General features: G+C 46.6%; 2 protein-coding genes and 1 pseudogene across 2 annotated transcripts; 1 reads left to right on the forward strand and 2 right to left on the reverse strand.

Moving 5' to 3' along the window:
• The window catches only part of LOC147961267 (uncharacterized), a 1,918-nt pseudogene extending 51 nt beyond the window's left edge, over positions 1-1,867 (reverse strand).
• A 21,695-nt stretch (positions 1,868-23,562) lies between these two features.
• Positions 23,563-24,380, reverse strand: LOC147961268 (uncharacterized). Its single transcript, XM_087536333.1, has 2 exons — positions 23,775-24,380; positions 23,563-23,680 (listed from the first exon to the last, which is right to left on the reverse strand). The coding sequence occupies exons 1-2, from the start codon at positions 24,378-24,380 to the stop codon at positions 23,579-23,581; spliced, it is 708 nt and encodes a 235-aa protein (XP_087392459.1). The 3' UTR covers positions 23,563-23,578.
• A 6,134-nt stretch (positions 24,381-30,514) lies between these two features.
• LOC125522067 (germin-like protein 8-11) lies at positions 30,515-31,534 on the forward strand. Its single transcript, XM_048687140.2, has 2 exons — positions 30,515-30,713; positions 30,832-31,534. Exons 1-2 carry the CDS (start codon positions 30,596-30,598, stop codon positions 31,392-31,394), a joined length of 681 nt encoding a protein of 226 aa, XP_048543097.2. The 5' UTR covers positions 30,515-30,595; the 3' UTR covers positions 31,395-31,534.
• Positions 31,535-72,089: the final 40,555 nt, after the last annotated feature.

A 72,089-nucleotide genomic window follows, 5' to 3' on the forward strand; every position in this document is an offset into this window, starting at 1 on the left:
CACCTTGGAGTCGCCAAAGTCACATACAGCTTGACTTATGTTGCAAAGTTTGGGGGTGAGCTTGACATGACCTTGTGCAGCAACATCACCAGATTCTGAATAGGCTTGTATGACAACTTTGAAGGTCTCTTCAAACTTTTTTGGATAATAAACATGGCTTTCTCGTAATTCCACAGAGACAACACACCTTGTTAGATCAAGGTAACCATCAGTACCCATTGGCATTTCTCCACTATCACAATATCGAGAATCAAGCAACACAACTTGTATGGATGGCGGATCAGTAACCTCCAAAACAGTGCCTTGACTATCTATGACCCAAACTTCATGAGGTGGCGACGAGGAAGCAACTCGGCCCCCATATTTGAATGTCCACGGGCCACCCTTAACGATCCGGACACACATGATAGTGGCCTGAACTGAATTCGTAAGTTGCTCCAAGCTTAACTCGATTCTACAACGACAGTTGTTTAAGTCAATGGTGAAGAGACCAGTACCCTAATTGATGTAAGGGTATCTTTTATTGATCAATGCTTTATCGCGAGACTTTGTTTTGCCCTTAACCCTTAGTTCGACTTCAAACTCAAGTTCAGGCAAAATTGCCCGAGCTGGGCCAATCAAGCGTAAAAATGGACCTTGCAAGCATCGTTATATACACTTAATTGCAATGAACGAATCAACAATAATACACGCAATGCAAATTAAAAAACGAAATAAAGGAAAGGAAAATGGAGAGAAAACAGGAAACTCAAAGCATACATACATCTTCTGTGACTTCTTGGGCGTTATTCCTTGTTCGATTGAAGAGAATGTTGTGGTTGAAATCCACTTCGTCCCTGCAGCAACCATGCCATACACATAGAGAGGCCACTTTAAGTCGCCTTTAATCTCAGCGATCTTGAAGGAGAAGATCTGCAAGCTGGTCCCGGTCGTAGCAGTAAGGTCGTCTTGGATGCATACTCCAGGCGTGCAGCATGTAAAGTACATTGGACTCAACGTGGCTTCAGCAGCAAGCAAATCAAGTGAAGAGTTGTGAGGAATCAACATGGATCAACTTAGTCAAAAGAGAAAGAAAGGGATCTGCTTGGTTAATGAGTTATGTGGTACTACAAAATTGATCAAGAGAATAAAGCAATTTAAGTTATCAAACAGATTAATTGCGTGCTCTAGCTAGCTGATTGCTTGTCTGCAGTAAGTAGTCTTGCTTACTTTGGGCTTCGAAGGTACAACCCGCCGATGAACCATTCCTGCCGCTACAGTGGGCAGCATAAATTCTCTCCTCCAGTGCAATCTCATCCTTGGCAGAGCTCGTCAGCTCCGTCTCCTCCTCCTGTTGAGGATGAAGCATGTCGTACTCATACATGTACTCCTCGGGCTTTTTGAAAGGGATCTTCTGTTATCAAAAAAGGCTTTCGCCCCGCTTTATAAATAAAACAACCACCGAGCATAAAGTTATGAAGGTACACACCACACAGGCACACACACACACTCCAAGCCACCGCAGGCAGGTCCGACAAACACAAAGGGATCTTCTGTTCCTCGGCAGCCTGCTCCTTTTCCATGGCAACCTGCTCCTGGAGGATGCTCATGCAGTAATCATATGCATACATACAGTCATCCTCCTGCTTCTTCATAGATGATTGGCTGTCTCTGAATTTGCACAAGTTATCGTACGCAATTGAGATGTTGTTCGAGATGTCTTCCCTCTCCAAGAGGTGTACGATCTGAGATGGGTCGATCTCGTCTCGAACTGATGCTCACGCTCCATGATCGTCTCCATGGTGTCCATGGCCGCCTACATCTGGGGATACTCTTCCTCGACCTCACCTTCCGTGCTCCGGCCTTCTGGCCCGCCGCCATACGCCATCGCTCTTTTGTTGGTTAACCGGTCGCCATCGTCGTCGCCGCCGCGGCGCTTAGGGTTTCTGCGGGGTGCCATGCTTCGGGTTTTTTACTTTTCCTGTGGACGCAGAGGATGCTTCGGGTTTTATCTCGCTGTATTGGCCTAGTCATCAGCCGTCTGTTTTTTATTTTGGTTTAGGTCGGATTTTTGTCCAGTACAAGTTTGACATGGGTCTTTTTGTTGGTTTTTGAACATGTAAGCTCGGCAGCTACTATTTAAACAAGGCTTGCATATAGATTTAATACGTACAAAGAAACAGGCAAGTGATCTTCAATTTCGTCTCCAATCCTGATTTTGCTGAGATGTTCATCCACAATTCGGATTAGTACCAATCCGGATCAGTACCGATATGAAAGAAAGACGGATAATCATTGTTGGTTAAGATTGCACCTTAGATTGTATTTTTTTAATGGTTAACAGGTAGAAATATCATCATATTTAGATTCTATATATTTTTCTAATCAAATTCCATATATAACATGTTAAATTTGGAGTTACGGTTTAGAAGATATGATGATTTTAAAAAACATTTGATATGTATTGCGGGTTTAATGTTAGAAACATCAGGGGGGTTTTCTATAAAATAGCATGACAGACTAAGAATATTTATTTCTTTTATTAGTAGGTATAGATATAGATACATAGGGTGCAGTGCAAATATAAACACGGCGTGTGTGCGCGCCGACAACATTTCCCTCCTAAAATACACGTACTGTAAGGGTTTTTTTTGAACATCAGTACAGACACAAGAGCAATTTTTTCTATCAGTTTGCGGTTTGCCTTCTTTCTTAAACAAACTAACATTATATATATATATATATTAAAAAACTAACATTATTTATTATGATAAAAAACTAACATTATTAATTAATTAATTAAACAAATTATTTCCGATTGAGTAAACTGGAACACACATGAACAACAACGATCTTCGATTAAACTAAATTTACATTAGAAACACTCTGAAGTCACTGTCTCTAGCCCTGTCTTTTACATCTCCAATTATCTCTAGTTCTCTACCCTCTTGTCAAAGACGCTCAGACTGAACAAGCATTTCAGAAAAGTCGCATTAGCTGCTCATCCTGGCATACAAGAATATAGGGTTGTTGAATACCTCTTCATTAGGAGCATATCCTTTGCATGGCAGTCTACCGAACCGCTGCTTCTTTGTCCTACCGTTGAGAACGAATATGTACCGAGAGCAGACAAAAGTGATATGGGGGAAATACTAACCAAAGCAAATTTGACATCACACTTGCGACTAGTACTGACATGATAGTTTGAAGCGTCAAAAAACAATCCAGAATCTAGAGCTAATGATTTAGGGGATAAAACCGCCACCGACTGTCTAATGTGTGTCGCAAACTGAGCGTAGCTCAGATGGTTTGATTTCTTGTTGTGGAACTAGCCAACCAACTGGTGCTCGCATTTTATTGGAGTTATTTCAGGTTTTCCAGCAATTTTAGTTTAGTGGAAGGAGATGTTTCTGTCAACTATGATGCGCCTGTGGTGACTTCTGTTAAAGTTATGTCGAAAAATACTATCCACCACGGTCGGAGCTAAGCCTCTTGATTTTTCGATCAAGTTGGTTTCCACTTCAGCTTTATAGGTCTTGAAAAAGTTCAAAGCCTCATCCTTAGATTTCAGAAGATACACACGGCAGTATCTAGTGGAGTCATCAATTAACGTCATGAAATATTTCTTTCCACCTTTTGTCAACACACCATTCATTTCACATAGATCTGAATGTATGAGCTCTAGTGGTGCAAGATTTCTTATTTCCGCAGTCGTGTGAGACTTACGAGGTTGCTTAGCTTGCATACACACTTGACACTTAGATCCCTTGACGGTGGTGAAACTAGGGATTAAGTTCAACTTCGCTAGTCGCGAAATGCAACCAAAGTTAATATGACAAAGACGTGAATGCCACACATTGAATTCACTATTGTTGCAAATATGATTAACAACTTTATTGCAAACGTCTGATAAGGATAAACGAAACAAGCCTCCTGACTCATAGCCTTTACCAACAAAGGTTCCATACTTGGATATTACAAATTTATTCGACTCAAAGACAAGCTTGTAGCCATCTCTACACAGAAGAGATCCGCTAACAAGATTTTTATTGATGGAGGGGACATAATGCACGTTCTTCAGCCGCACGATCTTCCCCGAAGTAAACTTCAGATTGACCGTGCCAACACCACGAACAGAAACACTTGAACCGTTGCCCATCAGCACGGTTGAAGTCCCTGCGGTTTGATAAGACGAAAGCATGAAAATATCACCGCATACATGCACATTAGCACCCGTGTCAATCAACCAATCAGGAGAATGACATACTGAAAGAATAGTGGGAAATATACCATACCCATCATCCTTCATGTCAGTGTCTCCAATGACAACATTAGCGGTCTTGCCGCCTTTCCCAGGATGACGCTTGTCATAGCGATTAGGGCAACTAGGAGCCCAATGATCAGGATCCCCACATACACGACAAGCACCTTTCTTCTTGCCATTCTTCTTCTTGAAGTTCGTGTGCTGCACAGCCTTGTTCTTCCCATCAAACTTTGCTTTTCCATCAAACTTGCCCTTATTCTTGAACTTGTGGGGCTGGAAGTTCTGCTTCTGTACCACATTGGCACTAGATCCTCCCTCAATACCTCGAGCACGTGTGTCCTTTGCTCTCACCTTTTCTTCCACATCGAGAGTGCCAATGAGATCCGGTACGGAAAACTCCTGCCTCTTATGCTTCAGCAAGGTAGCAAAGTTCCTCCATGAAGGAGGAAGCTTAGTGATGATACCTCCGGCAACAAACTTGTCCGGTAGCATACAACTGAAGTGCTCAAGTTCTCTAGCAAATGACTGTATCTCATGAGCTTGCTCAACCACGGAGCGCTCTTCAGTCATTCTGTAATCATAGAATTGCTCCATGATGTACAACTCAGTGCCAGCATCCGAGACCCCAAACTTGGCCTCGAGTGCATCCCACATATCTTTTCCATTATCAATTGACGCATAAGCATCAACTATGTTCTCACCAAGAACACTCAAGAGAGCAGCCTTAAACAGAGTATCCATTTTCTGAAAAGCTTGTGCCTGTTGAGCATCAAGCTCTCCTTCAGGTTTGCTGAGAGTGGCGTCATAGCAACTCATGGTTTGAAACCATAAGACTGCTCTCACGCGCCATCTCTTATAGTGGATACCCTCAAACATAGGAGGTCTCATGGAAGCAGCAAAACCACTCGGGATAAAATGCCTATAATAAGGTTTTTGGATTGTTGGAAATATGAGCAATTTACCAAATGATTTTATTAACAAAAATACTAGATAAAGCATGACTAATATAATAGAGATAAAACAAGTCATGCGTTCGGACAGAGAGAAGGTAAAGAGCATCTGCATATAAACTTGAACTAAACACATCAAGAACAGACACTAGATGAAGTTGCATATATGAAGTAGAACCTAACACATGTAGGACGGAAAGTAGAGCAAAGAACTGTGTCATGACATCTAACAGAAAGAGCAAGAACACGTACGGGACAGCAGCAGTAGAAGTGCTGGACTTGGGGTCGGTGTCCTCGCCTGCCATGTCGTCGAGGAGGTCGGGGAAGAAGTCGTCGTTGACCGGATCATCCGTGATGAAGCAGCCAGTAGTCGCGCTGAGCGCTCCCCAAAAACCTTATCACCCTTCTCCCGTACAGGACTCAAAAGGTGCGGCTTCGGAGGCCTACTGTCCCGACCTGCGGTGCACGCTGCAAGCCGGGATGGGGAAGATCTTAGCAGCAGCGCAGTGCTTTCCAGCTCCCGAGTGACCTTTCGTATACCCGTTGTGCGTGGCAAAAATTTAGATATCGGCTCGGCTGAAAGAACATGCGGTGCCCCCATGTTTGGTTTTGGTAATTGATGACAATCTCTATGGACTAATGGTTGCCTTGAGTTATATTTGAAGGTTTTGTCCATAGGCTTTTCTTGGAGTACATGTGTTGGTTTCAAGGAGAGTTTGTGTCGACCAAGGTGCTATTCAAGGAATTACCTAAAGATTGGTCTTGTGAGAGGTTGATCAAGACTAAGTTAAAGAGTGAATCAAGTTGATCAACCCACAAAGCATAGAAGATGTACCGAGAGGGATCAAGTGATCCCATGGTATGGTAAGCATTGTCAATTACGCTTTGTGTACTAACCCATGGTCTTCGTGAGGGTTCTTTGTGGGGTTAGGTTGCGGTGTGCAAGTTCAAGTGGAGCACCACAAAGAGATCAGATGCTTGAAGCTTGTTGTCCTTTGTGGTGACAATGGATCTGTGAAGATGTACGGAAGAGTAGCTCACCCATAGTAGAGTATGGGGGAGCAATCAACTAGTCTTCATCGAGTCAACACAATCAAGAAAGGTTGCGGTGTGCAAGTTCAAGTGGAGCATCACGAAGAGATCAAATGCTTGAAGCTTGCCATCCTTTGTGGTGACAATGGACTTGTGAAGATGTGCGGAAGAAAGGCTCACCCATAGTGGAGTATGGGGGAGCAATCAACTAGTCTTCATCGAGCCAACACAATCAAGAAAGGTGGTCCAACTTGAGGGAGTCAAGATCGTCATCATCTAGCTCAAGTGGACCGTGTGCAAGGCAAAGGTTTGCCCTTGATAGGTTTTTTATTTTACCGGTCTCATGTTGGTAGTTGGGAGACCGGGTTATAGGATCGATTGCCGTACTATCAAGGGGGGCTCTCGATGAGTAGCTTGATCGTATCGTTCACTGAGAGCTCAAACCATTGCATCCTTACATCATCTTCTTGGTTCTTGTTTGGTTCTCTTTGTGAGTCTTAGAGCTTATGGTCATCTTGATGACAAGCTTGGGTTCATCGAAAACGGAGTTCGCATGCATCTTCTATGATGTTTTCGATGTTGGAGGTTTCACTCCTCTTTTTGTTAGGCATACCTTCCCTGCCTCTTCTTACTATAACCAGTCGCTGTTTTGATGCTACTCGTCGTCTTGTTTCCAACAAGCTTGAGTTTGCTCAATTCGGAGCTCATATGCAGAAGTTATGGCAGTTCTTGTTTTCTTGAGTGTGGTTTTTGTCAGGGTCCCAGCGGTAGTACCGTGGTACCCACGGTAGTACCGCTGAGGGGTCACAAGCGGCAGTACCGCTCCGCAGCGGTAGTACCGACGGTGACTCCGCAGCAGTACTACCGCTGGCTTACCAGGTCCCTACCGTGTCGATTTGAGGGGTCTTTTTCTGTGTCGGATTGTGCGGTACCTCGCTGCGGCAGTAGTGCGGCAGTACCGCTCCTTAGCGGCAGTACCGCCCTTCCTCCGCAGTAGTACCGCCCGATTCCCTCTTTCCCTTTACCCTTCGTTCTGCGCGGCAGTACCGCCGAAGGGAGCGGTAGTACCGCTTAATCCAGCGGTAGTACCGCTGTCTCCTGTGGTACTACCACCCCAAAGGTTCATGTTTTGTTGCTCCTTTCCCTGTTTCTTCCACCTGAGCGGTAGTACCGCTCGTGTGCGGGCTGAGCACATAACGGTTGGATTTTCCCCCTCCTATAAAAGGGGGTCTTCTTCCCCAATGAACCTTATCCTTTGAGCTCGTGTTCTTCCCCCATTGTTGACTTTCTTCGAGCTTGCTAACTCTCAGTCCCTCCATGGATTCTTGCTAGTTTTTGAGGGAAAAGAGAGAGGAGATCTAGATCCACATTTCCACCAATCACTTTCTCCTCTATGTGAGGGGAACCCCTTGGATCTAGATCTTGGAGTTCTTGGTGTTCTCCTTCTACGAGCGGTACTACCGCTCGTGTGCGGGCTGAGCACAGAACGGTTGGATTTTCCCCCTCCTATAAAAGGGGGTCTTCTTCCCCAATGAACCTTATCCTTTGAGCTCGTGTTCTTCCCCCATTGTTGACCTTCTTCGAGCTTGCTAACTCTCAATCCCTCCATGGATTCTTGCTAGTTTTTGAGGGAAAAGAGAGAGGAGATCTAGATCCATATTTCCACCAATCACTTTTTCCTCTATGTGAGGGGAACCCCTTGGATCTAGATCTTGGAGTTCTTGGTGTTCTCCTTCTTGTTCTTCCTCTCATTTTCCTCCCTAGCATTAGTTGCTTCGGTGGGATTTGAGAGAGAAGGACTTGGGCACTCCGTGTGCCCTTGCCATTGCATTTGGTGCATCAGTTTGAGCTCTCCACGGTGATACGTGGAAGTGAAGGTTGAGAAGCTTATTACTCTTGGGTGTTTGGGCACCCTAGAGCTTGTTCCTCTTGGGTGCCTTGGCCCCTAGACGGTTGGTGTTGTTCGGAGCTCAATCATTGTGGTGAAAAACTCCGGGCAAGCATCGGTGTCTCCAATTAGGTTGTGGAGATCGCCCCGAGCAATTTGACGGGTACCGGTGACCGCCCCCAAGGGTTGCCAAAGTGTACGGGTTCGGTGACCGCCCCAAAGGGTCCCTTAGTGGAATCACGACATCTTTGCATTGTGCGAGGGCGTGAGGAGATTACGGTGGCCCTAGTGGCTTCTTGGGGAGCATTGTGCCTCCACACCGCTCCAAACGGAGATTAGCATCCGCAAGGGTGTGAACTTCGGGATACATCGTCGTCTCCGCGTGCCTCGGTTATCTCTTACCCGAACCCTTTACTTATGCACTTTACTTTGTGATAGCCATATTGTTCTTAGGTTTATTCCGCATTTGTTCAAGCCTAAACTGTAATTATTTTAAAGCGCCTATTCACCCCCCCTCTCTCTAGGCGACATCCACGATCTTTCATCGGCTCATTCCGGCAACCCGCAACCCGCGGCGTGGCGTGGCGTGGCGTGGCAGGCGGCGGAGGAGGAGCGCGTGCATATCCCTCTTGTTCTCATGCTCGTACAAGTGGGCAAAGAACCTCCCTTATAAGGAGGTCCAACTCCCACTAAACTAGCAATATGGGACTAAACATTAGTAGTATCCCTTGCCATGCACAAATGGGCTAGATGGACCTCTAGGATTTATTAGGAATTTCTGAAATAGTTATCGGGCTGCCCAAAATAGACTAGATCCAGCACTTCTCGGGCTCTTTGAAAGGGATCTTCTGTTACCGAAAAAGACTTTCGTCCCGCTTTATAAATAAAGCAACCACCGAGCACTAAGTATTTAATATAATCTGCCATGATGGCATTACATAAAAAGAAAGCAACCACCGAACACAAAGTTATGAAGGTACACATCACACAGACACACACTCCAAGCCACCGCAGACAGGTCCGACAAACACAAAGGGATCTTTTGTTCCTCGGCAGCCTGCTCCTTTTCCATGGCAACCTGCTCCTGGAGGATGCTCATGCAGTAATCATACGCATCCATACAGTCATCCTCCTGCTTCTTCATAGATGATTAGCTGTCCGGGGCAACGCATCCGCTCTCGACGAGTGCTGCTCTGAATTTGCACAAGTTATCGTACGCAATTGAGATGTTTTCGAGATGTCTTCCCCTCTCCAAGAGGTGTACGATCTGAGATGGGTCGATTTTCGTCAAGAACGATGCCATCTCCTGCATCTGCGGACAGATCGTCTCGAACTGCTGCCCACGCTCCATGATCGTCTCCATGGTGTCCATGGCCGCCTCCTTCTGGGGATACTCTTCCTCGACCTCACCTTCCGTGCTCCGGCCTTCTGCCCCGCCGCCATACGCCATCGCTCTTTTGTTGGTTAACCAGTCGCCATCGTCGCCGGCGCCGCGGCGCTTAGGGTTTCTACGGGGTGCCATGCTTCGGGTTTTTTACTTTTCCTGTGGACGCAGAGGATGCTTCGGGTTTTATCTTGCTGTATTGGCCTAGTCATCAACCGTCTATTTTTTATTTCGGTTTAGGTCAGATTTTGTCCAGTACAAGTTTGACAGGGGTCTTTGTTGGTTTTTGAGTTCAGTCCATAGCTCTAAAAATTCAACTCTTTTTTGAGGGATCCAAAAATTCAACTGATTTCGTTTGGGGTCCAGGTCGTACCCCCAGATCGTCTCCACTGCAAAGAAATTCAGAGGGAGTAGAGAGAATAGGAAAGAGATGAGCGAGGCAAGCAGCTGGGTGTGATGCTACTTGAGATCCTGAGATATGTTCCAACGAACTGATGAAAGGTGAAAACCACTCATACTAATAACTTGGTTAGTATATACTAAAAAAATATATGTTCCACTGACTACAAAGGCAAAATATACTTATTCACTAGAACTAAACTGAGCAGAAGGCAGATCAAAAGCAAAAAAAAATCTGAATAATAAGTTGTTGGATTAGCAGTTCTAATACAAAAGTGTGAATTAAAAGGAAGAATAGGCCACCGAACATTTCCCTAAAGCTAAGTTTGGCAATGACAATGGAAAAACAATGAAGATAACTTGGTTATATCTTCAGAACAAACCTACTATAGGATCTGAGGATAACTTGCAAACATAATCTTGAGTTGATTCCTACGGATGTCATCTTCCTTTGAAGAAAAGATGTAATGTAGTTCTTCCCTACTGCCAAAATAAACTGATGAAAAGTGAAAACAAGAACGTGGCGTTACAATGAAATTACATACCTTGTTCTTCTTTGAAGAAGTGAGAAACAAACACTGAAGGCTCATGATCTCCTGAACAGAAATATATTCGATGAGAGAATTTACAAGAATCCACACTGAAAAAGGTTTTGTGAAGAAATGATGCATTATAACTGAACACTGAAGAAGAAAGAACAAACATGCTCCGACTTTCCTAAACGATTAACACTAAAGAAAAACAACAAACCTCCCTCTAATCGATAAATAAGAGAAGAACACTGAAGGTAATGAGGAAAATAATAATAAACTAAAAACTAAAACTAAAGAAGGGAACAAAAAGTTGCGTCTTCTTTTAAATAATAAAATAAAACATACAACTGAGCACAATGTTAATGTTAACTGATAGACTGACATACAAAGGAAGGCCAAACTCATCGACAACAGGAATTAGGACCTCCATCTTCTCACCTAGCATCATCTCGTCAGACTATGGATCTCTTGGAAGTCGCGGACGACAACTATCAACTCCACCTCCTTGTCGAAGATGGTCTTGAAAGTAATTAGTACATCCGTGTCAACCTCGAGTCCTATTTTTAATAAGAAACTTTTTCCATCCGTGCTTGAAGATGCGTCCGTCTGTTGGGGTGTCATAACCGGTCCTAGCGAGTGAAGCTCTCTTTGCCCAACTGTAGTCCTGCCAGCCCGTGCTTCAGGATGTCCAGAGGAGAAGCTACTTCTTTTGGTATTTTCTGAATGCATAAAGTTTACAAAAAAAGGAAAAAAACAAAGGAAGCATTAGACACCAGCAAGGAAAAGGCGTGTCTTAAGAAGACGCAAAATACTAGAGATGTGCAGTTTCTAAAAGTCTAGACCTAGGAGGCCAGGACCACATGACATCAGAATAATGGCTAAAATCAGATAATGATCAGCAGACCCACAAATATATAAACACGTCATATATAAAATGACCTAATGCTTGAGCTAAACTTTTTTTTAAAGACATACGAAAAGGTCATCGTCATACAAGAGCCATACAAGCTAACAGAGGAACAAATAAAATGCCTTAGGAAGAAGTAAACTTAATGAATATTGACTATCACTCAATGTTGGGTGAGGACACTAAAAGAATGAAACACTGAAGAATGATGTGGAGATAATGATCAAATAATCAAACAATACTAAAATGAGAATTTACTAAATAGCGATTTAATTCATAAAGGAAGCTATAGAGAAACAGTAAACAATCGAAGAATGATGCAAGCTTAAGAACTGAGGACAAACCACCAGTGACTAAATTAATGACATGTGAAAAACTGATCAGAAAACAACTTAACGAGAAGACATAAAAAGGGATGAAATATTAATAGAAACTGAAGACTAGCTGACCGACAGACTGAAGAATGAGATACTGAACCAACTGAAGAAAATTAAGCTGAATGTTAGAAAAAAACTAAATGAGAAAAATGACAGTGATCGAATAATTCAAAAGAAGAGAAATAAAACTAACTGAAAATTGCTAAAGGAAAATACAATGAATGAGAAATTCTAAATGAAAATTCTCAAACTGAGCAAAAGGCGGACCATCCCCTATTATGCACATGGTCGAAAAATAATTATCAGTCTAAGCAGAAGATTCACTAGAACAAAAAGCAGATCAAAAGCAAAAAAAAAAAAACTGAATACTGGATTTATAACTGAAAAGTGAATTAGGAAAGACTGATAAAACTAAACTGATGACTATAACTGAAAACTAGACTGATAACTGGGGGAAAGACTGAACAAGAACTCGGACTGAATATGATTGAATAAAGAATAAAATTGGAGACCGAGGACACAAGAAGATGATGAAAGATTGAACGACGACTAAGACTAAATATGATTGAAGAAAGAAAAGACTACAGACCGAAAGAAAGATGACTTAAAGGGCAAAAATAATGAACAATGAATACTTACAAATAAGTACTGAAAATATGTGGTTATGGCCCTATAAAAGTTGTGTTAACTGAGAGACAGATGACTGAAATTAAACTAAGAAACAAAGATAATTGATCTTTTCTCGATGATAAAAATGATGGACTATGAAATGACTGAAGAAAATGAACAACTGAGGGATCTGATTTTGCTTGTGTGTGTGCCCTTGACTGTATATATGATGCTACCTAGTCTTCACATTATGAAAAACTGAGGGATCAACATTGAGTTTGCTTATGTATGTGCACTTGACTGTATATGAGTTTCCTAGTCTTCACATTACTTCATCTGCTCATTCCTAAACAATGACTAAAGAAACCAGAGAAACTACAGTCTTGACGTCACATCATCTGCTGATGCTCCTCATGATCAAAATGATGGGCTAAACAAAAGACTGAAGCTCGTGGTGGAATGAACATTGTTAATCTCGATACTTAACTGAAATCAAATACTAATGGACCCTGGCGTTGCCATCCCTCTCTGCAGCCCCAAAATCAGCTTGTGCTTGCAAGAAGGCATTTCACACTCAATATGTCCAGCCCATGCCACCATATGGAGTCTACATGAACAAAACAGACTGTGTTAAGGAAATGAACAAATTTATAGCATCACATAATCTTGTGCTAGTACAACCATGTTTTAATAGAGGGAATAACAATATTGCTGCAATAAAAAAAGTAAAACAAGCTGATGACTAGCAGTAAGAAGTAAAAAATGCTCATCTCTTGGATGTGCAAAACAAACTGCTCACTACAGCTCTGCTCTTAATAACTGATTTCATCCATTATTGAAGCTTATTCATGTAATAAAAGACTTAAACTGAAAGAGACAAGGAGATACTAAGCGTACTCTATTCAGACTTAAAATGAATATTAGCTATTTTCTCACATAATGTTGATAATTGACAAATAAATGGCAACAGAAGAGAGGGTTTGCCACCCATGCTAGCGCAAAAACAAACATCTGCTGCTGCAATCGACACAGAAGATATACAGAGTTGAATCGAATATGCTTCCTAGATGCCAGGAAAAAAATCAGGCCACAATCCTCATATTACTTTTTGAAAAAAAGGTTAAAGCCCCGACCTGTGCATAAATGTGATGCATACAGACATTTTTATTAATTATTAAGCAGAGTACAGACAAAAGACAACCATTGTCCGAGCCATTACAAAATACAGACTAATCACATAGGACTTCTTCTGCAGCAGCGCCTTCAAGAAGGAGTGACCGCCCTTGTGCCATCGTCATCACCAAATTGCCGAGATCGGTCAATGAAGACCGATACAACAACAAGTAGATAACGCCTTCAACAAGGTAACGCCACAAGTTCGTCGCTACTGAGCGCGACCAATAAAGGTTAGAACAAGAGTTTTTCACTCCGGACATGAAGCAGTGTTCAAAATAGCATCTTGAAAACGGATCATTGATAGTTGCCTCCGTCAGTACTCCACGTCAGGCCAAAAAGGCACTAGCAACAGGGGCCAAGGCCAGGGGATTCGATTGAGCGAACTACGTGGATGCGTTGCCTCGCAAAAATCTGTTTAATGGGATTTGGTTAGGAGGAGGAGGGGGGCAGGCCGACACGCGCGAACAGGTGGCTAAAGTCCGGCGCGGTGATGCAAAACTTAGGCGACGAAGAACACGATGTGCTGAGCATTGTGGAAGAGACATAAGCTCGTTGTATCTGTCTCTGCAGTGACGGCCGGCCGTGACACGTCCCATGGGGGAGCCCAAGCTGGCCTCCTCTTTGTCCCCTCCATGGCCAGCAACTCGCATTCTTCCCCACCGCTTCTAGACGACACAGGAGATCAAACCATCCATGACATGGCCAAGGTGCAGCATAATCATTTGATTAGGTGTCATCTAGAAATCGGGTGAGTCCATGTCATGTCTAGAGTAGTTTCGAACTAAAAGTTTGATGAATTGATCAACCCTGGTAACTAGTAAGGTGGTACGGAACAGAAAGATAACACAAATACAGTAGAGAAGACCAACGCGTCGGCATGGTAAGTATCATCAACGCACATCAAATTTTTGTGGAGATTTTCGTGTGAAATTTCATCTTTGGAACTGATCTATGGCCTTATATGGGCATCATGCATGATATTTTTGGTCGGCTTTTTTTTGGGGAGGTTTTTTCTTTGGGAGGGGGGGTTCTTTGATAATGCTGCTATGGCCTTACCCGACGATGACTAGATATGTGACTTCACGTTTGGTAACAAGGCCGTTCATATAAACTGTGGTAACTGACAACATGGGCTTGAAGGAAATCGAGTTGTTGAGATGTCATATATATGTGCTAGTGTAATTGATAATCCCACTTTAACCCTTTATGTATATATAAATAATATTAAGGAGATAATTGCGAGCATGATTGGTTGGCTGTCAATACAGTTTTGCTAAAGTACATCTAGATGTGCCATAAGTATTGCACATCTAAGTCCTATATCATTGATCTCACGTTGAGATTCGTGTGGATATTTTCTTTTTTCTTTTTTCTTTTCCTCTTCATACTTGATTCACTCACTTAGATGTGCAATAAGTAGGGCACATCTAGATGTGCCCTAGACATTCCCCTGTCAATATTTGGCTAGCCAAATGTTGGCAATACCAATACTTGCCAAATTGGCAACTTTGTGTGAGATGCGCAAGACAACTCGGTAACAAACCAAGTAGTAGCCAATATTTGGCACAATGCCAAACATTGGCATGCTAATTTTTGGCACCAAACCAATTATGCTCTGCATCCGCCATCTCCGCCAATATGACATCAAAAGCTAGATAAAATATTGATAATACATGCGCCCAAAATTACTAAAAAATGAGAAAAATATAGAAATGGTGCAATCAGAGAAAATCACACATCATCATCATCGTCTTTATCGCTAGTCCACCTGAAACCAAATTTCCTTCAGCCATATTTGTCGCAATTGAGCGGTCATTCTGCCCCCTATTGGACACCGGGGAAGCTGTAACAAACCTTTTGAGCTTTGGATTGTTGGCCTATAAGCTGAGTTCTCATACGTGTCCAATTTTTGAAATGGGTGCCACAATTGAGAAAGTGATACATGGACCTCCTCTAGCTCCTCAGATCCAGAGCTCGGCATTTTACTTCAAAAGAATCAAGACTCTGTCTCTAAACTTTTAGATTACTGGTACATCCCCGGGGAGGCGATACTTTCCTCATACAAGGCAGCGTGTTGTAATGTCATGCAATTAGCAGAGACCAAGCCGTTGCTTCCATCGAGAAGGTTCCCCGTGTCGTTGATCACGGGAACGTATGCACACATCCTGAAGCTTGGGTCATATGTGTAGTAGCTTGGTCGTATGACGATACGGCGGCGATTGTCGATGATGGTGAGTAGGCTGAACCAGTACGTACACCCAGGGCGCATTAGGTTGGCGACCTTTGCTGGCAACGTGTATCGATTGATTTGGCAATGTAGATCCCACACGCCCGTATCATGGTCACGCAGCAACCAGAGATTGTGTTGACCAGTCGCCACGTGGCCAAACATCTCAGTATGGGAAGATGCACAGGCGGCCGCCGAGCTCGGTCAAGTTATACTGGTCTTGAAACTTTCTCTCAATAACGATTGGTAGCGGCAACGGCACGGTCCCAAACACCTCATCGTCAAGGTTGAAGGAGAAGATGAACATCTCTTCCGATTGAGTGGAAGTTAGCTTACGTCTGTCAAGCCAATACATGTGCCCCTGCGTAAAGACGCTCATGTCGTAATGGTTGTCCACCCAATCCAGCGGTGGTTTCTCAGGAGCACAACCCTTCGCTGGCCTCCAGAGTGTCGGGACGGAGTTGATCTCATAAACACTGTATCTCACGGATTCTGGGAGGCAGCTGATGCACACAACCTTGTGCGTCCTAGTGTGCGTGTTGTAGCCTAACCCTAGGTGTGTGATCACTACCAGAATAAGCTATGTTGCCAACGGCCCGGGGCCGTCGGCATAGGCCTATGCTGACGGCCACCGTCGGCATAGCCCCGTCGGCAACTCGTACGTCGGCATATCCCAGGGCGGCCGTCGGCACAGCAAAGCCGTCGGTATAGGCCGCTATGCCAACGGCGTCCGTACCACCGTCGGCAAAATTTTCCGCCTAACGGCCGTCTACGGCTCCGCCGTCAAAACCGAGCCAACCATGTGCTGACACGTTGCACAGGTATCCCGACGGTAAAGCCGTCGGCATAGCTCTAGAACCTATGCCGACGGTCTAACCGTCGGCCTAGCAGTGCCACATGTCAGCTGCTGGGCAGGCCTGCGCATAGCTACGCCGACGGTTAGACCGTCGGCATACTTGCTGACCATAACAAAAAAACAATTAAGGCTAGAAATTTACGAATGCAATTAGAGACATGATTCTAGAAAGTAAACCCCAACAAACAAATATGTGTAAGAGAACTGCACTGACAACAAGTGAGCTGTGCAAACACAACCAGAACAGCAAAGATGGCTTTGAAAACTGAATCAGTTAGTCTTCCAGCTCACACTGAATACAACTACTAGTGCTAGTAATCAAAATTAAATGGTACAGCCATCCACTCTGAAAATCAGTGCACAGACAAACGTCACAATCCACATTATTAACTTGGAAGAAAAAAATTGTTGGTTGGGAGCGACCTTGTGTTCGTTGGATGCCGTCGCCGTCGAGATCCAAGTCAAAGTTTTAAGATATTTGCTTCTCAAGATGCAGAGCATTTTTGTCAACCTACACAACAGCACCACCACCAGCAATACTATGAGCGACAATCCAGACGGCCGCCACAATTAGCTAGTAAGACATTAACACCATAATATGAAGCAAACAGAGCAATCCCAATGTGCAAAGAAATTGTACTGATTCCATTGAAACAATACCGTGGCATAAGTAACAGGTGCCACAAAACAGAGCTAGCTGCTGAGTGTAGAGCAATACTAGTATAATTTCAAATTCAGAGAACAATTACTAAGCCATAAACACTAGATAAGCATCTCAGGGGACAGCAAAACTATAAATTCCATTGCATCAATACCAATAGGATGGCATCATGATCAGGTGGCACAAAACAAAACAAAGCTGTGGAGTGAGTCTAGCACAGAAAACAACGGTTTGGCCATCAGTCATAGCTCTCAAGATAAAACAAAAGAGGTCTCAGGTTTAAACTGAAAAGAAACAACTAGTTATGTGAGTTTTTTCAATAGTAACTTGGAGATGCATAAAGAACAACTAGGTACGACTCACTCTGGATGCATGCATGCATGAGCATCCATACTTGCAGTGCAGGCAGTAAATAACAAACTACTATATTTCCCAAAGTATATAATAGCTTTGTAAAAAAGAGGATTGTATCAGCCAGACACTTCTCCCAGGATCAATGTATGCATGCAATTCATCCAGGCCCAGCATGATGCTAAATCCTACTCATGTTGCTAGCACATATACATATATACACATAAAGAACGAATTCACAGGCACAAAAATGAATATCCCCTGGATAGCATGGTAATGAACTACTCACATGCAATTTGATAGGACTAGTACTAGTGATAACAATCCAACAATGCCCTAACAGCTGCAGCAACACGCACACATCAACTGCCTGAATACTGGTGAATAGCAAAGTCTATCCATACTTGACAAAGGAGCAAATCAATGTCAAGTTCATCTCAGATGTGTGGTTCATGACAACGGTAGCAGTTAACAAGATTACTGAATTTTAATTTGTGGAAGCAAGGAAACAAGCAATAGAATGCCTATCTCGTTCAACACTGGAGGAACGGTAGCAGTTAACAAGATTACTGAATACTTGTTGCCGGATCTAACCATTAAAATCCACGGAAAATCATATGGCGCTGGAAATCCTCGGGACCGGGCATGGTGTCATCATATGGCCCTTGTAGGGTGTGTTAAAAATCTGAGCGCGTTTCGCAAAAGGCTGACCGGAGACCCTTTGTAAATTGCACCATCTTCGAGGTAGTATCTAGCTATCAGGAGGGAAAGTGTGTGGTTTGTGAAGGAAGGGTGTTGCCCGTTGCTCTGTTGAACTCGAAACTTCTCGTGCTCTTAAAGGGGGGGGGGTATTACATGACATGTGCCAGGACATGGCATTTTCGGGCCCGCTTGGAATATTTGAGACATTTATTGCATCCGTAGAGTTTCAATGCGGGAAATTACAGATATGCATGGCGGCCACCTGAAATGATGTCCAAAAGTGGTTTGTACAATCGTATATGATGTCTTTTCGGAATGTGTATACCTAGTGCAACAAAAGGAGGGGAAGGACCCACCACCGGGGGGCGAATGTACCTCGGCGGCATGCCAGATCTAGCCGTTAAAATCCACAGAAAACATACGATGTCAGAAATCCTCAGGACCTGGGACGATGTTCATATCTTCCTTGTAGGGTCTAGTAAAAGTTTGAGTGTGTTTCGTAGAAGCCTGACCGAAAGCCACTTGTAGATTGCACCATCTCCTAGGTAGTATCTGGCTATCAAGAGGGAATGTGTCCGGTTTGTGAAGAAAGTGTGCTACCCGTTGCTCCATTGACCTCGAAACTTGTCTTTCTCTCAAAGGGGGCATTACATGACATGTGCCAAGACATGGCATTTTTCGGGCCCGCCTAAAATATTTGAGACACTTATTGCATCCGGTTCTATAGCCAACACGCACGATCCCCCTTCCAAGCGACGGTGGCATTGTCGTCCGTGGAGGGGGACAACACACCGGACACCCAAGATGGGCGTCTACACATGCCACATCACTTTCACACATGCATTGGGACACGGTACGGTGTTTCGATGGCATTGCTACACCTTGAAGCCCCACCGACAGAACTAACCCTATTCCCGTTGACCAGGAGATCTAGGCCTTTGACTTTCGTCGGACGGGCTTTGACCAGTGGACTCTTCCACCTGGTTGCGATAGGTCAGCCCATAGGAACATCCACGAACACGGCCTGGACCCAACCAACCACTAGATTCCCTCTGGTTCTACCCGATGCACACGTTCCCCCCCCCTCCAAATGACGTCGGCACTGGCATCCGTGGAGGGGGCAACACCCCGGAGACCCAAGACGGGCGTCTATGCATGCCAAGTCACTTTCACACATGCATCAAGACCGCGTGCGCTATTTCGGTGGCATTGCCACAACCGGAAGGCCACCACGAAGCCCCTTGGCCAGGAGATCTAGGCCTTTGACTTTCGCTGGATGGGCTTCGACCAGTGGACTCTTCCAACTGGTTGTGAATAGACATCAGGGCCGTCGATGGAGGGGGCCGAGGTGGGAGACCGCCCAGGGCCCCCAAATATTTGGGGCCCCTAATCACTAAGTATTAGTCTATTAGCTGTAGGTTTAAAATCAGGAAAAATAAAGCTCATGAGCCCATTCGCCCAAAACAACATGTATAACAGGCCCATGAGGTCTAGAGAATCAATCAATCGGTCGTTTTTCTGCCATAGTGCATTGATTGCTAACAGGCCCCAACAACGCCCGTTGGTTTTGCTTCCTTCGATCGCCCACCAGAGACTACGGTGCCAGCTCTACCTGAATGCCTGCCTGCTTCGGCATCCGTCGATCGCCCACGGCATGTCAATTACAAGTGCCATCACCTCTGGTCTTCCACTATCAGGTAATAAGTTCATTTGTTTTGATTAGGTTAGGTGGGAAGTGCCGAACGAGGCTAGATTTAGGACACAATTAAGTTTGAACTTAGTAGTTCTTGATTTTTTTGGTTGTTGGAAAATCATCATATATGTATTGTGTGATTATTTAGTTCGACCCTGATGTAAATTTAGGGTCCTATTTTGATTTTTGCTCCGGGGCCCCAAATTTTTGGAGACGGCCCTGATAGTCAACCCATAGGAACATCCCCGATCACGGCCTGGACCCAACCAACCAATAGATTCCCTCCGGTTCTACCCGACACGCACGATTCCCCTCCAAGTGACGGCGAGACAGCCGTCCATGGAGGGGGGCAACACCTCGAAGACCCAAGACGGGCGTCTATGCATGCCACATCACTTTCACACACGCATCGGGACCCGGTACGGTGTTTCGGTGGCATAGCTACACCTCGAAGCCCCACTGACCGGACTAACCCTAGCCTCGTTGACCAGGAGATCTAGGCCTTTGACTTTCTCCTGGCGGGCTTTGACCAGTGGACTCTTCCACTGGTTGCGATAGGTCAGCCCATAGAAACATCCCCGAACATGGCCTGGACCCAACCCACCACTAGATTCCCTCCGGTTCTACCCGACGCGCACGATTCCCCCTCAAAGTGATGGCGGCACTACCGTCCGTGAAGGGGGGGCACACCTCGAAGCCCAAAAAGGGCGTCTACGCATGTCACAACACATTCACACACGCATCATGTCCTGGTGCGAGATTATGATAAGAAAATCATTCAAAAGTTATCCAAATCTAGTGAAGTATCAATTACTTGTGATTTTTACTAAGTATAAGGACCTATATGCAAAATTACATGAAGTTACATTTTAAAATACTCAAAAGTAAAAACAAACAGGATATTCATAGTCTATGGAAAATTCTGCCCCAATTTCATATATAATTTGTGTATGTTTAAGTTTATATAAATTAGATTTAAATTAATCAAATCTAAAGTTTAATAAAAAATGCAAAATGAGAAATAAAAAACATATAATATATATGCCGACGGTATCCCCGTCGGCATAGAAAGCCCACGTGATTTTTTGCTGAATAAAAAAAATGTACAAGCTATGCTGACGGCCTCCGTCAAGGCCGTCGGCATAGAGGTGACGGCGTCGACCCTTCGTTTGGACCTGGGTCAGCGGACCCACCTGTGTGCCGACGGCAGCTCTATGCCGACAGCCCCCGTCGGCATAGTGGAATATACGCCGATGGCCTTCCTACGCCGACGGCCCCCGTCGGCATAGATGGAGGTTTGCCGGCGGCTTTAGTACGCCTACGGTCTTTCCGCGGCCGTCGGCATACCACCATCTATGCCGATGGGGGCCGTCGGCGTAGAGAAGGCCGTCGGCAGCGGCCGTTATTCTGGTAGTGGATACTGGGGTCGCCCTTGGCCCCGCTCTCTGGGAGCCCTGCCATTCTGCCAGTGGATGGATTGAGCACGTAGTGCGTTCTTGCGGCTTGGAGGATGAAGAGGCCGTGGCACTGCTGCGTGACGAGACGTGCGAGGACGTTGTCCGTGGTGCGGCCATGAACATCGTGAGATTTGGGGAGCTCCATGAGAGTCGTACGACCATGGTTGTCCGGCGACCACACCTGCAATTTCAGACCACGAGAGTTCTCCACGAAGAGGATCCTTGGGCCGCCGTGGCGGTTGGCGAGGCGAAGGTGGAGGTCGACGAAGTCGCTGGAGGCGAGCGTGGCGGCCCATGCGCGAGAGAGGCAACGGCACCTATGCACTGCCTTGGCCGGCAACCGCGCGAAGATGTCCTCGATGACTTCGTCGGGGAGGACCGGCGGACGGCCGGCGGCAGCGAGGGTTTGTTTGGAACATCACGCGGCGAAACAGATCGATTACGCACACAAGATCGATCGAAAAGGACAGCACAGGTCGATGCGTTTCTGTTTTGCTGGTTTGTTTTCGTGTTGATTGATGATTCCGAATTCCGGTGCACGCACGTATCCTCGGATCGAACTTGTTTCAGTTGGACTACGTGTTTACCTATTCTTTTTCCTAAGAGAAAATATAGGTTTTTTTTTAGGGGTCTAAGAGAAAATATAGGTACCAAGTAGCAGACGATGCCAGTTAAACTTTTTGCAATTTCCGCTGTCAATTTGACGGGAGTTGGTGCTAATTGGTCCTAAGTATTTGCAACTTGCTTTTTTGAGACGCTCTAACATTATTTATCAGTTATAAACAAATTATTTGCAGACGCTTTATGAAAAAACTATTACCGATGGAATAAAAAGAAACACACATGAACAATAACAGACCTTGGTCGGCTTCTGGGTTCCTAACAAAGTTAAGATCTTTGCGTGGCTTCTCTTCGGTCCAAGGACCTACTAGGCAAATTTGTTGCGCAAACACATCATCAGCAACTCTTCCTGTTCCAGGTGCAATCAAGGCCCCGAAGACATTAACCACATCTTCCTACGTTGTTCCTTCTCCTATAGGATTTGTCAGCGCCTATAGGCATCCTGCCGCCACCCCTGATTGCAGATCTTTGGGGTTGTGTGTTACCCCCTCCCCTCAGTGCATGCAACATAAGGCCTTCTAGCCTACTTACGATATTCATAGTGTTACCGTCACCGAAGATCTAGTTCGACCGATGAAGACGTTGGCTATACCTCTCCGCATGTGTGAACATTCTATATATGTAATTTTGTGTTGTAATCATGGTTACACTTCAGTAACTCCCTCCATCTCATATTAATTGATGCTCAAGCGGATATATCTAGCACTATATTCGGGTGGAGAACCCCCCCCCCCCCCCCCCTTGCCCCCTTGATTTCTAAAAAAAAAAGACAATGACTACCTTTGATAGAAAAACTAAAGTTCACATTAGAAGCACGTCAAATCATTCTCCCTAGCTTACCCTGTTACATCTCCAATTTTCTCTAACCCTCAGGTCAAAGAAATAAACAGACGACGCCCAGTTTGAAGTAGGATTTTACAATATTGAACCGTTGCTTCATTGTCATACGGTTGAGAAAGAATGCCGACATCGTAAAAAAGGTGATATGGGAGAGACACTAACTAAAGCAAATTGACATCATACTTGCGACCACTATAGACATGACAGGACGAAGCGCCAAAAACAACCCCAGATCTAGGGCCGAAGATTCTAGGGACACAAATACCACAAGCTCTCTAATGTGTGTCATCACTCATACCTGACTTCCGACCAGGCGAGGTGTAGAGAAGACACGACGTGTGATTTAGTTTTGAAGATATCGTGCAAGGAAGTCAACAGTGAAAACGGTTTATAATTCAGAAGCTTGATTCAAATCCCCCAAAAAAAGTTCATACAAATATCTTCCTAAAAAATCTCCTAAAAATCTGGTGGCAAAAGTGGCACACATCTCACGGTACATGATGTCAACAGAGATTTTAATTTAAGCAGCCTACTAGCTTTGGTCCACTAACCTAGAGAATGGCCAGGCAATGCAAACAGACCGGCAGCTCACAACTCACTCATCCACCAGGGCCATATGGTGATTTCTGCATGACATCTTTCTGCTGAATTTACTTGGGCATAACCGCATAACTAGGCAACAGTTTCCTTCTTGCAACGAGCTTTTCTTGACTGAAGGAAGACATCAGTCAGGACGGTCTTGGACTTCAGAGAAGCATGGAGTATGTCCAGCGCCTAAACATTCCAAACACAGATATCATGAACTGCACCAAGTAATCGAAAACTAAATGGTAAACTAGTGATAGAAATAAGAGAGTATGCGTGTAACCTCTTCCTTGCCAATTTTCACCATTTTTTCTTGCAGCATGCTCAGGTCCTTGACACCACACTGCGCGAGCAAGGTAACGCTTGCCACGCTGGACGCAGGGATCATTGAGAGATCATCCTTGACTGTATATGTGGCCGTCCCAACCACAAACCCCTCGGTTTTGACATGCGGCATAGCAATGTTCATTCCGCTGGAGCAACTTGGGCATTTGCTGCCTTTAGCAACTGAAAAATACCCACAGCTAGAGTTTGTGTAGCCGATTCTTAGTCCATTACAGGTGAAGAAGCTGCTACTAGCACTGAATTGTGCATCCCCCAGTAGCTGTTGCAAAGGAGAGAGCATAGCGGGGGAAATTGCAGGGCTGATGAAGGGCTCCTTGCCCTGGCCTGAGTATATATACTTGGCATCAAGCGTCTCCAGGCTATCAAGGACATTCCCAATGCTGCCAACCATACGCTCTTTGGTTAGCAGGTTGATGACGGTGCTCATCGGTAGGCATAGGAGGCTGGACAGGAACTCGACGACTTCATTGTCAGCTTCGGCAAAGCAGACTTTCTGAGCCTTGGTATCAACCAGGAGCTTCATCGATAACTCCTTAGTAGCCATGATATTCCCTTTTTATCAGAATGATTTCAATTGATTGGTTTCTACTCCTGCCACCAACAAGAAAGGGTCCTCTAAGGCTTTCAATATTAGGCAGTGTTCTAGTTCAAATCTTCAAAATGAGCAAAAATAAACAATCTACCATCAACTATTAGAGCCAAATAGAGTAACAACTTTTGTCAAACTGTAACCCGAAGATTAATTAGTAACGACAGTAGAAAATATCATAAACAGACCACAAGACATAACAATCATACATATTAACAGTTTGTTTTTATTATATACTATATAATTAGATAAAAGGCCAAGGGCACGGGTTATATTGAAAGGCACAGCTGATAGCCGGCTACGGGCTTTTAGAAGTTGCAGAAAGCAACAGAGTTTTTAGGACGTATATATATAGAACACAACTTGGAATATTGTGCACCTACCAGACTTTGAAAAGGAGAAACACACAGAAATACTAGCCTTATCCTACTACAGTTTGTTAATTCTTCCCTCCTTGCCTTCGTTAGTTCTGCCAATTAGTACTACTTATTACTACTGATATTTTAACTAGATAAGAAGAATATGATATTCACAAAAGGAAGGTATGGGACTGAACATTACTGCACAAGCCACAAGGTTCCGCATGAGATTCGGTCGCAGATATGCAAAAGCGGATAACTAATTAACTATAGAAGCAACGACACTTTTTTCCAGATTGAGTCTTGAAAGTCAAGTGAACAATGGGACTAGATGTATTGTACCAGGTGCAGCGCGACATCATACTGATAATAGTGTTTAATGAAAGGTTTCTCTGCAGACGATTTTTTTGAAGTAATCTATACAAGAAAAAAAAGGTTCAGACTAAAGCAACCATTTTACATTTTCGTTTGTGGTGTGCAATTGCTTAAAACAAGTTTCGAACAATGATGCAAAAACTAAAATGTGAACACTAACCCTTCAATGTAATAACCATCTCCAACTCACCATGAACAAATCAGATCTTCGTTTTTTATTTCTGAGATCCAAATTTAATTTATTCTAATCACACTCATCTAAACACAAACAAACCCTAAAACCAGTTTATGTTGTTTTTTCATGAATACGCGCGGAGGCGTATCATTTCATTAATAGGTAGGGGAGTGGATACAATGAAGTAACCTCAAGTTGGCGTACATAGAGGCGCCAATGAGGTTACAAGTGAGCAGGAGAGTGTGGGGTTGCTCAGCCCCGGTACAGAGGACCCAGGCTACATGTAGAATCCTATTTAATCCCTTGGCACCCGCGTGTGCCCATCTCCGAGCTTCGTCTTTGATGTTGTTTAGCAGATGGGCATTGGAGGGATGCATGCCCTCGAAGATGACCGCGTCCCTGTGCTTCCAGAGAGCCCAAGCAGTGATGATCATTAGCGTCACAAAGCCCTTGCGAAGGCAGGGTGGGCTGCCGTTGTGCTTTCGGACCACCAGGAAAAGAAGATAGCCATGCCATCCGGTGGCCGGGCAGGCAGTCAGCAACTGGAGAAGACCTCCTACCAGGTAATCCGAGAGAATACACAGCCAGCAGTTTATGCTTCAGATGAAGAAATATTTCTTTACCTCGTCATAATGCCTTGTAGGAAATTCGTCGAGCTAACCTAGGACGCGACAAACTAAAAAATTGACTAGATCAGATATAGTCTGTTTGCGCCTTCGTGATGCAAATTCAATATGAATGGATTCACACAAGTTTGGAGTTCTAATGTATTTATCTTTTTTCGAATGCAGCATTGATAACGGGTTTTCGCTTTCCCTGGAACACTCTATGGTTTCTTTCCTTCCATGTGTTCGGAACGGCAACAAACTCCGTTTTATAGAATATTTTACCCAAATATTCTTGGAACTACTTCCTCGGTTCCTAAATATAAGCCTTTCTAGAGATTCTAAAAAAGACTACATACTGAGCAAAATATGTGAATCTACACTATAAAATATGTCTATATACATTCATATATAGTTCCTATTGAAATCTCTAGAAAGACTTATATTTAGGAACGGAGGGAGTACCAGATTTTGCATGTTTTTCTGTTACAATTTACAAGACTGAAGTTAGAAGTGCATAGATTAATGTGATTAAATTCGTGAAAACTAATTCATAACAATTCCCCTCTTTATAACTTTATAAGGATACGAGAAAAATCAACTGAAATCCTGAATATCCAGACATATATTAGCGACAGCAACGATCTCCTATTCAGGTGTGACGGCTTTCATCTATTGCAGAAAGAGATAGCTAGGGGTGGACTCGTCGCCAATAAAAGGGGAAAAGAAACTGCAAGGAGAAGCAAGTGGATTGCGGAGGACGACTGGCAGAGGAGGAAGTATCTCACCGTGATGATCGACAGTCCGCCACTGCCGCCTGCCGGAGAAGAGGGGCGGCGACCAAGTCGACGAGGATTCTTCTTTGATGCAACCTGGCAGGTCAAGGGGCGACCGGATGGGTTACAAATTAGTTAGAGAACTCGTGTGGGCTATAGAAAGCACCGCCCATTTACCCTGATTATTTCCAGGCCGATTAGCAGCGTCGCGTCGTTAGGCCCATCTCTGCATGAAGCCCATTACTCGCGTCGCGTCGCTACTTCCCGAACTTTCTGATTCTCAAAAAAGAAAAAGAAAAGTTCCCGAACTTTCTTCTTCCCTTCCTTTTTTGCCTGTTCGTTACGCCCAATTATGGAATATGGATCTCTCAAATTCAAATTTTTATTTTATGGATGTCTCTATCAGTTGGGAGAAAATAAGTGCAGTGGGATAAAGATAAAAAAAATCTGAATTGTTTTTGGGAAAAGTTTGTTGAACAGAAAATTTACTCGAAGCATTTAAGAAAATATTTTCAGAAAAAATCCATGTATTTATGAAACTGATAGATGCAACCAATATGCTGTATTTCACCTTTACTTTTTATATTTGATTCAAGTTTCTTTTAAAGTAAAAATAATTATTTCAAGCCAAATTCATCGCATATTTGAAAAAACCACACCGTCAATTCAAAATTTTCACCCTACATGCAGTTAAAAAAATGTTGTATTAAAACATTGATTATCGCCTATTCTAAAAATAGTCACTCCGTATTTAACACCTTTATCTTCAAATGTTCATCGCGTATTGAAAATTACGCCCATGCGTTGCACGGAACATCAAAATGCATCTATACGAGTTGTTTATCTTGTGAGAGACGAAGATGAACGAGGGAATGCCTTATCTGCAAATGTGAAGAGGGGTGCGGGTATCTTTTTGCAAAATTGCCATAGTTTGCTTTCTATCGGTCTATATTGTAGGATGGCAGGCACACCATCATCACCAACTCAATTTTTTTATAAGAATAGAGTTTTATGACTGAAAACCATATGTCGTTTTTGGGATAGTGGAGTGTTAAATTGGTTTCACTAAATCGGGTTTTGGAGGATTTTGAGGGAAACACGCCTTAGACGAACCTCTGATGTAGCTCGACTTGTCCAAGATAATGTATGATGCCGGAGTATATTCAAATTGCGCCCTCCCCCCGTGCCCCGCGTCGTCTCCTCCGAGGCGACTCGTGGCAAACCCTAACCACCGCCGCCGCACTCCCCTCCCCCTCCTTCCCCTCCGCCGCCGACAAAGGTGTGCGCCGGCATGTGCTCGACACCGGTGAAGGTGGCGGCACGGGGGATCCGGCGGCTCCACGTACCGTGGAGGTCCTCGGCATCCGGGGCAGCAGCCCCGGGCGAAGAGCGCGGGGTGGCCCTGGCGGCGGGCCATTCCTGCCGGAGCTAGTGAGGCGCCTCCCTCGGTCTCGAGGGGACGAGAAGGCGTCGGTCCCCGGTCGCTGGTGTACGGCCTCCCACGTGCGGTTGCCGCCGCCAGATGCATCCCATCCTCTCCGCCCGATCTGCTCCTTCCATCGCCGGATCCGGGTCCCAGGGGCTTAGACCGTTCTTCCCGGGCGCCGGCAACGCGGATCTCGTCGAGCGGGGTTGGATCCGGGGAAACCCCTGGCCAGTGCAGCCACATCGTAGGCGACACCCTGGGTGTCGTTCCCCTCCTTGTAGGTTGTGGTGTGGATCCTTCTCCCCCTCATTTCGTCCCCTGCTAGGTGAAAGCCTAGGTCCCCTGATTCGGGCGGCAACAACACATCCGTGTCTGTGTCGTGTTCCTTCTTGGAGGCGCAGTCCGGGGATTGCAGGGGCGGCGAGAGAGTCGGGTTGTGGGTGTGATGGAGGCGGGTGGCAGCTTGGCTCTGTGCTTCAATGCCTTTTCTTCAGTGGCTGATCGTTGTTACCCTTGATGCTGTGACTGTGGCTGACGGCTCTTGCCCTTCGGTGTGGCTTAACCGCGGATGATGATGGTGCTCGGAGTGGTGTGCTCTTAGCTTGTAGGTCTGCTCCTTGTTCCTTCTCCATGCGCAGCTTGGACGTCTTCCTTCTGGGTTCTAGGGTGAACCGAGCTGCCGGCTGCCGGTGCGGCATCCTTCGAGCCAGGATGAGAGGACAGGGGCCCATTGCAGCGGTAGTTCTAGAGGAGCTTCGGTCCATTACTGTCTTCGAGTTTGGCTACGATCACGAAGCTTGCGCGGTGGTGCATTCTCTCAAGTCTGTAGTTAGTCCTGTTGGTGTAGGTCGTCCTGTAGGGTAATGGCTGCAGCATGGCGTTCCTCAGCTTGCTATCGCTGCTGCTTTTGAGTGTGTTTCGCTTTGCTCCTTGTATCGGCCGCTTGTTTCTATTTGCTTTTCCTTGTAAGTTGGTGATTTTGTAATCCTGGTCGGTTGATGGCTTTTTTAATTCAAAGTCGGGCTCTTCTTGAGCCTTTGTTCTAAAAAAATGTATGACGCCGGGACACTGGTTATGGATAACCCATTTTTTAGAGAAAAAAAATGACTATTAGTCATTTTTCTATAAACTGTTTTTTTACTTTTGCAAAGCTCGGTTTTTTATATAAAGGATTTTGTTAACTAATCCAAACAGCATATTAGGTTGTTACAAAATCAAGTTTAAGGAGAACCGATTCTCTATAAACTTGCTATCCAAGCAGTCCCTACAAAAATAGTCCAATGCATATATATACTGCTTTACGAACATTTAATAATGTGTGGGACCCACATGTCATAGAGTCTGCTAAATAATATTTATATTGTGAATTTTGCGTACGATGCCTAAATCGCTGTACACTGTGGTATAATTATGGTGGGATGATAGGATATAGCATGCTCCAGACGACCTGCCCTCCTTGTGAAGGTTAACAAGGTTGAACTAGTCTTGATTAAAAAAAGAAGAAGGTTCAAATGGTCTATTATAGAGCGTGTATTATGAACTGAACAAAATTATATATTGAATAGAACTGGTGGGTTCTCCAACCATGAGTACTTATTTGCTTCAGACTCGGTCACATATAGACAACTCCATCAACAGTGACCATTTCATGTGTAGTATAGGTAACGAAAAGGGAGGTTACTTGGCCATTCTTATTCATGTTCGTCATGCGTGACATTGATGCACGGATAACCTAAGAAGCATTCACAATGTGCTCGGTATCTTCTTCCATGCATACACCTTCAGGTGATTGCATGCATGATGAGAACTTATGCAGTATGACATTAGAAGCAATCGTTAGTGACTTTAGTGTTTGCGCAGATGGTGGGAAGAATACCATTTCCAATTACTCAGCTCCGACTGATGACCAAGTCAATTGCTTTCTTCAGAAGCAAGGATGGAGCAAAAACTTATGTTCGCATAATCTCTGTCAGTTGAGTTTTGAAAAAAAAAAATATCAGTTCAGTTCAACTTCAGCAATCTCCATACTGATTTTTTTGGGGCAAATTTTTGCAAATAAAAGAACTTAATTCTTCATGCCCATTTGTTCAGATTTTTGGAGGTGTGAGCAGAGGTATCACGTAACTAGGATGGTACTACCAAATATGCATTCATGTCCAGTAGTTTACTGTTTCAGACATGCATGACCAAGTCAGATTAGTCAGCCACTAGAACATATTAAAATAAAGTGGACGATGAAGCTTCCTAATGCTGTAGCTAGTCGGCATACTCAACCGGCTTAATGACCACTTCTATCTGGCCTTTGACCTGTTCGCAACCTTTACCAACTCTTTCTGCTCCTATATATACACATACATCCTTTGTTATGGCAAACCACACAAGTAAGAAAGAAAACACCACCCACAAACACTGAAACACCTCTCTAGGAAACACCACTCAACAACAAAAACCCGAATGGCCTCCTCTTCCAGCTTCCTTCTGGTTGCTCTTATCGCGTTGGCCTCATGGCAGGCCATGGCTTCTGATCCAAACCCTCTCCAGGACTTCTGTGTGGCTGACAATAGCTCACATGGTATGTATTTCCAAGCTTCCTTAGTTGCAAAGTCTAAAATTTGCATATATTCATGTTACAGATAATATCATTACAAATCATCGACTTAAATGCTTCTTTTTATTATGCGCCTATGTAGTGCTTGTTAATGGGTTTGTCTGCAAAGACCCAAAGGAGGTGACTGCGGAGGACTTCTTCTTAGCGGCCAAACTTGACATGGCTAGGGACACAAAGATGAGCAAGGTGGGATCCATTGTCACACTGCTCAATGTCATGAGGATCCCCGGTCTCAACACACTGGGTATCTCCTTAGCACGCATTGACTATGCACCTTTGGGGGAGAACCCACCACACACTCATCCTCGTGCCAGTGAGATCCTCACCGTGCTTGAAGGGACACTCTATGTTGGCTTTGTCACATCTAACCCAGAGAACAAGCTCATTTGGAAGGTCCTCAACAAGGGTGATGTGTTTGTTTTCCCACAAGGACTCATCCACTTCCAGTTCAACCCCAACCCCTACAAGCCTGCAGTTGCAATTGCCGGACTTAGCAGCCAAAACCCTGGGGCCATAACCATTGCGAACGCTGTGTTTGGTTCGAAGCCACCAATCTCGGACGATGTTTTGGCCAAGGCCTTTCAGGTGGAGAAGAAGACTGTGGACTGGCTCCAGGCTCAATTCTGGGCTGACAACCACAATTAATTAAATGTTGGACTACTAAACTAGTATTTTACAACAATGATATGTATTGTGTACTAATAAGATTGTTTGTTGTATGTAAATATGTATCATGTATTATTCATTTGATTGGGAGTTGAATAAATATTCGTATTGTAAGGCTAGTTTTACGCACATGAGGCCACACTTAAATCTTATCTACAAATCAAACCTAACAGTTCTTATGAAAACAAAGGCTAGGTTTTGATCTGTTCCAAACGTAATAATTGAGGACTAGGCAGGGCTCCCCAATGAGGATCAGTATTACGCCAGGGAGGCCGACTGCGGCGACTTTTCATTCGGAGAATGGAACACATACGATGTACAAAACAAATCCACCCTTTGGAGTGGGAAGGACTTAAAAAAATCACCTTTGGTAGCATGGGATTTTATCTGTAGGCCAAAAGATAGAGGTGTTTTTAGAATTATCAATCTCCCCTCTCAAAACAACTGCCTTTTGTTGAATATGGTTCATAAGTTTATTTATCATTTTGATATACCTTGGGTTAATCCCATTTGGAAATCTTATTATCAAGGTATCTTGCCAACTGAGGATCTCATTTGGTTAATCTCCACATGATTAATTATCGATCTTCTTGCTCTTTCTAGTGGAGGGACTACCTCAAATTATTACAAACATATAAAGATCATGCTTCCTGTTCCATTCAAGGTGGTTTCACTATGGAAATTTGGAATGTAGAAGGCAAGTCTAGCCACACGTGCATTCTTTCTTCAGAGATCATCACATTTCTTTGCATGCCATGAGCACCATGGAGGACAATGCTGACCACTTTCATTTGCCACTTTCAATAGAAGCATTTGTTCTATTTCAGGTGATGAATAATGCATTGCATGCTTTGGAATTTTCTAATGAGCATGATTTTTGGCAAATCCCTCTAGGTGCACTTAGCTTCTCTATATCTAAGGTATATAGGTTTCTCATCTCTTCTTATAGTTTTTTACCTGTGTTGAAATGGCTCTGAAAAACTTGTTGGCAGTTGACATAGACGCTAATTTCTGGGCTTCTGATTTTGAACAGGCTCAACATGAGTGCAATGCTAAAAAGAAAGATTTCTTCATTGAAGACAACAATTCTGTCTTGTGTGGCATGCAGGTGCTTGAAACGAGAGACCATCTTTTTCTACATTAGAGTCTTGTTGTTTCCCTAACAAATGTACAAAAAATTGTTATATGTTTTTTTCAATAACCGTATCCCCTCATGTACGAATACACGGTGGGCTTGGTTCGACAATCTTTCTCATGATAATCCCATTCATGTGTGCATTCGATTTGTTGAGTTGATTTTATCTAGAATTTGATGAACTGGTTAGCCCTCATGGATTAGTAATGTAAGAAATTTGAAGTCGAAAAAAGGAGAATTAGTCAAGTCGCTAGCTGTACGATACCAACGCATAGCGATTGATTGCCACACGCAACATCTGTCTTCGTAGTCCCCACCCAATACAACAGGAACCCCCACACCCTTCCACCACGACTCATAGCAGCCCATCTGAAGGATCAAACATGTGTTAAATGTCAACCAGAGGGGGCGGGTGAAGTTATTGAGTTCATCATGCATATCGATCCATCACCCACTCTGGATTCAGTGTTTGATCACCAACTCATAGTACGTAGGCCCCTCCCAATACTCCACCTTGTACAGGTGCTAAGGCTGCCATGTAGGCAAACAATTAGATGTGGCAATGTAATTAAGAGGAGGGAGATGAGTGTGGTGACCCCTGAAAGAAACAATGCCAAACGTGAGAACCGAGGCAAAACACTTAAATGAATGAAGTCCACCAATGCATGAACAACTTTAGTTGCAAAATCATTACGGATGCTTACCACCAACGAGTTAAGCACCTATGCATTGGGGGGCTTTAATTGCTATAGCTTTAATGTGTTTAGCACCTCATATAAGCACCAATGTATTGGAAGAGGCCTTAGAGAGAGCAGGAAGTAGGAACCAATGTTCTAAATAGCTGGCTATAGCCCGAATATTGCCTTTGGAGGCCTAGCTCCATGGAGCTCGGTTTTGAAAAATTAAAATTCGTCAAATTTCATATTTTCTATGTTTAAAAAAATTATGAAAAAAATACAGATATACATGAAGGCATAACACACATGATATGTTGAAATGCGAGCTGTGCAAAAAAAAGATAAATCTGAGGCTTTTCAATACATGATACTATCCATGAATTTGTCTTTTTTGTACAGGTCACATTTCAACGCATTTCATGCTGAAATTTACACACATACACATAACATACTTATTTACTTGCACACAAAAATTCAGATTTTTTAAAACCGAAAAGTTTGAATTTTGAAATTTCCAATAAAACAGGCTTTCATGGAGGCCGAGAGCCAAACGTTCCCGTTATGACCTCGCTATAGCTTTTTGAGCAGGGTACCGCTAAATGGTACTCATGTACAATAGTCCGCTAATAGCTATAGCTGATTTGAAGGACCATTGCTATTTGACATAGCCTGCTATTTAAAACATTGGTAGCAAAGCCGGAGAATGAGAACAAGGGTGGAAGTTACAAAGTTACAATTATATATCAGTTGCCCAAGCCTGACGTACCTGAGGTTTATTTTGAACTAGTATAAATGCCCGTGCGTTGCAGCGGGCGAAAAAATTTATAGACATCAAAGAGCTCACTTTGCCCTTTGTATTATAAAACGTGGACAGCAAAGAGAAAACTCAGCACACGGATCGATGACGTGGCACGAATCTGTGGAGCTCACATGCGCCTCTCTCTCTCTCACCATGCGCACCCCACCGACCCCGGCTGACCCACCACCCACCCCACCTTGCCTTATCCTCTGCCCACCCTACTCTCTCGCAACGCACCAGAGCCACCCGCCTTTACGTCTTTCTCTCTCTGTCTCTCTCACCTCGTGCGCCGCGCGCGTCCGGACGCCGCCACGCACAGTGGCGGTGCCAGCCTTACAAATCTGTGGGGTTAATTGAACACTACTAGGAAAAGGGCTATAGATGAAAATGACACTAATGGCGCACCAGACATGTAGTGCGCCATTACTATATACTAATGGCGAACCATCTGTTGGTGCGCCATTAGTGTGGAAGACACTAATGGCGCACCAGGCACACGGTGCGCCACTAGTAACAAAATGTTTTTTTTCATTTTTTCAAACATACTAATGACGCATCCGGGCAGGGTGCGCCATTAGTAGTTAGAACTACTAATGGCGCACCAGCCATAGAGTGCGCCACTACTGTATTTTTTTTTACTTTTTTGCAAAACTACTAATGGCGCACCGTTGCATAGTGCGCCATTACTAGTTTAAACTAGTAATGGCGCACTGTGCCACGGTGCGCCATTAGTATAATTTTTTTTTACTTTTTTGCAAAACTACTAATGGCGCATGTTTGTGTGGTGCGCCATTAGTATGTTGGGTTACTAATGGCGCATGTCTCTGTGGTGCGCCATTAGTAACCTGGGACCAGCTAGATATTTTTGGACAGCCACACCTACACACTCACTTTCCCCACTTCATTCCCCCCACCTCCTTCTCTAAGCTTGTCGGCTGCCTCCTCCTCCTCACCTCATTTGCACCATAGATTCATCAAAATTAAGTGTTGAAATTACCTTTTTTTAATAGGTAAGTAAGGGGAAAGATATCTTCATGTTGTAGATCTACATTTTTTCTCCCTAGCTCGCTCCAACAACGTGCACATGCACTTTTTGTGGCCTAGCTAGATCTATGTATGTTTGTGGTGTTGAATATGTTTGTGGTGTTGCATATATGTTTGTGTTTGCAGGTACCGGTATTTGAAATGCGATAGTTGCCAATATTTTGCCGGAATGTTGATTCATTTCCGCTTCAGCGAGAATTTTGGCACTATGCATTCTTTTTGGTCCTATTTTTAGGGAAAGTCATGCCAAATTTTTTCTTGGTTCTATAATATCGTTTTGCTCTACCTCGCAGGCGACCATGGTCCGCACGATGACCGAAGGCATCGTGAATAGGTTTTTGAGCTCCGCGAAGGCCAAGATGCTTCAAAAGAACGAGATGGAGATAAGATGTCCGTGTCGAAGATGCAAGCTGAAGAGCCTTATTGCGAACCCGGATTCCGGGCAGGTGCGGGACCACCCGCTCTTGCGTGGTTTCATGGATGGCTATCGGTGGCAAGGTGACGAAGATGACTATGAAGTCGTCCATGGGGGCCGGGCAAGAAATGAGGAAGGGCAGCAAGACAACCACCGCGGCTCGGGCGGGCGACTAGACGAAGAATCTCCAGGACATGATCACGACGGTGATGCTGTACACAGTCATCATGTAGAAGATGCCGGACATGATGATGGGGAAGATGCCGGAGCAGACGAAGGGCATGATCATGAAGATCTAGATGCCGGAGGAGCAGACGACGATGGACCATCAATGGGCTGGGTGCAGGACCCTCATATTCAAGAGCTGCTTCTCAAGCAGACGGATAACGCAAGAGCTGCCGCCCGAGAGAAAGCCAAGCCGGATCAACTGGAGATAGACGCGGTTACTCCATTGTATGAAGGATGCAGACCCGAGGATACCCGCCTGAAAGTAACGCTCATGGCTTTGGAGAGGAAGGTAAAACACAAAATGACCGATGCATGCTTCGACGAGAACATGTCATTCTGGCACGAACGTCTTCCCAAGGGGAACAAGTGCCCGACCAGTTTCGAGGAGGCGAAGAAAGTCGTGTGTCCTCTGGATTTACCGCACGTGAAATACCATGTGTGCATGAACAATTGCATCATTTATCGGGGCGAGCACGCGGAGTCTACCATATGTCCGGTGTGCGGCGTCACTCAATACAAGAAGAGGAAGAAAGCTCCTCGAAAAGTGGTGTGGTACTTTCCGATCACTCCTCGTCTGCAGCGGTATTTAGCGGACCCTAAGGTAGCAAAGCTCCTGCGTTGGCACGCGGATAGAGATGAGAAGAAGCGAGAAGATGACGCAAATGACCGGAGATAAATAAAAAAGACAAGATGCTGAGTCACCCTAAGGATGGGAGCTAGTGGCAATCGTTGAACTTCGAACACCCAGAATTTGGGAAGGATCCAAGGAACATCGTGCTGGGCGCGAGCACCGATGGAGTCAATCCGTTTGGCAGCCATAGAAGCACACATAGCACCTGGCCTGTGTTTGTGTGGATGTACAACCTTCCCCCCTGGTTGTGCATGAAGAGGAAGTACATTCACATGAGTATGCTAATTGAAGGGCCAAAACAACCAGGGAACGACATCAATCTGTATCTGGGGCTGCTGAAAGAGGAGCTAGACACGCTGTGGAAAATGCCAGCCAATACGTGGGACGCCGCAGAGAAAGAATATTTCTCTATAAGAGCCGCACTGCTCATGACGGTGCACGACTATCTCGGTTACGGATATCTCGCGGGGCAGGTGGTCCACGAATTTTCTGGATGCGTCAGGTGCATGGATGACACAACGTATCGCCAGCTAGATAGAGATCCCGGGTCTTCGAAAACCGTGTTCATGGGACATCAAAGGTGGCTTCGCGACGATGACCCATGGAGGAAACGCAAGGATCTGTTCGATGGTGAAACCGAACTCCGAAGACGCCCACGTACGAGGAGCGGCGAGGAAATAGATGGGCTGTTGAAAAATTGGAAAGATTGCCCACTGCCGGGAAAGAAGCAAAAGGCGCCAGAGCCGGGAAAGAAGCGAAAAGCGCCAGAGCCGCTGCTGAAGGTATGGAAAACGAGGTCTGTTTTCTGGGACTTGCCGTACTAGAAGATCCACCGTATGCCTCACAGCCTTGATGCCATGCATATCACGAAGAACGTGTGCAAGAGTCTGCTTGGTACCCTGCTCAACATGCCAGAGAGGACCAAAGATGGGCCGAAAGCAAGGGCAGACTTGAAATCAATGGGCATCAGGCAGGAGCTTCACGCTAATGATGATGATGATGATGATGAGGCGAAGCAGGACACAGAAAGTCGTCGCAAAGGAAAAAAGGCCAAGAAGACCGGAAATGACTACCCTCCCGCGTGCTTCACTCTAAGTCAGGAGGAGATCGAGCAGTTTTTCACCTGCCTCGTAGGAGTAAAACTTCCTTACGGTTACGCGGGGAAGATAAGCAGATACCTAGACCCAGCGAAGCAGAAGTTCAGCGGGATGAAGTCTCACGACTGTCACGTGCTGATGACGCAGATACTTCCAGTTGCAATCCGTGGGATCATGGACGCGCACGTCCGTGAAACGCTATTTGGCCTATGCAACTTTTTTGACGTCATCTCTCGGAAGTTGGTTGGCGTGAGGCAACTTAGAAGGCTACAGGAAGAGATCGTGGTGATACTATGCGAGCTTGAGATGTACTTCCCGCCCGCATTCTTCGACGTTATGGTGCATCTGCTGGTCCATAACGTGGAGGATATCATCCAACTCGGGCCGACGTTCCTTCACAGCATGATGCCGTTCGAAAGGATGAATGGTGTCATCAAAGGATACGTTCGCAACATGTCACGTCCAGAGGGAAGTATAGCCAGGGGCTTTCTGACCGAAGAGTGCATCTCCTACTGCACGAATTATCTAGGCATCAAGAACCCCGTTGGTCTGCCCATCAACAGGCACCTCGGTAGGCTCGCTGGATGGGGTCACCGTGAGGGTCGCCACGAAATGCATGTCGACTTCGAGGGTCGACTCGCCGACTTTGAAAGACCAAACCTAGTCACGCTATAACATATAGACGTGGTCGATCCTTGGGTGGTAGAGCACAAAACCTTTATAGAGAAGACGTACAATGACCGAGGCCAACAGAGGACGGACGGAGATATAATCAAAGAGCACAACTCATGTTTCACGCGTTGGTTCAAGCAGAAACTTCTGTCGTACCCTTTACATGAGGATTCTTCCGCAGAAGAACAACTCATATTCGCCTTGTCACAGGGCGCCGAGCACAACCTGATGACCTATGAGGCGTACGATATCAACGGCTAGACATTCTACACCGAGGACAAGGACATGAAGAGCGTTGGTTATCAGAACTCCGGGGTAACGATGGAATCCTACACCGGTAACGACAAGGACAGATACTACAGAAGGATCGAGGAGATCTGGGAGCTGAGCTACGCTGGAGAGAAGGTCCCGATGTTCCGTGTCAGATGGGCCAAGAGCGTCCTAAAAGAAGACCGGTATTTCACCACCATGGTTATACCCGAAGCCAAATCCAAGACCGCGGGCGCAAATGTCACCGCGAAAAATGAGCCATGGGTACTGGCTTCCCAAGTGGACCAATGCTTCTTCATTACCGACCCGTCAAAGCCCAGTCGTGTTGTCGTGAGGAGAGGCAAAAGGAAGATCATCGGAATGGATGGAGTAGCCAATGAGCAAGACTTCGACAAGTACGGCGACCCGAAGATCGAACATGACGACGACGATGAAGTAGCAGCATACACCACAAGAAGAAGCAGGACCACCCTACCTAAAGGACGCCCGTTCCATAGAAGAACTCCATTTGCGAAAAAGAAGGGCAAGAAGATTATGAACATATAGCTAGCTAAGATCGACTGTATTTAAATCGCAGTCTTCATTTCTCGGTTGTATTTCATGGGAACTTTTTGATATCATGAATATTTTTAAATTTCATGGGAACTTTTTGAATTCATGAATATTTTTTCAAATTTGATGATATTTTTCATATTCAATATGATAAAATATTGAATATTCATGAGGACACTCGATCTCGATCCCCCTCCATCTCGATCTCGATTCCCCCTCCATCTCGATCTCGATCCCACCCGCGCCTCCTCTCCCCTCTTCATTTTCTAAAAAATAATAATAATAAAGTGTAGACTACAATTGTTGTTAAACAACAATTATTACTATTTTTATAAAAATATTACTATTTCATATTCATATTCATTTTCTAAAAAATTATTACATGCAACAAAAAAATTACTTATGGCGCACCTCTGGCTGGTGCGCCATTGCTATATATAAAAAAAAGATTACTAATGGCGCACCTCTGCCTGGTGCGCCATTGCTACGTAAAAAAGAAAGATTACTAATGGCGCACCTCTGCCTGGTGCGCCATTGCTATGTAAAAAAAGATTATTAATGGCGCACCGACCGCAGGTGCGCCATTAGTAAGATTCCCCCTAGCTGATTCCCTCTCTCTCGCCAGATCCCCTTCGTCCCTCTCCCTCGCCCCCCTAGCTAATCCCCCCGCTGCCCCGACCCACGCCGCCACCGCCCCTGCGCCTCTGTCTCCGCTGCCGCCCCCGCGCCTCCTCATCGTGGTCAGGTAACCCTCCTCCCTCTGCCTCTCTTCTCCTCTCTTCCTCCTCTCTTCTCCTCTCTTCCTCCTCCCTCTGCATCTCTTCTCCTCTCTTCCTCCTCTGCCTCTCTTCTCCTCTCTTCCTCCTCTCCTCTCAAGTAACCCGAACTTAATTTTGTGATGGTGCATTAGGAGGATCAGGAGGCAAGTTGCAGTGCTGCAAGTGGCAAGAAGAAGAGCAGCAAGCATTAGATGCTTGCACTCCTGCTCTTATTTGCTTTTGAAGCAAAGTTTTTTTCCTAGCTGGAATAACACAGTAAAAAAGAAGTGTCTGAACAAGCTGTTGCTTTTTGCTGTGAATGTGCAGGTGTTCCTGGGCTGAGGGAGAGGATAGAGGCACGAGGAGGAGAAGAGCACCTAGACCAGAGGTGAGAATGAATGAGCTGGTGTTTAAACCATGGCTAACTTAATTTGTGTTTGGGGTTGGAGCTGGGAAAGAGAGACAGAGGGATAGGAGGGGGGAGGGGAAAGAGAAATGTTTATTTTAGGGTTTAATTAGACTCAAGATTCTGGTGTTTAACCCTGTTGTGTTGCTTCTAGAAATAATATAAAAGCTGTGAAAAGAAATCTGTGGAGTTGGCACTTTACATAAGGTTGTAGATCATTGTAGTGTCCTAATGTCTAGGACTGTTGCATTGGAGGTTCATCTTGCAAACATATCAAAACTTGCAAACATTTTATTACTTGTTGCAGTGGAGGTTCATCTTGTCTTGAGGCAAACAAATCGGCATTGGAGGCTCATCTTTGAGGCTCATCTTTATTACATATCAGAACTTGCAAACAAATCTGTGAAAGACTTGTAAAGTTGCTGGGTTTTGTCTCCGACCATTGTGTCATGATGAATTTGCAGGTACCCTAAGAGGCCCTTGAGTTTGCCGGAATGTCGATTAACTTCCGTTCCGGCAAATTCGGGTACTCCATATGTCCTATTTTCAGCAAAGGTCATGCTGAAATTTTCCGTGAATTTTAGCATTACTTTGCTAAAAATAGGACATATGGGGTACTTGCGGGGCCGGGGTATCTTAGTACTTAGTTAAGTAGGATCAACTGCCCCGCCATTCTTGCTGCATTAAACCATAGGTGGCAATAGAGCCAAGTGATTAGGCCCTAAACCCTAGATGATAAACCCAACATAGGTGGCAATAGAGCCAAGTGATTAGGCCCAACCTAGGGTGCCTCGACATCGATAAACCCTAAATGATGAAAACTTAACTTGGCTTCTATAGGGTGCCTCGGTGTCGATGAGAACCTAAATGATGTACGCTTAGGCTTTTAGGGTGCCTCAACGTCGACAAAACCTAAATGATGAAAGCTTAGGATTTTAGGGTGCCTCGACGTCGACAAACCCTAAATGATAAAACCTTGGCTTTTAGGGTGCCTCGGTGTCGATAAGAACCTAAATGATGAAAGCTTAGGCTTTTAGGGTGCCTCGGTGTCGACAAATCCTAAATGATAAAAGCTTAGCTTTTAGGATGCCTCGGTGTCGACAAACCCTAAATGATGTAGTTTTGAATTATGAACGTAGGATATGTTGTCATCATCATCGGACGATGAAAGGGACGATGAAAGTCTCCCGGCGGAGTGCGACTGGTGCCACGACGATCGAGGTCTGTACGACATGCCTCACCTGGACGATGATCGGCGCTTCAGCATTAAGCTCGAGGAGGCCTTCGAAGTTGAAACGGTACACAACGACGACAAGTGTTATTTTCATAATTAAGCATGACTTCAACTATTTCAACGTGTAATTTTCATCTTTTACAATTCGAGTATAGCTTATCCCATGCCATGCAAGACGATATGTCTTGGAGAGGATGGATTTTGAAGACCATGAAATTTCTGAAACAAAGAAAATTCACCTAAGGACTCATCACAATGTGGACTTTGAAGTAAATCTATATAATTCGGAGAGCGTAACCCATTTTGGTTGCAAAAATTGGGAAGCATTTCGCAAGATGTATGGTTTTGATGAGGGTATGCTTATCACCATGGATCTTGGTAATCCTGACATCAACCAAGACAATATGGACATTTGGGTCCTTGTTGATACGCCTCCAGTTCTACCGCTATGTGAGTTTCTCAAACATAGTTATTAGCTAATTTATATTGTTTATTTCAAAATAGTTGATAGCTTATTTCCATTGACAGCTTATTTTTATTGTTCAAAGAATGTGCAAGAGATGGTAGACAAAACCCACTACACCGATGGCTCCGAATTGACAACTTACAAGGAGAAAAATCATCTGGTCGGATTTTGTACTGACATTGAGAATTACATTATCCACAATCAAACTCCTCAACATTATGGTAAATACGTGCCACTAGTGCATGTGTTCAACTACGGTAACTACCATGGAGATACCCTGGTAAGATTTTTACTATTACGACATCCGTGCATCTTTTGCATACTTCTAAAACTAGTACATCATTGCTAACTATGAAGTTACTACTTTGTTTTTCAACAGATAATCCCAAAGAATTGTGTGCCTCATATGATGTATCAGAAAGGTAGTGTTAATGTTTCGAACATACAGCCAGGTCGTCGTACGAATCTCAACTGTCCATATGAGATTTCTAAAAGAAGTGGAGACATGAAAATCAAAGGATGGAAAAAATGTATGGACAGTCGTAAGGAGCTTCTTGGAAGCAAAAGGAAGCGAAGCGCAAGAATTGGAGACAGGATGTTCTCCATTCTCCATAATGGGGAGTCAGGGTCTATATTGTTTTATGCTATTTTAGCTTAAATAGGGTATTTAGGTCCTGCCTAATACTGATGATCATGTGCTAAGAACAATTAAGTAGGGTTGGTTCGATGACTATCAAGATGATGACCGTATGACTTGTTATGAATAACGACTAGAAGTTGTATGATGATGATTAGTAGGACTTGTTAGGATTAGTATTACTTCCGACAAACTTGATACTCGCGGTCTCGAGACTTGTAATGTTTTATCTTTGTTCAGTCTTTTGAATTCGGAGACTAATATGATGAATTGTATTCGGAGACTAATCTTCTATTGTATTCGATGAATCTGCTATTGCTGTGTGCTACTGTCTATATTCTGTCAAATAATATATTTTGTAACCTGTGCAAAAATCAGAAAAGTAAAAAAAAACTTAATATTCATACTAATGGCGCATCACTAAAGAGTGCGCCATTAGTATGCCAAGTATACTAATGGCGCATCCATCCGCAGTGCGCCATTAGTGTGCCAAAGCACATGGTTAAATATGGCCCTGGGAGGCATACTAATGGCGCATGGTGTTATATACTAATGGCGCACTGGGTGGTGCGCCATTAGTATACCAGATACTAATGGCGCACCAGTGGTGCGCCATTAGTAAAAAGTACTAGTGGCGTGATACTAATGGCGCACCAGTGATGCGCCATTAGTAGGCAAAACTGGTGCGCCATTAGTAGGCCTTTTCCTAGTAGTGGAATTTTTAAGATTTTTTTCTTCATGATGAATAGTAAATGAACAGTCATTCTATGCTATTTTCCACAGCTTACACATAGATTCGCCATTGATGCTACACATGACAGAATTGTAGTCTTCAATGAAGAAATTCTTTGTTTTTAGTATTGCACTCATGTTGAGCTTGTTCGAAATCAGGAGCCAAACACTACAGGAATTAGGTAATTTGCCGTCTATGAAGTACATATGGAAAAGGCCAAAGAACATGCCGCAAAGATTTTGCCATCAGTAAGCGGACAACAAAGTGTGTCAGCAAAGGGTACTTTGCCATCAATTTTTCATCGGACAGAAGGCAAAGACTTTGCCGTCAGCCAATCTCAGTAACAAACGGCAACGAAACATCTTTGCCGTCAGCCGAACTACTTTACAGATGGTATAGTTTTTTGAATTCAATTTTTTAAGAGTGTATAAAAGATATGGGATGCAACTCAATTGTATTCCTTGGAGTTGGTCACAATATATGGGATGCAACTCAAGTGTATTCCTCGGAGTTGGTTCACCATGTCAAAGAGACCCTGTGAAATGGTGAGGAAGAGCCCCTCGACGATGCAAGCGTCCACGGCAAGCCACTCGTCGTCGTCCTTCATGTCACGGAAGTCGACGCACCCGTCAACATTCTCGATGAGATGGTAGGAGCGGAACAAGAGCGTGAAGTAGGTGTGCCATGCATTGTAGGATGGCGAGTCGATGTCGAGGACGACGGGCAAGTGATCTTTGATGTGGAGCTCGTTGAGGCGGTCGGAGGTGAACATCGCGCCAGCGAAGGAATCGGCGTCGGATGGATCGGCCTTGGAGAGAAGATGGAGACCGAGGGTAGGGAAGGGGTGGCGGCTACGAGGGGAGTAGCGGCGGCGGCTAGGGGCGGGGGGGGGGGGGGAGTAGCAGCGGCTAGGGGGGGTGGGAGTAGTGGCGGTGGTGTAGGGTTTTGATACGTCTCCAATGTATCTATAGTTTTTGATTGTTCCTGATAACCCACAAGTATAGGGGATCGCAACAGTTTTCGAGGGTAGAGTATTCAACCCAAATTTATTGATTCGACACAAGGGGAGCCAAAGAATATTCTCTAGTATTAGCAGTTGAGTTGTCAATTCAACCACACTTGGAAACTTAATATCTGCAGCAAAGTATTTAGTAGAAAAGTAATATGATAGTAGGGGTAACGGTACCAAAAGTAATGTTTTTGGTATTTTGTAGTGATGATAGCAATAGCAATGGAAAAGTAAATAAGCGAAGAACAATATATGGAAAGCTCGTAGGCAATGGATCGGTGATGGAGAATTATGACGGATGCGGTTCGTCATGTAACAATCATAACCTAGGGTGACACAGAACTAGCTCCAATTCATCAATGTAATGTAGGCATGTATTCCGAATATAATCATACGTGCTTATGGAAAAGAACTTGCATGACATCTTTTGTCCTACCCTCCCGTGGCAGCGGGGTCCTAATGGAAACTAAGGGATATTAAGACCTCCTTTTAATAGAGTACCGGAACAAAGCATTAACACATAGTGAATACATGAACTCCTCAAACTACGGTCATCACCGGTAAGTATCCCGATTATTGTTAGTTCGGGGTTAACGGATCATAACACATAATAGGTGACTATAGACTTGCAAGATAGGATCAAGAACTCTCATATATTGATGAAAACATAATAGGTTCAGATATGAAATCATGGCACTCGGGCCCTAGTGACAAGCATTAAGCATAGAAAAGTCATAGCAACATCAATCTCAGAACATAGTGGATACTAGGGATCAAACCCTAACAAAACTAACTCGATTACATGATAGATCTCATCCAACCCATCACCATCCAGCAAGCCTACGATGGAATTACTCACGCACGGCGGTGAGCATCATGAAATTGGTGATGGAGGATGGTTGATGATGACGATGGCGACGGATTCCCCTCTTCGGAGCCCCGAACGGACTCCAGATCAGCCCTCCAGAGAGGTTTTAGGGCTTGGCGGCGACTCCGTATCGTAAAACATGATGAATCCTTCTCTCTGATTTTTTTCTCCCCAAAACCAAATATATAGAGTTGGAGTTGAGGTCGGAGGAGCTCCACGGGGTCCACGAGGTAGGGGACGCGCCCCCACCCTCGTGGACAGGTGGTGGGCCACTGGCCTTCATCTTTTACAAGGATTTTTTATTATTTCCGAAAAGTTGTTCCGTGAAGTTTCAGGTCATTCCGAGAACTTTTGTTTCTGCACATAAATAACACCATAGCAATTCTGCTGAAAACAGCGTCAGTCCGGGTTAGTTCCATTCAAATCATGCAAGTTAGAGTCCACAACAAGGGCAAAAGTATTTGGAAAATTAGATACGACGGAGACGTATCAGTTCCATGTTATTATATTATCTGTTTTGGATGTTTATGGGCTTTATTATGCACTTTTATATTACTTTTGGGACTAACCTATTAACCCAGAGCCCAGTGCCAGTTTCTGTTTTTTTCCTTGTTTTAGAGTATCACAGAAAAGGAAAATCAAACGGAGTCCAATTGACCTGAAACTTCACGGAACTCATTTTTGGAACGGAATCAATCCAGAAGACTTGGGGTGTACGTAAGGGAAGCAACGAGGAAGGCACGAGGCAGGGGGGCGCGCCCACCCCCCTCGTGGGCCCCTCGTGGCCCCCCTGACGTATTTCTTCCTCCTATATATATATCCATATACCATAAAAACTTCAGGGAGCACAATAGATCGGGATTTCCGCCGCCAGAAGTCTCCGTAGCAACAAATAACCAATCCAAACCCGTTCCGGCACCCTGCCGGAGGGGGAATCCCTCACCGGTGGCCATCTTCATCATCCCGGCGCTCTCCATGACGAGGAGGGAGTAGTTCACCCTCGGGGCTGAGGGTATGTACCAGTAGCTATGTGTTTGATCTCTCTCTCTCTCTCTCTCGTGTTCTTGAGGTGATACGATCTTGATGTATCGCGAGCTTTGCTATTATATTTGGATCCTATGATGTTTCTCCCCCTCTACACTCTTGTAATGGATTGAGTTTTCCCTTTGAAGTTATCTTATTGGATTGAGTCTTTAAGGATTTGAGAACACTTGATGTATGTCTTGCGTGGGATAACCGCGGTGACAATGGGTTATTCTATTGATTCACTTGATGTATGTTTTGGTGATCAACTTGCGGGTTCCGCCCATGAACCTATGCATAGGGGTTGGCACACGTTTTTGTCTTGACTCTCCGGTAGAAACTTTGGGACACTCTTTGAGGTTCTATGTGTTGGTTGAATAGATGAATCTGAGATTGTGTGATGCATAATGTATAATCATACCCACGGATACTTGAGGTGACATTGGAGTATCTAGGTGACATTAGGGTTTTGGTTGATTTGTGTCTGAAGGTGTTATTCTAGTACGAACTCTTGAATAGATCGATCCGAACGAATAACTTTGAGGTGGTTTCGTACCCTACCATAATCTCTTCGTTTGTTCTCCGCTATTAGTCACTTTGGAGTGACTCTTTGTTGCATGTTGAGGGATAGTTATGTGATCCAATTATGTTATTATTGTTGAGAGAACTTGCACTAGTGAAAGTATGAACCCTAGGCCTTGTTTCCTAGCATTGCAATACCATTTGTGCTCACTTTTATCATTAGTTACCTTGCGGTTTTTATATTTTCAGATTACAAAAACCTTTATCTACTATCCATATACCACTTGTATCACCATCTCTTCGCCGAACTAGTGCACCTATACAATTTACCATTGTATTGGGTGTGTTGGGGACACAAGAGACTCTTTGTTATTTGGTTGCAGGGTTGTTTGAGAGAGACCATCTTCGTCCTACGCCTCCTACGGATTGATAAATCTTAGGTCATCCACTTGAGGGAAATTTGCTACTGTCCTACAAACCTCTGCACTTGGAGGCCCAACAACGTCTACAAGAAGAAGGTTGTGTAGTAGACATCTGGTTTGGGGGGAGACGGCGGCTATGGGAGGGAGTAGCGGCGGCGGCGTAGGGTTTGGGAGGAGGCAGCGGCGGCGCTAGGGTTTGGGAGGGGTGGCAGTGGCGGCTATAGGGAGGAGCGGCGACTGCGTGGAGCGGAAGCGAGGGAGATCACGATGAAAATTGATACCATGTAGAAAGATATGGGATGCAACTCAATTATATTCCTCGGAGTTGGTCACAATATATACACGAGATGTCTTGCGTGACAAACCAACTAATCCTACCATATCTCTAGAAGTCAACTATACAAGGCTAGAGACTATAGAAAGATTAATACATATATGTGACGTTCAACAACGAGAACACCTAATCATCAAATCATTTTCCACGACATTCTTTATAAATCTATTTACACAACAAATATACTATAATCGGTTCACAGGACACCTCACCATCAAAAATTCGCTAGACAACATTCTTTATAAATGAATTTTCAGAACTCAACATCAACATCCCCGCAAAAAAGACATTTTTAACAATCGACTTACACATCCATGCTACAAAGAAAGAGGGCTCAGGAACTCTGCCGCCCTGCTACAGACCGCACCTGGCATGGGTAAGCGCCCGTAGGCAGCCGCTCGGCATCCTGCACCAGATGGGGGCGAGCGATAGCGTCCTCCGCGTCCAGTGCTGCTCCCTGCAATGGCTGGTGGTGCGGGCGGAGGCGGGCCCCGGTGGTCTGATGGCGAGGGCGGAGGTGGGCACACGCGAGCGGTGGCACGCGGCCACGGGCAGAATCGGGCGGCACCCGGTCGCACGGGCAGAGATGTGCTCTAGTGGGCAGATGCGGGTAGAGGTGGGGCCCTTGGATCCGGGCGGAGGCGGGCGCATGGCTGTGTGTGGACGCGGGCGGAGGCGGCCTCCGGCGGGCAGACGCGAGCGGAGGTGGGCTCTGGTGGGCTGACGCGGGCGGAGGCGGGGGCGTGTGGCGGTGTGCGGACACCGGCGGAGGCATGGGCGTAGCATGTATGTCCTACTTGGATGCCTTCTTTTCATGGGATCCAGCATGAAATGGATGAACTCAAGGGGCTGGTAGGTGTTCCAATTGCTCTTAAACCCATTATTTTGGCTTCTTGGGCAATTTGGACAATTGGAAATGGCTACATTTTCAAGGGTTTGACCCCCAATCTCTACAGCTACAGAAAAATGTTTAAAGAGGAACTCAAGTGGATCTTGCTGAGAGCTAAGACGTGGTCTTACCACAACTTTGAACCATGGGTTAACTCTTTTAGATAGTGCACCATTGGGTTTTGTTGTGGTTGTTGTATCGTTCTCCTTTATTTTCTTTGGCTCATTTCTTTGTTCCTTTCTAATTTTTTCTACTTGTATAACATGAATAGCTTCTTTTTTTGTTTGAGGAACTCTCTTTTGTATTCTTTTCCAGAAATCAATAAAAAAATACAAAGTAGAGTCCTGTTGTTTCCCTAAAAATGTACAAAAAAATTGTTATATGCATTTTTTAATAACTGTATCCCCTCATGTACGAATACACCATGGGCTTGGTTCGACAATCTTTCTCGTGATAATCCCACTTCATGTCTACAGTCGATTTGTTGAATTGATTTTATCTAGAATTTGATGAACTGGGTAGCCGTTGTGGATTAGTAATGTAAAAAAATCCAAGCTGGAAAAAGTTGAATTGATTTTTTACCAACGCATAACCATTGATTGCCACGCGCGACATATGTCTTCGTCGTCCCCACCCAACACAACAAGAGCCCCCACACCCTTCCACCACGACGTACAGCAGCACATCTGAAGGATCAAACATATGTTAAATGTCAACCAAAGGGGGCGGGTGAAGTTATTGAGTTCATCATGCATATGGATCCATCACCCACTCTGGGTTCAGTGTTTCATCACCAACTCATCGTACTTGGAGAGAGTAGGAAGTACTCCCTTCGTCCTTGAAAGAGTGTACTTTCAACTTTGTTGGGAAGTTAAATGTTTTTATGTTTGATAACACGTCTCCGTCGTATCTATAATTTTTGATTGTTCCATGCCAATATTCTACAACTTTCATATACTTTTGGCAACTTTTTATACTATTTTTGGGATTAACATATTGATCCAGTGTCCAGTGCCAGTTCCTATTTGTTGCATGTTTTTTGTTTTGCAGAATATCCATATCAAACGGAGTCCAAACGGGATAAAAACTGACGGAGATTTTTTTGGAATATATATGACTTTTGGGAAAAAAAAATCCACGCGAGACGGTGCCCGAGGTGGCCACGAGGCAGGGGGCGCGCCCCTGACCCTCGTGGTCCACCCGTAAGACGGTTGGTGCCCTTCTTTCGCCGCAAGAAAGCTAATATCCGGATAGAGATCGTGTTAAAATTTCAGCCCAATCGGAGTTACGGATCTCCGGGAATATAAGAAACGGTGAAAGGGAAGAATCTGAGAACGCAGAAACAGAGAGAGACAGATCCAATCTCGGAGGGGCTCTCGCCCCTCCCGTGCCATGGAGGCCATGGACCAGAGGGGAAACCCTTCTCCCATCTAGGAAGGAGGTCAAGGAAGAAGAAGAAGGAGGGGGGCTGATACGTCTCCGTCGTATCTATAATTTCTGATTGTTCCATGCCAATATTATTCAACTTTCATATACTTTTTGTCAACTTTTTATATTATTTTTGGGACTAACATATTGATCCAGTGCCCAGTGCCAGTTCCTGTGTGTTGCATGTTTTTGGTTTCGCAGAATATCCATATCAAACGGAGTCCAAATGGGATAAAAACGGACGGAGCTTATTTTTGGAAAATATGGAAAATTCGGAAGGAAAATCAACGCAAACCAGTGCCCGAGGTGGTCACGAGGCAGGGGGGCGCCCCCCCTAGGGCGCGCCCCTACCCTCGTGAGCCCACCGTAAGGCGGTTGACACTCTTCTTTTGCCGCAAGAAAGCTAATATTAGAAAAAAAATCACGGCGAATGTTTCAGGCCAATCAGAGTTGCGGATCTCCATATATATACGAAATGGTGAAACAGAGCCAGAACAGAACGCAGAACCAGAGAGAAACAGAGAGATAGATCTAATCTCGGAGGGGCTCTCGCCCCTCCCATGCCATGGAGGCCAAGGACCAGAGGGGAAACCCTTCTCCCATCTAGGGAGGAGGTCAAGGAAGAAGAGGAAGAAGCGGGCCCCTCTCCCCCTCTCCTCCGGTGGCGCCGGAAAACCGCCGTGGCCATCATCATAATAACCGCCATCTTCACCAACATCTCCATCACCTTCCCCCCTCTATCTATAGCGGTCGACTCTCCCGCAACCCGTTTGCCGGGGCACTGATCCACGGGCACCTATGGGACTGGCGGGCCGGGTCCCTTTCGGTTCGGCGGGGGCGGAGATCGTGCAAAGAGCAAATCGAGGCGAAGCACGCGAGCGGTTTACCCAGGTTCGGGCCGCACGGATGCGTAAAACCCTACTCCTGCTTTGTGGTTTTGTATTGATTTCTAGCTCGGGAGCGCGGAGTGCTACAGTACACACCAGCGGGTAGCAAGACCGAGCGTGAGTGTTTGAACTGACTAACCCCCCCCCCCTACGTTGCACACGGGCCTCCTTTTATATGCTCAAGGGGCTACCGACAGGTGGCAACGGAGGTAAAGGGCAAAAATGGAAAGGTGATGTGGTAGGCACAGCTACCTGCTACAGTGTATCATACCTAACCCTGACGGCAGGGGACAAGGGTCTTAAATGCCCGTCTGTGTCGCCTAAACAGTGCGAAAAGGGACCGCCAGGGACGCCACCGTTCGCCACGATGGCGATCTTGTCAGCGCCGCTTGCCACCGCACGTTCCTAGCTGCACAGCCTTCCGCCACGTACGCCTGGAAGGGCCCCAGAGCGACACGTTGGCGGATGTGCTGGAGCGCGGGCGCGGAGAGGTGGCTTGCCGCGGCGGGCGCCTTGCCGCGGTCGTTGTCTTGCCGCGTCCGGGAGCTTGTCGCTCACTGGGTCTTGCCGGAACGCGTGGTGCGCCGCGGCAAGTTCCTTGAAATGCCTTGAGTGGCCTTCCCGGCAAGCTCCTCTTGCCGGGGTCTTGTCTTCCTGACTTGGACACTTTGTTCTTGAATGGCTCCAAAGGAACTATGGAGGATCTTGGCGGTCACCCGGCAAGACTTGCCGAGGGATGCTGCGACTGCCCGTGCACAAGTTCGGGATACTAGGGTACCCCTACTCTAGTACACCGACAGGAGCCCCCGGGCCTGAGCCATACACGGTGCCGAGCGCTGTTGGGCCAGGCCCAAAACAGGGCACGGGCACGCGCGGCCTAGGTCACGCCGTATCTCACTCCGTATCCACCGCGCCCTCCCCGAACGGCACGCGTTGAATGCGGCGTCGTGGGAGAGGTCGTGGGGGTTTCTTTATTCGGAAATGCGGAATGTCCGCCCCCTCCCCCTTTATAAGCAGGGGAAACAGGGGCTGTTGGCCCACTCGCCCGTTGCCATTCCCAATCTCAGAAATCTCCGCCGCTCCCTTGCTTCCCCAAAGCTGAGAGAGAGAGAGAGCAGCGCTTCGCCCCCCATCGCCACTAGCACCACCAACGCCGTCGACCTCCTCCACTACTTCCGCCATGGCTCCAAAAGCCGACAAGGGGAAGACCGTGAAGACGACCGAGGCGCAGCGGCTCGCGGCGCTGCGGAAGGAGCGGTCCGTTTTCCCCCCCAAGCTCGGCGCGAAGGAGCTGAGGGAGAACTACTATCTGTTCTGGTCGGCGGAGACGCGCGCGCATCCGCGCACAAAGGTTCTCCCCGCCACCGCTTGGAAGAAGGCTCCGAATGGGTACCCCTTCTTCGCATTGTTCTTCTATTGCGGGCTCTGCCCGCGCTTCTCTGATTTCTTCTGCGACATCATGAATACCTATGGATTCCATCTCCTTGACTTCACCCCCAACGCCGTCCTGACAATGGCAGTTTTCGCACACCTCTGTGAAAACTTTGTCGGACTCCTTCCCAACGTAGCCCTCTTCCGCCACTTTTTCATACCCCGAGTAGAGAGAGGAGAGCCTCTATCCGGCGGGATTGCCTGGATCTCAAGGCCCGGCAAGAAAGAGACCTATCTGGAGGGAGAATTCTGCGGCAAGTGGGAGGAGTGGCGAGCTGATTGGTGCTGGATTGACGAGGAGAGCCCGCAGCCATTCACCGTCCGACGCCGAACCCCAGTAGCACGCGGCAGCGATTGGAGTGACATGGCTCCGGAGGACGCCAGGCTGAAGATTGCCGTCACCAGGATCCTGCGCCTGAGGCTTGCCGGGCTTACTGTTGGCGCTGTTGGCGCAGACTTCCTTCGCCGCCGCATCGCCCCCCTGCAGGAACGGGGGAGGCCCACTTGGGAGTTCAAGAACGCGGCAGACATCATGAGGCTGCGGCCAGGCCTCAATTACAACTTCACAGTCCTGGAGCTCAACGCGATGCTGTAGGAGCTGTTCAAATATGACCCCCAGCATCCCAAGGTGTTCAGGTTGCCGGGGGGCGTCGTGCCTTTGTGCAACAATTCCGCGCTCGACCGCAGCCGTGCAATGATGCCGGAGTGCGACTCGCACGGGATTGTGCCAACTTGGCAGGAGCCTGCAGACGAGGTCGTGCAGCAATTCTTCGACGACTTGGTGGAAGTGCCAATCCGCCTCGACGAGAAGGACGGCCTCACCCGCGACACCACGGATGCGGAGATGGCGCTCATCGCCACTAGGCTGGAGGAGGCAGCGGCAGCCGCAGCCGCGGGCGAGTTCGGGTTCACTGTGGAGGAGGCCGATGCAGGAGAAGCGGCAAGCCGTGCCGAGCGAGGGGAGCCTGCCGGCAAGAAGGGGCTTGCCGGGCAAGACACCGAGCCGAGCGAGCCCGCCAAGGACGCGAGCGGCTCGTTGCAAATCGACTCTTCTTCCACCTCGTCTTCAAACAGCCCACCAGAAGCAGAGCCTCCATCCCCACCAAGAAGGCGTCTCCGCAAGGTTGGTGATGTGGCGGAGCGGCAAGGGGGCCAACAGTTGCCACGCCTCGTGACACGCTCGACCACGGCAAACACCGTTGCCGCGGGAGCGCCTCATGCTACGACGACAACTGGACCGGAGTCTAGCCGGACCACCGCTTCAGTCCCTGCCGCTACTCACGCCGCGCCGACAGCCGGAGCGGGGTCGTCTCAGACCGCTGCCACTGCTCCCGCCAAGCGGCCAAGGGAAGCTTCTCCTCCGCCTCCTCGCTCCGGGCGCGCGCCAGGCTTCGACTTCTCCGCGTTAAGCTCCGACGAGGAAGAAGAAGAAGAGTAAGCTTCTCTAGTTGTACTTGCATTTCTTCAACTCTTGCTGTTGGTCTTGTTTCTCACTTGCTTTTCCCTGAATCTGTTCCTCTTTAGGACTCTGGCCCAGAGAGCGGCAAAGAGAGCTAAGGCCCCGGTGATCATCATCGAGGACGAGACCACTGCGACAACAGGTGGCGCGCCCGAGACAACCTTGCCGGAGCCGGCGACTTTCCCCCATAGCAGCCCCCAGCGTAAGTGTGTGAATTATTTTCCGCGGCGAGGCGCGCATGGGTACTTGTCTTTGCTGATGCCTGCTTGTTGACTTGTGTAGGAGCCGAGCAGCCCCACCAGGAGCCAAGGGAGAATCCCCCGACAAGGGAGAATTCTCCGGCAAGGGAAGGCTTCCCGGTGAGGGAGAAGTCTCCGGCAAGGGAGGGTTCTCCGGCGAGGGACAGCGCCAGCGGCCCCCCGACGACGGAGACCACGACCGCAGAGCCTGGAGCAGGTACTCCCCTTGCTTCAAAACTTCTCTTGGATCCTTCTTTTCTTGATCTTTAGGAGTTTCTGCTGGATTCTGTTTGACTCTTCTCCCCTTTTCCGGCCGTCAGATCCATCCGCTGCGGAGCAGATGGAGACAGAGGTCGCCGCCGATGAAGCTGCCGGTGTTGGAGACGCCACCGGCGCAGAGGCCGCCAAGGCTGACGCCGCAGCAACTGGCGAGGAATCTGGCGATCGTACTGATGGCCCAGAGGCCGCAGGAGCGCCAGGCGCTACGCCGACCGCCGACCCATCCGCCGAAGCCGCAGCGCCAAGTTCCAAGGATCCCCAGCCGGGCGTTTATTTGAAGGCCGGCGACAACGTCTTCATCAATCTTCCCTGGGCATCAAGCTCCAGAGCGCCGGTCGAGGGGGAGGTCTTCGACGGAGAAGTGCTCGCCTCCGCGGGGCTGAAGCTGGTCGACGCGCCAAGCAGCAGCAGCAACGAGCCCGAAGAAGAGCGGCTGCTGCGCAGGTTGATGTCGCTCTACCGCGCGCGACAAGCCAAGCTGAAGTCCCGGGAGGCGCTTGTCACGAAGGCGGGAGCAGACATTGAAAAGCGCGCGGAAGAGCTCGGAGGTTTCCACCGGGAAGCCCTCCGATCCCTGGCGGAGGAGCGGGAGCAGCTCGCTGAAGCGCGGAAAGTCTTTCTCCTCGAGAAGGCTGAAGCCGAAGAGCGCCAGCGACTTGCCGTTGTGAAGCTAGCCGCGGAAGAGGGCGAGCTGGCGCAGCGGAAGGTCAATCTCGACACCCACGAGGAGGAGCTTGCCTCGCGCGAGGAGAAGCTTGGCGGAGCCCTCAAGCAAGCGGAGGACGCTGCCGCCGCCGCCGAGGCCGCCAAGGAGGAGTTGAAGACGAAGGTGGCGCGGCTGGAGGCCGATCTCTCCGAGAAGGGCAAGGAGCTCAGCGTTGCCAAGGCCTCCAACGTGGATCTTGAGTTGAAGCTAACCACTTTGACCAAGACTTTGGACAGCGCCAAGAAGCGGGAGGCGGCCTTGAAGGAGGAAATCAAGGCCGACAAGGCGCTGCTGGAGAGCGCTGCCACCGCCCAGAACACCTTCAGGGAGACTGTGACACACTGGACGGAGAGTCTGGTGAACGCCGCCACAGATATCGACAAGGAGCTGGCGCAGCTGGGGATGGAAGATCTTGGGTATCCCTCCGACGACAACCTCCAGCCCAGCGCCAAGCTCGTCCTATTCTTCAAGGGCGTGGCGACGGCCCTTCAGCGACTCCGAGAGGGGATCCCCAAGCAACTAGCTGACGAGTCGCGCGAGATCTGCGCAGGAGCCCTCGAGAAAGTGTTGATGAAGGTGGCCTTCCGCAATCCGGGCCTCCGCCTCACCAACATCCTCAGGTCCTTGCCGCCAGAAGCTGATCTGGAGGAGCTCAAGGCCCTTGTCGCACCCATTGTGGACAAGGTGAGCGGGATCAAGCGGGTCGAAGGCGATCGCGTAGATTAGGCCGCTCATTTCTTCTTTTCATGTCGCTGCCCATCATGTCATGAAAACAATCTCTTAGAGCTGCGACAAGCTATCTTTGTAATGTAACTTGATTGTGGGCAATGATTGCAACGTTACTCCCTTTACTTGATTCCTTCCTTTGTATGTTTTTGCCCTACGCTTTTAGGGAACTTGCCGGTGCAGGCACCTGAGCCGCGAGTGCTGAGTGCGGAACGTCAGCAGCCTGCTGGCGGTGCCGCTACCGGCAAGAAACCTTGTCGCAACTAGTTGCAGCTCACTTAAGTTGCTGAGCGAACTCGAAACAAAGTAAGGGCGCTAGCGGCTCACTTAAGTTGCTGAGCGGACTCGAAGCAAAGTAAGGGCGCTAGCAGCTCACTTAAGTTGTTGAGCGGACTCGAAACAAAGTAGGGGCGCAACTAGCTATGAGTTGGTTCCTCCGCGCACAGGTTTCCCATACAAAGTGTGGTCGTTCAAGGGAGATAACTTAAAATTTAAAAAATTTGATTGCTCAAACTTTGGCAACTTAGCTTTTCCGTTGTTTGCTTCCCGGCAAGGCGAAACTTTCTTGAACGATGCCTGGCCCATACCATCCATCGTCTTCTCCTTTCCCCCCCGGCAAACTTGTGGGCGAGGGGAACCTTGCTTTCAAAAGGAAGAAGAGACAATACAGATATGGAGCTTTATGGCTCGTTATTGCTTACCGTGGAGTAGGTGCTGCACAAAGTGTCAGATCATATATGCCTGAAAATAGGAAGCATAAAATTGACAAAATGTGCGGAGCACATGAGCTTTACTTATGCACGGGATCTGCGCCCGGCTTTGTACAAAGGATTACATGCAACAGCGGCAAGACTTGTACAAAAGGTGGTTGCCGGAACAGGTTCTGACAACCGCGCCAACGGGTAAAACTTACGAAGATGCTCAATGTTCCAGGAGTTGCTCACCGGAATGCCATCTTCGGTCTCAAGGCGGACAGTGCCAGGCCTAGTGACTCGTTTCACCCGGTAAGGGCCTTCCCACTTCGGCGTCAACTTGTTGGAATTCTTGGTGGACTGAACGCGCCGAAGAACAAGGTCGCCTTCCTCGAGACTTCTGGCGTTAACTTTGCGGCTATGGTAGCGGCGCAAAGCTTGCTGGTAGCGAGCATCTCGCACAGCAGCCTGAAGACGGTCTTCCTCAAGGAGCAGCGCGTCATCTTGTCGCAGCCGCTCTTGCTCGAGCTCATCATAAGCGAGCACTCGAGGTGACCCGTATACGAGTTCCGTGGGGATAACTGCCTCTGCTCCATAGACTAGAGCGAAAGGTGTCTGTCCAGTGGCTCGATTTGGCGTCGTTCTGATCGACCAAAGAACCACCGGCAGCTCCTCGATCCAGTTTCTTCCGCACTTGTGTAGCCTGTCAAAAGTTCTGGTCTTGAGCCCACGCAGCACTTCAGCATTTGCCCTCTCCGCTTGACCGTTGCTTCTCGGGTGAGCAACAGAAGCGAAGCAGACCTTGGCGCCAAGATCTTGGACGTACTGCGTGAAGGTGCGGCTCGTAAATTGCGTGCCGTTGTCGGTGATTATCCTGTTAGGGATCCCGAAGCGGCAAACAACCGACCTGAAGAACTTGACTGCTGACTGTGCTGTCACCTTCCTCACTGGTTCCACTTCCGGCCACCTTGTGAACTTGTCAATTGCAACGTACAAGTACTCAAAGCCCCCGACAGCTCGGGGAAAGGGGCCGAGGATGTCGAGCCCCCAGACCGAAAATGGCCAGGATAAAGGGATCGTCTAGAGAGCTTGAGCTGGTTGGTGTATCTGCTTGGAATGAAACTGACACGCTTCAAACTTGATTACTTGTGCAGTTGCATCCTGGAGGGCTGTTGGCCAGAAGAAACCTTGCCGGAAAGCTTTACCGACAAGTGCTCTTGCGCCGATGTGGTGACCACATATGCCTCCATGTATTTCTGCCAACAGCTTTTGTCCATCTTCCCGGGGAATACACTTCAATTTCACACCGTTGAGTCTTCTTTTGTACAGTGTCTTGTCGACAAACTGGTACATACTTGACTGCCGGGCTACTCTCTCCGCTTCTTCTTGCTCTTCGGGAAGTCCTCCTGTCTGAAGGAAATGGACAATCTGCTGTGCCCATGCTGGAGCTCGTGGCTCGACAACAAGGACTAAAGGTAGATCTGCTGCTGCGGGAACATCCGCTTCCACGGCGAGAACCTGCGGCTCTGCCAGAGCTTGACGTTCCCCGACAAGCTTGCCGGAGCAAAACTTGTCGGAGCTCCTGCTTCAACGGAACAAACCCTAGGGCTTGCCGGAGCATCTTGCTCCTCAACGCTCTTGGTGTTGATCTTGGAGACTACTGCGGGAATATCTGCTTCTACGGCAAGAACCTGCGGCTCTGCCGGAGCGCGACGTTCCCCGGCAAGCTTGCTGGAGCAAAACTTGTCGGGAGCTCCTGCTTCAACGGATCCAACCCTAGGGTCTGCCGGAGCAGACTGCTCCTCAGCACTCTTGGCGTTGATCTTGGGGACCTTCTTGGCGGCGGCTTCGGGAAGCTCTGCCGGCAAATAGTCACCAGAAACCAACTTCCTCTTCTTGCTCTGTCCAGTTGATGGCGTTACGGACGGCTGAGTCAGCTTGAGCACAAAGATCCCTGGTTCCACAGGTAACTTAAGTGCGGCACACTTTGACAGGCCATCTGCAATGGCGTTCTGAGCTCTTGGAACATGCTCCATTTGTAGGCTGTCAAAGTGTTCTTCTAGCCTTCTCACTTCGTCGACGTAAGCTTCCATCAACGGACTTTGATAACTCTTGTTTACTTGGCGGACGACAAGCTGTGAGTCTCCCCTGACAATGAGCTTCTTGATCCCAAGGTCTGCCGCGATCCGGAGACCGGCAAGCAAGCCCTCATATTCTGCAGTATTGTTCGTTGCTTGCTCCTTGGGGAAGTGCATCTGGACTACATACTTGAGGTGCTCACCGGTGGGTGCGACAAGCAGCACGCCAGCGCCGGCGCCTTACAGCGAAAAGGCACCATCAAAGTACATCAGCCACTCTTTGCTTGCTTCCTTGTCGGGGATGCTCGTTTCTGGAATTTCTTCATCTGGTGTTGGCGTCCATTCTGCTATGAATCCTGCCAATGCTCTGCTCTGGATAGTTGAAGTGCTTTCAAACTTGAGGCCAAAGCTTGACAGTTCCAGTGCCCACTCAACAATCCTGCCTGTCGCTTCTGGATTCTGCAGTATCCTCTTCAGCGGAAAGCGAGTGACAACTGTGATCTCATGTGCTTGGAAGTAATGGCGCAGCTTTCTCGAGGCCATGAGAAGGCCGAAAAGCAATTTCTGCACACCAGAGTACCTTGACCTAGCCCCCTGCAGAAGGGAACTGACAAAGTAAACTGGGCGCTGCACCATCTTCTTGTGTATCTCGTCGTGTATCTGCGCAGATCCATCTTTGTCGGGACCAGAGCTTGTCGGGGAAGCTCCCTGCTTGTCGCTAGATGCGCTTGCCGCGGTTGCTGGCTCATCATCTGCCTCCCTCTCTGCTACTAACGCAGCACTAACCACTTGATTGGTTGCCGCTATGTACAGCAACAACTTCTCTTGTGGCTTAGGTGCGACAAGTATTGGAGGGGAGGACAGGTATCTCTTCAGGTCTTGCAGCGCAGCCTCCGCTTCCGGAGTCCATTTCATTGGACCTGTCTTTTTCAATAATTTGAAAAAAGGCAGGGCGCGCTCAGCAGACCGAGAGATAAACCTGCTGAGAGCAGCCACGCAACCGGCAAGTTTCTGTACATCCTTGACGCGCTTTGGTGCTTCAATCTGCTCAATGGCCTTGATCTTGTCGGGATTGGCTTCAATTCCCCGCTGAGACACGAAGAACCCGAGAAGCTTGCCGGAGGGAACTCCAAACACACACTTCTCTGGGTTGAGCTTGAGGCTGATCTTGCGCAGGTTTGCAAAGGTCTCGTCTAAATCTTGAATCAGGGTTGCTCTGTCCTTGCTCTTGACCACTATATCATCCATGTAGGCTTCCACATTTTTGTGTATTTGTGGCTCAAGAGAAACATGGACTACTCTTGCAAATGTCGAACCAGCATTTTTTAATCTGAAAGGCATCCGTACGAAACAGTACGTGCCACATGGAGTAATAAATGCGGTCTTCTCCTCATCCTCTTCTGCCATGAAGATCTGATGATATCCTGAGTATGCGTCAAGAAATGAAAGAAAATCACATCCGGCTGTGGAGTCAACAATCTGGTCCATGCGCGGCAAAGGAAATGGGTCTTTGGGACAAGCTTTGTTAACATCGGTGAAATCTATACAAAGTCTCCATTTCCCGTTTGCCTTGCGCACGACTACAGGATTGGCCAACCACGTGGGATGGAGCACTCCTCTGACAAGGCCTGCTGCTTCCAGTTTCTTGATCTCTTCTGTAATGAATTCTTGGCGCTCCACTGCCTGCTTCCTGACTTTCTGCTTGACGGGCCGCGCATGGGGACAAACGGCAAGGTGGTGCTCAATCACTTTCCTGGGAACACCGGGGATGTCAGACGGCTGCCATGCAAACACGTCGACATTCGCCCGCAGGAAAGTAACGAGCGCGCTTTCCTATTTAGGGTCGAGCGTGGCACTGATGGTGAAGGTACCACCGGTGCCGTCCTCCTTGGCGGATACCTTCTTCGTCTCTGGCGGAGCTGCCATCGTCTTCTTGCACTTGCCGGTGGAGCTCGATGGTGCGTCCTCGACGGCAGCGCAGCACTCCGAAGAGGTGCGCTTGCCGGAGTGGGCATCAGAACTCTTGCCGGACTTGGTCTTCTTCCCCCCGGGAGCTTCAGCGGCAAGTGGATTGCGATCTGCCGTGGCTGCTGCTTCCCGGTAGATCTTGTCGGCACAGATAAGAGCATCCTTCTTGTCGCCAGGGACAGAAATGACGCTTATCGGGCCTGGCATCTTCAGCATGATATATGCGTAGTGAGAGGCTGCCATGAACTTGGCGAGTGCTGGACGGCCAAGTATCCCATTGTAAGGCAATGGAATATCGGCAACGTCGAATGTGATCTTCTCAGTCCTGAAGTTTAGCTCGCTGCTAAATGTTACCGGCAGCGTGACCTTTCCCTTCGGCTTGCTCCTTCCCGGATTGATTCCTTGGAATGTGCCGGTCTCTTCGAGCTCGCTGTCAGGGATTTGGAGTTTTTGGAGTACAGCGGAGGAGATCAGATTTAAGCCGGCCCCGCCGTCAACTAGCATCTTGGTGACTTTGAGGTTGCGGATAGTTGGTGATACCAACATCGGCAAACACCCGACCGCAGTTGTGCGATCAGGGTGATCCTCAATGTCGAAGATGATAGGCGTGCTGGACCACTTCAGAAGCTTGCGTGATTCGATAGGTGGTTCTGCTGCATTAACTTCCCGCACCCACTGTTTGAGTCGGCGGTGTGAGGTATGCAGAGAAGCACCACCGTCAACGCACAAGACCTCTGTGGCTTTCTGAAACTCCTGCTCACTGGTCTCAACATCATCCATGTCTTCGTCGTCGTCGTCGTCTTCATCGTTGTCGCGGCCGCGGGGAGGTCTGTCTCCTTGCCGCTGTTTGGCCTTACCGCGGCGTCCTCCTCGGCCGGCGCGCTTCTTGCCAGATTCTGCAGCGCCACCTTGGGCCCTCTCCTTGTCTCGCCGCTCGTACTCAGCTTTTTGCTGCTGGACAAGCTGCTCGACCTTTTTGCAGCTCTGGAGGTCATGGCCCTTGGTGCGGTGAATCTTGCAGTATTGCTTGTCGGAGCCGTCCTGCTTGTCGGCGGCTGCCACAGTCTGGCAGTTGGCGCACACGGCAATCTCCTTGCCGGAGCTACCAACTTTGGCGTTCTTGGCGCCACCTTCGTTGCCGGGCTGCTCAACGACTAGCACCTCTTTGCCTTTCTTCTTCCTGTTCCGCCGCCGGTTTTTCTTTGTCGGGGCAATATCCTCACTGTCAGATCCTTCTGCTCCCGTCTTCTCTCTGGGGAGTCTCCTTCCTTCCTCAGCGCGTGCACACTTGTCGGCCAGGGCATATAGCTCACTGACGTCTGTGATCCTGCACATCGCCATCTCCTCCCGCATCCTGCGGTTACGCACGTTCTGATGAAACGCGCTGATGACCGCGGCGGGGTGGACGTCTGGGATGTTGTACTGTACATGGCTGAACCTCTGAATATACTTGCGCAGGGGCTCTCCTTCCTTCTGGACGAGCAGATGAAGATCACTCTCTTGGCCATGAGGTTTGTGGCCGCTTGTAAAGGCGCCGACAAACTGATGGCATAGATCAGCCCAGGAGGATATGGAGTTGTCCGGCAAGTGCATGAGCCAGGACCTGACGTTGGGCTTGAGCACCAACGGGAAGTAGTTGGCAAGGATCTTGTCGTCCCGCCCCCCAGCAGCCTGCACCGCGATGGTGTGGATGCTGAGGAACTCCGACGGATGCGACTTGCTGTAACATCCCAAATTTTCAATTTGGAATGTTATACACTAGATCATATGCATATCATATTTTCTTGCATTTTGGTTGATCCTAGAAATTTCACGCAACTCAAGGACCCTCGGAGAGAGTTGGAGATTTCGTTATTTTCATATTTGAGAGTTCTCTCGAATTTTGAAAATAGGATCATTTGATTTATTTATTTTGTCTTCGATAATTTTTCCGGTGTCAGAATATATGAGAGAGGGAATAATATGACTTTCCCAAATTTAAGAAAAATGAAGATATAATAAATAGATCAATTTTGCTTTCCGGTGTTTATTTGCATTTTATTTGGATAGGGAAAAATGCGCGTTTTCAAAAATTGCATTTTAGGTCCGGAGAAAAGTTCATTTTGTTCGGCTCATTTTTAGGAGTCGGGGAAAATTTACTTTAGATTTTTCGGAGTTCGTTTAGATCCCTTTTTGTTTTTTTTTCTGCGCGAGGAAACCATTTAAAAAAAATTTGAGCAGCGCCTTGGGCCAAAGGCCCAAGCCAAGCCACCTACCGCCGCGCTCCCAGGCGCCAGGCGCCGAGCCAGGAGCCGGTCGGCCGCCGCCGCCTCTTGCTAGGACCGAATCCTTTTAGGATTCTAGGGCGCCCCCTTGTCCCTTTTCCTTATTCCGTTTATTTTCTAGATCTTTCCTACTCCTATTCTAATTCCTTGTCCTCTACCCCAAGTAAACCCCTCCCCTCCCCAATATAAATACCCAAGCACCCCCCCCTCTAAACACATCAAATCAAAGCCCTCCTCCACACCGCGCCTCACCGCGCCGCGCCGCCTCACCCGCGCCGCCACCCCACACCCCGCGCCACCGCCGCACCTTACCGCCGCCGCGCCGCATCACACCGCGCCTCGCCGCCGCTGCCGCCCCACACCCGCGCCGCCGCCGCACCTTGCCCACGCCGCCGCCCTACGCCAACGCCGCCGGAGCCCCGTTCACCGGAGACCTCGCCAAGGTTGCCCCGCGCTACATCTATTCTTTTCCTCGGATCGTTTTCTTCTAATCGTTCCGATTCTTTTCTTCTCTAAACCGTTCCGGTTTTCTAGATCAGTTTTTCGATCGGTTTTTCTTCTCCGAAACTCTAGATCGGATTCGTTTTCTTCTCCGATTTAGTTGCCTTTGGACCGTTCGCCGGACCGTTCGTCCTAACGAACGTGATCACCGGATTCTTCTAGGTTAACGACGTCCGTTCGTTTAACCGTTCTTCTTTTTCTTTTCGTCGGATTTATTCCGCGATCGCGATCTCAGATCCGATCTTCTTCCTAGTCTATCTTTTCGCTCGTTTATCGGAATCAGGTGATTCAAGCGCCTGGAGTTTCATCTCGAAACCGCCGTTCCGTCTAATCAACTTGAACAAGCTTTTGTTACAGTAAAATTTTGACCTAGATTCAACTTGCTAAAACCGAGTTGTTTTCTTCCGCCGTTTGTTTTTCGTTCTTTCTTTGCAACCGGAGTTCTTAAGTTGAACTACCTGGTTCGTTCTCTTGTTCGAGTTTTACCTGTGCATTAGATGAGTACTTATTTTATGCTTGTTGTTTGTCTGTGATAGATTACCTGGATTGCGCCGCTTGTTACTTCGAAACCCTAGGACTCGCGGATCATCAGCAAGGCAAGTAACACTTTGATCATACCTTTTCTACAACCCATGTTTTATTGCATTAGATCAATCCTCACACATTGCATGATTAGGATCTAATTAAATTGTGGGATGGGAAGTAGATGAGGTAGTACCTATTACCTGTATTATGAAACCTTTGGAGTTACTTCTACGTTTACTTATTATGCCATGCTATGCTAGTAGACGTGGATTGGGTGAGTGATATCCATGACAGATGTGAGATTGATAATTTTAATGGTTTATCTAAGGTGGCAACTTAAACACACATCTGGGTGGATTGAGGCACCTGATGTCTATCAGGACTTGCCTGTTTTTTTTTGGACCGCCACCCAGGCTCAAAGGGATCATAAGATAATTCATGCTAGAAACTTCCGTGTGCAGCAACATGCTACTATGGGCTCTAGCATAGTTGACTAAGTTGTGCGAACTCTTACGGGGTGGACTAGCAGATGTAGGGGATGTAGGTGTACCGGTCTACCCCACATGTAAGGTGCTAGTGCTTCTGAAAGACTATGTCTCGGTCATCCGTTTCTCAAACACCATGTAGTGCGAGAAAACAAACGGAGGCGATCGAGTCATGTGGGGAAAAGTGCGCAACCTCTGCAGAGTAACAAACTAATCATGATTAGCCGTGTCCCCGGTTATGGACAACTTGAGTATCTAGTACTTGAATATCATTGTGAATCTCAACATGTTACTTCTAATTAATGTTATTGGGTTTTAATTACTTTTAATTGGGATTGAGAATGCTGTCAACCATTCTCAATGTTTCACAACCACCATGATAGTAAAAAAATTTTTTATTCCTTTGCAGTAGGGAAAAACTGGCTTTACACAAAAACTGTAACCATAGAGCTTTCCACCAGCCATATATGCATATAGTATAGCTGTTTCATTCCATTACTCTCTATGTGTTACTTTGCCAGCATATTCCATGTGCTGACCCGTTTTCGGGCTGCAACGTTAATGTTGCAGACTTTTCAGACGACGATTGAGGTGTTTAGGTCGTGGTTCTATACTCAGTGATGCCGCTGGAGTTGATGGACCCATTTATCTTCCAAGTCTTCCGCTGTTATCTTTAAAATATGGCCTTAAGCCATATTTATTGTAATAAGTTCTTTTTGAGCCATCGATGTAATAAGTGTGTGATTGCAACTCTGCTATAAAACCTCGATGTACTGTGTGGTGTCAGCATTACTGATCCAGGGATGACACCGTAGCACAGTAGACGTGATCCATTCGGGTCAGGTCGCTACACTTGCCGTCGTACTTCTCTGGTACATCTGGTTTGAAGTTCTTCATACTGGGCCACTGGACTTGCCGCAGCTCACGAGTGAACGCAGGGCAACCTACCGCGTACGGCAAGTCACCTGGTTCCCCTGGCGCATGCATGTCAACAGAGGGCCCAGCGCGCTGGTTTGATTGACGTCGCGCTTCTCTCCGGCGCTCGATGCGAGTACGAGCGTCTTCTTGTTGTCGTTCTTGAAGAACTTGGCGCTGATCGCGACGAGCTCGCGGATCTGACGACGCGGTGGAGTCGCTGTTGAGGTGGACCCGGCGAGTCGGCAATCTTGGCCTTCGGGGTGGAGAGTGCACAGTAGTTGCATCCCCACCAGTCTTGTCGTCTCTGGCTCGTGCCTGGCTGGCTTGCCGCGGCTGAGACGTGCTCGGCTGCCGCGGAGTGTCGCCGTTGGCGAAACCGATGAGACTCTGGATAGTGGCCCTCCAGTCGTCGATCTTGTCTGCCGCTGGAGGGTAGTCTAGGAGCAACTGAGCTCGCGCCAAAGCTTCTGCTGCGGTGGCGGGTGGCGGTGGCGAACGGTGCGAGGAGCGGGATATGGTCGGACTTCTAACTACGTTAGAAGGAGCAGTATCTCGTCCAGGCGACCGTGTCTCGCTCGCGCCAGCAGGTTGACGTGCATGGTGGTCCTGAGCGCTCCGAGATCCACCAGCTCGATCTTGATCTAGCGAACGCATGGTACCGTGAGTACCATGACGCTGCCGGTCCCGCGCCTCCTGAGATGGGCGCGGTGCATGCACGGACGCCGAGGTCTTGGAGTGCGCCCGGTCATTGTGGGAGCCGGCTACGCCGCCGATGGGCAGCGCAGCCTTGTCCTGGGACCTGGCAGCACCGTGAGTTCCCTCGTCGACGCGTGTCCTTCCGCCGGCGCCTGCCCCACCAACCGTTTTCTCCGGCGGTGGCTGGCTCGGCGCGGACGGAGCAGCTGCCTCCGAAACTTTCTTCTTCGGCGGCATGTTGATGAAGATGATGAAGATCTAGCTCGCGAGAACGCCGGATCTGGTTCACACAACTTCGACGCCCCCTACCTGGCGCGCCAAAGATGCCGGGGCGCTGATCCACGGGCACCTATGGGACCGGCGGGCCGGGTCCCTTTCGGTTCGGCGGGGGCGGAGATCGTGCAAAGAGCAAATCGAGGCGAAGCACGCGAGCGATTTACCCAGGTTCGGGCCGCACAGATGCGTAAAACCCTACGCCTGCTTTGTGGTTTTGTATTGATTTCTAGCTCGGGAGCGCGGAGTGCTACAGTACACACCAGCGGCTAGCAAGACCGAGCGTGAGTGTTTGAACTGACTAACCCCCGCCCCTACGTTGCACACGGGCCTCCTTTTATGTGCTCAAGGGGCTACCGACAGGTGGCAATGGAGGTAAAGGGCAAAAATGGAAAGGTGCTGTGGTAGGCACAGCTACCTGCTACAGTGTATCATACCTAACCCTGACGGCAGGGGACAAGGGTCTTAAATGCCCGTCTGTGTCGCCTAAACAGTGCGAAAAGGGACCGCCAGGGACGCCACCGTTCGCCACGATGGCGATCTTGTCAGCGCCGCTTGCCACCGCACGTCCCTAGCTGCACAGCCTTCCGCCACGTACGCCTGGAAGGGCCCCAGAGCGACACGTTGGTGGATGTGCTGGAGCGCGGGCGTGGAGAGGTGGCTTGCCGCGGCGGGCGCCTTGCCGCGGTCGTTGTCTTGCCGCGTCCGGGAGCTTGTCGCTCACCGGGTCTTGCCGGAACGCGTGGTGCGCCGCGGCAAGTTCCTTGAAATGCCTTGAGTGGCCTTCCCGGCAAGCTCCTCTTGCCGGGGTCTTGTCTTCCTGACTTGGACACTTTGTTCTTGAATGGCTCCAAAGGAACTATGGAGGATCTTGGCGGTCACCCGGCAAGCCTTGCCGAGGGATGCTGCGACTGCCCGTGCACAAGTTCGGGATACTAGGGTACCCCTACTCTAGTACACCGACACCGTTGTACCCTCTACTTGAAGATGGTGCTTTATGCTTCATATTATTATCCAATGATGTGTTGCCATCCTATGATGTCTGAGTAGATTTTCGTTGTCCTATCAGTGGTTGATGAATTGCTATGATTGATTTAATTTGCTTGTGGTTATGTTGCTGTCCTTTGGTTCCCATCATATGATTGCGCGCGTGGATCACACCCTAGGGTTAGTTGTATGTTGATAGGACTATGTATTGGAGGGCAAGAGTGACAGAAGCTTCAACCTAGCATAGAAATTGATGCATACGGGATTGAAGGGGGACCAATATATCTTAATGCTATGGTTGGGTTTTACCTTAATGAACATTAGTAGTTGCGGATGCTTGCTAATAGTTCCAATCATAAGTGCATAGAATTCCAAGTAAGGGATGACATGTTAGCAGTGGCCTCTCCCACATAATACTTGCTATCGGTCTAGTAAAGTAGTCAATTGCTTAATGGACAATTTTGCAACTCCTACCACCACTTTTCCACACTCGCTATATTTACTTTAGTTGCTTCTTTACCATAACAACCCCTAGTTTTATTTTCGTGCTCTTTACTTTCTTGCAAGCCTTTCCGAAAACACCTACAAAGTACTTCTAGTTTCATACTTGTTCTAGGTAAAGCGAACGTCAAGCATGCGTAGAGTTGTATCGGTGGTCGATAGAACTTGAGGGAATATTTGTTCTACCTTTAGCTCCTCGTTGGGTTCGACACTCTTACTTATCGAAAACTGGTGTGATCCCCTATACTTGTGGGTTATCAAGACCTTTTTCTGGCGCCGTTGCCGGGGAGCAATAGCATGGGCTGAATATTCTCGTGTGTGCTTGTTTGATTTATCACTAAGTAATTTTTATTTTCTGTTCTTAGTTGTTTTCTATCTTTAGTTATGGGTAGGAAACGCAAAATACCAAAAAAATTAGTTGTACCTACTGAACCAATGGTTGAAGAACCACTCAAAATCTATCACACTGCTGAAGCTTTTTACTTGGATCATCTTCGATCCATTTGTGCTCGTGCCGAAACCCCAACTAGCTTAGTTGAGGGCAAATCTTTAGATGAGCATGCTTTTTATGTGCGACACCGTATATCTGAAAAAGGGAAACTATTATGGAGTCAAAGTCAACGTTTGAAATGCTATGCTTGGAATTTATGTGAAATATGTGATTTTACTTGTTGTTCTGAAAACCCTAAGAAACACCTTCCCTATTAATGTGAGTTTAGTAATAATGGAATCGTATCTTCGTATGCTAAGGGTGTTTATAATTACTATGATGTTCAACAAATTGAAGAATTTGTTGCTTTTAAGGGTGCTTCTGAAATTGCTTCTTTGATTGAAAAGTATGATGCTACTCTTCACAAATCTGAAAATTTTGCCATACTTGAATATTGTTATGAGAATTATGCTTCTAATGCTTATGTTAAACTATATATTGAGGACTACTCCGTTGTCCAAGAAGAGACTAATATTTTGCAGGAGTCTATGGAAGAAGAAATTGATGAAACTGTGAGCTCATTGGATGAAAAAGATGAGGAGGAGAGCAAAGAACAAAAGGAGGAAGAGCGGATTGATCACCCGTGCCCAACTTCTAATGAGAGTTACTCTTCAACTCATACATTGTTTAATTCCCCTTCGTGCTTACCGAAGGATGATTGCTATGATGACTGTTATGATCCCATTGATTCTCTTGAAATATCCCTTTTTGATGATGCTTGCTATGCTTGTGGCCAAGATGCCAATATGAATTATGCTTATGGATACGAACTTGCTATAGTTCCTTATGTTAAACATGAAATTGTTGCTATTGCACCCAGGCATGATAGTCCTATTATCTTTTTTAATTCTCCCGATTATACTATATCGGAGAAGTTTGCACTTATTAAGGATTATATTGATGGGTTTCCTTTTACCATTGCACATGATGATTTCGATAAATATAATATGCATGTGCTTGCTGCTCCTACTTGCAATTATTATGAGAGAGGAACTATATCCCCACCTCTCTATGTTTCCAATATGATAAAATTGCAAGAAACTGTTTATACTATGCATTGGCCTTTACTATGTGTGCATGAATTGTTCTTTTATGACATGCCGATACATAGGAAGAGAGTTAGACTTCGTCATTGCTTGATATATGTTGCTTTGTGCTCACTACTAAATTACAAATCATTGTTAATTAAAATTGGCTTTGATATACCTTGGGATCCGGGTGGATTCACTACTTGAGCACTATATGCCTAGCTTAATGGCTTTAAAGAAAGCGCTGCCAGGGAGACAACCCAGAAGTTTTAGAGAGTCATTTATTTCTGTTGAGTGCTTTTATATAGTTTAAAAACAACAAAAATAAAGAGGGGAGCAGAAAACTTTTTCAAAAAGGAAAGCGAAAGTGAGAAAGACAAGCATTGTTGAAGTGGGAGAGCTCCTTGAACTTTGTTCATGCTCACGGAAACTTTGTGAATCTTGATTACAGAAACTTTTCAATAAAAATAATTATCCCCTTGTAAAATTCCATTGTATTATAAAAATAATGTGCCAATTTTTGCCTTTAGGATGTTTACATTTGCTTGATGGTTTGTATGGTGTAGGACAGAAACTTTGGCTATAGTGCGCGATTTTACATTTTTAGCTGGAATGTCAAATGGTTCTGATTGTTTTTGCACTGCCTTCCTATACAAATTGTTAATTTTTCCTAATTTTGGTAGAATTTTTCAAATAACAGAAGTATGGTGAATGTTCAGATTATTACAGGCTGTTCTGTTTTAGACAGATTCTGTTTTTGATGCATAGTTTGCTTGTTTTGATGAACCTATCAATTTGTATCAGTTGATTAAGCCATGAAAAAGTTATACTACAGTAGACATAATGCAAAAACAAAATATGAATTGGTTTGCAACAGTACTAATAGTAGTGATTTGCTTTATTATACTAACGGATCTTACCGAGTTTTCTGTTGAAGTTTTGTGGGGATGAAGTGTTCGATGATTGAGAAGGTTTCGATGTTAGAAGAAGGAAGAGAGGAAAGAGCTCAAGCTTGGGGATGCCCGAGGCACCCCAAGTAAATATTCAAGGAGACTCAAGCGTCTAAGCTTGGGGATGCTGGGGAGGCATCCCCTCTTTCTTCACCAAATATCGGTATGTTCTCGGATTCGTTTCGTTCATGCGATATGTGCAAGTCTTGGAGCGTCTTTTGCATTTAGGTTTTTATTTTTCTTGTTTATGCACCATGATGGTATGAGATAGTCCTTGGTTGATTTAAAGAATGTTCTTTGCACTTCACTTATATTCTTTGAGTATGGCTTTATAGAATGCTTCATGTGCTTCACTTATATCATTTGAAGTTTGGATTGCCTGTTTCTCTTCACTTAGACAACCGCCATTTGTAGAATTCTCTTTTGCTTCACTTATATTTGTTAGAGCGTGAGCATATCTTTTGTAGAAATAATTAAACTCTCTTGCTTCACTTATATTTATTTACAAAGATGACAGGAACTGGTCATTCACATGGTTAGTCATAAAATCCTACATAAAACTTGCAGATCACTGAATATGATATGTTTGATTCCTTGCAATAGTTTTGCGATATAAAGATGGTGATATTAGAGTCATGCTAGTGGGTAGTTGTGGATTGCAGAAATACTTGTGTTGAAGTTTGTGATTCCCATAGCATGCACGTATGGTGAACCGTTATGTGATGAAGTCGGGGCATGATTTATTTATTGATTGTCTTCCTTATGAGTGGCGGTCGGGGACGAGCGATGGTCTTTTCCTACCAATCTATCCCCCTAGGAGCAGCGCATAGTACTTTGTTTCGATAACTAATAGATTTTTGCAATAAGTATGTGAGTTCTTTATAAATAATGTTGAGTCCATGGATTATACGCACTCTCACCCTTCCACCATTGCTAGCCTCTCTAGTACCGCGCATCTTTTGCCGGTACCATAAATCCACCATATACCTTCCTCAAAAGAGCCACCATACCTACCTATCATGGCATTTCCATAGCCATTCTGAGATATATTGCCATGCAACTTCCATCATCATCATATACATGACTTGAGCATTCATTGTCATATTGCTTTGCATGATCGTAAGATAGCTAGCATGATGTTTTCATGGCTTATCCGTTTTTTGATGTCATTGCTACGCTAGATCATTGCAAATCCTGGTACACCACCGGAGGCATTCATATAGAGTCATATCTTTGTTCTAGATATCGAGTTGTAATGTTGAGTTGTAAGTAAATAAAAGTGTGATGATCATCATTATTAGAGCATTGCCCCAGTCAGGAAAGGATGATGGAGACTATGATTCCCCCATAAGTCGGGATGAGACTCCGGACTTTACAAAAAAATAAAAGAGGCCAAAGAAGCCCAAATAAAAAAAGGGAAGCCAAAGAAGCCCACCAAAAAATAATAATAATAAACAAAAAAAGAGAGAAAAAGGGAGAAGGGGCAGTGCTACTATCCTTTTTCCACACTTGTGCTTCAAAGTAGCACCATGTTCTTCATATAGAGAGTCTCTTGAGTTATCACTTTCATATACTAGTGGGAATTTTCATTATAAAACTTGGCTTGTATATTCCGATGATGGGCTTCCTCAAATGCCCAAGGTCTTCATGAACAAGCAAGTTGGATGCACACCCACTTAGTTTCAGTTAGAGCTTTCATACACTTATAGCTCTAGTGCATCCGTTGCATGGCAGTCCCTACTTCACTCACATTGATATCTACTGATGGGCATCTCCATAGCCCGTTGATACGCCTTGTTGATGTGAGACTATCTTCTCCTTTTTGTATTCTCCATCATCATATTCTATTCCACCTATAGTGCTATGTCCATGGCTCACACTCATCTAATGCGTGAAAGTTGAAAAAGTTTGAGAACTTCAAAAGTATGAAACAGTTGCTTGGCTTGCCATCGGGGTTGTGCATGATGTGAATATTTTGTTTGGTGAAGATGGAGCATAGCCAGACTATATGATTTTGTAGGGACAACTTTCTTTGGCCATGTTATTCTGAAAAGACATGATTGCTTTATTAGTAGGCTTGAAATATTATTGTCTTTATGTCAAAATATAGATTATTGCTTTGAATCACTCGTTTCTTAATATTCATGCCATGATTAGACATATGATCAAGATTATGCTAGGTAGCATTCCACAACAAAAATTATCTTTTTTGCCATTTACCTACTCAAGGACGAGCAGGAATTAAGCTTGGGGATGCTGATACGTCTCCGTCGTATCTCTAATTTTTGATTCTTCCATGCCAATATTATTCAACTTTCACATACTTTTTGGCAACTTTTTAT

Source organism: Triticum urartu, chromosome 7A, assembly GCF_056163025.1.
Source record: "Triticum urartu cultivar PI428250 chromosome 7A, HENAU_Tu73, whole genome shotgun sequence".
NCBI lineage: Eukaryota > Viridiplantae > Streptophyta > Magnoliopsida > Poales > Poaceae > Triticum > Triticum urartu.

Coding starts and splice junctions, on each gene's coding strand:
- LOC125522067 (XM_048687140.2), top strand. CDS start 30,596: ATGGCCTCCTCTTCCAGCTTCCTTCTGGTTGCTCTTATCGCGTTGGCC. Junction 30,714..30,831: donor GGCTGACAATAGCTCACATG/GTATGTATTTCC, acceptor GCGCCTATGTAG/TGCTTGTTAATGGGTTTGTC.
- LOC147961268 (XM_087536333.1), bottom strand. CDS start 24,380: ATGGCTACTAAGGAGTTATCGATGAAGCTCCTGGTTGATACCAAGGCT. Junction 23,681..23,774: donor TGAAAATTGGCAAGGAAGAG/GTTACACGCATA, acceptor TGGAATGTTTAG/GCGCTGGACATACTCCATGC.